Source organism: Capricornis sumatraensis, chromosome 9, assembly GCF_032405125.1.
Source record: "Capricornis sumatraensis isolate serow.1 chromosome 9, serow.2, whole genome shotgun sequence".
NCBI classification, from domain to species: domain Eukaryota; kingdom Metazoa; phylum Chordata; class Mammalia; order Artiodactyla; family Bovidae; genus Capricornis; species Capricornis sumatraensis.
In genome coordinates, this window is record NC_091077.1 from 6968790 (window position 1) to 7037951 (window position 69162).

Genomic DNA, 69162 nt, shown 5'->3' on the forward strand with positions numbered 1-69162 from the left:
TCCAGCCCAGGCTTTATTTATCCTATCCTGACGGCACCTACTGCATCACCCCCAACCCACCTGATCCCCACAAGAGCCCCACGCAGCAGATGGGGGTCATTACCCCCATAGTACAGATGAGAAAACTGAGGCAGCGTCTCAGGCCAGCTGTGACAGCTATAACGTCTCTATTTCCAAATGGATTGCTTGTTAACCTTTTTTATGTTTTTATATTATGGTGTGCTTACATATCTTTCACAAATGCTTCATATATAGCATGTTTTTATCAACGCAACTTAAAATACAGGTTTTAAAAAAATTATTTATTTATTTGGCTACACTAGGTCTCAGCTGTGGCATGTGGGATCTTTAGTTGTGGCATATGGGATCTAGTTCCCTGACCAGGAATCGGACCCAGACCCCTTGCGCTGGGAACGTGTAGCCATTGGATCACCAGGGAAGTCCCAGATGTCTTTTATTTTGAAGGGAGAAAAGGAATATTTGCTGGCTCATCTGGACTGCTGGAGTACATGGTAAGAAATGGAGTACAAATGCAGGGTACTGGAAATGCGTTTGGAATAAAGAGATCAGAAATTTAAAGCAACCAGGGAAACATAGAAACTGCTGTATCAAAACCTCATGGTGACCACAAATGAAAAACTCTAGACTAGATAAACACACAGGAAAGAAAAAGGAATCCAAGCACAACATGAAAGATAGTCATCAAATCACAAGAGAAAAGAGCAAAAGAGACACAGATGTATAGAACAGACTTTTGGACTCTGTGGGAGAGGGAGAGGGTGGGATGATTTGGGAGAATGGCATTGAAACATGTATACTATCATGTAAGAAACGAATTGCCAGTCTAGGTTCGATACAGGATACAGGATGCTTGGGGCTGGTGCACCGGGATGACCCAGAGAGATGATATGGGGAGGGTGGTGGGAGGGGGGTTCAGGATGGGGAACTCATGTACACCCGTGGCGGATTCATGTCAATGTATGGCAAAACCAATACAGTATTGTAAAGTAAAAGTAAATAAATAAATAATAATTTTTTTTAAAAAAGAGAAAAGAACAAAAGAGGAAAGGAAGAAACGAGACCTACAAAAACAAATCCAAAATGATTTTTAAAATGACAATAAGAACATACGTATCGATAATTACCTTAAATGCACAGCAGATTAAACGTGCCGATCAAAAGACACAGACTGTCAGAACAGACACGAAAACGAGACCCATGCGTATGTTGTCTGCAAGAGCCTCTTCAGATCTAGAGACACATAGAGACTGAAAGCGAGAGGGTGGAACAGGTGTTCCATGCAGACGGAAATCAAAAGAAAGCTGAAGCCGCAATACTCCCATCAGACGAAAGAGACTTTAAAATAAAGATTGCTAGGAAATTCCCTGGGGGTCCAGCACTTGGGACTCCAGTCTTTCACTGCTGAGGGTGCAGGTAACTAGGAACCTGCAAGCCACTCAGTGTGGCCCATAAATAAAATAAAAATACTGTTACAAGAAATAGAGTGAGATAGCACTTTTCTTCCTTCCACAGACTTCCAATAATAGTGCATTTAGATTTTTGTTCTCATGTTGCCTCATCCCCCCCGACCCTGTCCCCCATCCCCAAAGTCTCGAAATAAAATATATACCTGCTTTTAAAAATTTTACTTATTTTTGGCCGTGCTGGGTCTTCGTTGCCACATTGTTGTTTTCTAGTTGGGGCAAGCAGGGCTGTTCTTTGTTGTGGTGCACGGGCTTCTCACTGCCGGGGCCTCGCTTGCTGTGGCGCCCTGGCTCTGGGGCACAGGCTCAGTAGCTGCGGTGCATGGGCTTAGCTGCTCTGCGGCATGTGGGATCTTCTCAGATCAGGGATCAAACCTGTGTCTCTTGCCTTGGCAGGCAGATTATCACTGAGCTACCAGGGAAGCCCAGTATATACCTATTTTTAAGGTCTGCTTGGTTAGGTTATAATTCACATACCATAGAGTACAGTTAGATGAGTTTTGACAAATGCATAGTCTTGGAACTGTCAATCTGGATATATTTCCACAACCCCAAAAGTTCCATTGGGCCCCTTTTACAACCAACTCCTCCCCGACTGCAGGTATACAATAAGTGATGAGTCCTGAGTGAGCTCTTTCATCTTTTGATACTGGATACAGAGAGTCAGAGTTAAAGATTCACCTGGAGGGAGATGGAGACTTGTTACGCCACAATCCCCCTTGGCTGAGCCCAGAGTGAGCCCAGGGCCTGGGGTGAGGGGTCTGCTTGCAGACAGCCACAGTTGGCCAAAGTCCCATTTTATAGCCAGTACTACTGAGGCCAGAGACAAATGCCTCAGTGGGTCCTGTGGCCTCAATTCTGGCCCTGGATGTTGGGTTTTCATCTCCTCATCTCAAAAGTGAAAATTAAGAGACTTCCTTGGTGGTCCAGTGGCTAAGACTCCAGGCTCCCAATGCAGGGGGCCTGGGTTCCCTCCCTGGTCAGGGGACTAAGACCCTAACGCTGCAACGAAGACCTGGTGCAGCCAAATAAATTCATTAAAATTAATTTTAAAAGAATTTTTTAAAAAGGAAAAGTGGGTGTTGTTATACACTGAATGTTTATATCCCACATACATGTTAGTCACTCAGTCGTGTCTGACTCTTTGCAACCCCATGAACTGTAGCCCACCAGGTTCCTCTGTCCTTGGAATTCTCCATGCAAGAATACTGGAGTGGGTTGCCATTCTCTTCCCCAGGGGATCTTTCTAACTCAGGAATCGAATGCAGGTCTCCCACATTGCAGGCAGATTCTTGACTGTCTGAGCCACCAGGGATAAATGCCTCCAAAATTCATGAACTGAAATCCCAATCACCAGGTAAGGAGATGAGCCTTTGAGAGGTAATCGGGCCATGAAGGTGCAACTCCCATTGATGGGATTAGTGCCCTTCTAAGACTTGAGACAGCCTGTTTTGCACTTTCTGCCATGTGAGGATGTCATTAGAAGGCAGCTGTCTGCAAACCAGGAACTGAGCTTTCACCAGATTCCAGATGTGCTGGTACCTCGATCTTGGACTCTCCAGCCTCTCAGACTGAGAAATAAATGTCTATTGTTTAAGCTACCCAACCTTTGGTATTTTTGTCATAGCAACCCAAACTAAAATCTGCCGCATCCTGGAGTCAACTACAAGACCTCAGCCAGCTGTTTCTTCCTCTGGATCCTGTTTCCAGCTAATGGGGCTTTTAAAAAAAGTATAGTTGATTTACGATATTGAGTTAGTTTCAGGTGTACCACAAAGTGATACAGTTATATATGTATATTTCAGACTGTTTTCCATTATATGTTATTAGAAGACATTGAATATCATTTTCAGACTCTTTGTGGCCCCATGGACTGTAGCCTGCAAGGCTCTTCTGTCCATGGAATTTTCCTGGCAAGAATACTGGATCAGGTTGCCATTTCCTCCTCCAGGGGATCTTCCCAACCCAGGGATAGAACCCATATCTCCTGCATTGGCAGATGGATTTTTTCCACTAGCTCCACCTGGGAAGTCCTATAGTTTCTTATGCTGTACAGTAAATCCTTATTGCTTACCTATTATAGCTTATCTATTTATATCACAAAGTCCTATACTTCTCATATATCACTCTCACCCTCCCTTTCCCCTTTGGTAACCATAAATTTGCTTTCTATGTCTGTGAGTCTGTTTCTGATTTGTATATAGATTCATTTGTATTATTTTTTAGATTCTGCATATAAGTGATATCATATAATATATGCCTTTCTTTGTCTGACTTACTTCACTGAGTAAGTCCTATTGTCCAGGTCCAACCTTGTTGCTGCAAATGGGAATATTTCATTCTTTTTTATGGTTGAGTAATAGTCCACTGTGAATATATCTTCTTAAACCAGTCATCTGTAGACAATCACTTGGGGTGTTTCCGTGTCTTGGCTGTTGTAAACAGTGCTGCTGTGAACATTAGAGAGCATGTGTCTTTTCAAGTTCGCTTTCATCTTTTCCAGATATATACTCAGGAGTGGGACTGCTGGGTCATATGGTGCGTGAGCACACTTGCTAAGTCGCTTCAGTCATGTCTGACTCAGACTCCATGGACTATACCCCACCCGCCAAGAAAACTGGAGTGGGTTGCCATGCCCTCCTCCAGGAGATCTTCTCAACCCAGGGATGGAACCCTCATCTCTGACATCTCCTGCACTCTTTACCACTAGCGCCACCTGGGAAGCCCGGGCCATATGGTAGCTCTGTGGGTTTTGGTGTTTTGTTTGTTTGTTTTTAAGGAAGCTTCATACTGCTTTCTATAGTGGCTACACCAATTTATATTCCTATTTCTGATGGTTTTGGGGGCTGGCTATTGGCACTCATAGGTGTCAACAGCTACTGTTACTATTATAGGGGTTGCTATCATTGCCCCCCAGCCCTGGTTCTTGCCTCTGAGACCTCCCAGCTGGACACCCTGAAGCCCTTCTTTCTTCCTCCTGACCCCACCTAGCAGCCTGCGTGCCCATCCCATTCCTCCTGCATCTTCTGAGGTGGCCAGGACATCATGGGAGAGCGGGGTATGCCCGGGAGGCAGATGACTCCGGAAATTCCAGGGCAGAGGCAGGGCTGGGTGCTGTTTGTCTTGCCCTTGCCAGGGCAAGGTCTCCGAGTTTGTTCTGGGGCTTTCATCCTTTTCCATGTGGGTGATTCAGGACACAATGTCCTGCCCAACTTGCCACTCAACCTTGATGATCCTAAACCTAGCCTTACTGACTATCTGTGGGAGTCTGCAAATTGTCGAAGCAACTGCGGGTGGTATGAAAAGAGCCCTTGAAATCATGTTCCCTCCCACTCTGGGACCTTTGCACATGCTGTGCACTCTGCCTCCAACTCTTTTCCCTCTGTTTATACCCATATATCTCCCTTTCCTGGTCTCTGTCAGCTCCCTTCCGGAAGCCCTTCTGGAGTCCACGCTGGTGGTCCTAGCCCTTGGCGGCGGGGGAGTCTTCCCTTGGCAGGTCCTGTCCAAGTTATAATTTTGCATTTATCCATCTCCTTTGTTTATGAAGAGTCCTGGGCAGGCAAGGATTGGGGTACTTGGCAAATAGTAAGTATTCAATAAAGAGTGATGGGATCCATCATTGAATTTGATAACTACTTATTGAATCCCATCTTCCGTTCGTTCAGTAACTCTTTCCTGAGCCCTGCAGGGCACCAGGCCAGACTCTGACTTCCGGGAGACACGGTGAATGAAGAAATTTGGACTCTGGGAGATGGTGAGGGACAGGGAGGTTTGACGTGCTGCAGTTCATGTGGTCACAAAGATTCGGACACAACTGGGACCCCCAACCCTCCTGTGGACCCCTGTGGTCCAGAGGCTCTTGCAGACAATTCTAGTGAAACTCTTGAGTAGTGGAGCTGTTCCTGTCACCCAGGCTCTGGTCCTCAGAGACAGATGATGTATTTATGAGTCAATCATCAAAACAGATCCATTCCCCTGAGCTCCTAGGGGAGACAAGGATGGTGAACCATCGGTGGTACCACTTTCTGTTTCTGGCCTGGGATCCCCTTAGGATGCTCACAAACTCCATTGGTTGAGGTTTCATCAAAGGGAGGTCAGGGAGTTCCCTGATGGTCCAGTGGTTAGGACTCGGCATTTTCACAGCTGAGTCCCTGGTTCAATCCCTGGTTGGGGAACTAAGATGCCACAAGTCACATGGCATGGCTGAAAAAGGGGAGTGAGGGGTCAGGTTTAGCAAATAAACATCTAGGCACTCAGTTAACTTCAAATTTCAGATAAAAAACTGACTTTTTTTTTTTTGGTATAACTCCAAATATTGCATTGCCTATATTTATACCAAAATTGATGTTTTTGAGCTCTGGTGCCAGAGAAGATACTTGAGAGCCCCTTGGACACCAAGGATATCAAACCAGTCAATCTGAAAGGAAATCAACCCTGAATACTCATTGGAAGGACTGATGCTGAAGCTGAAGCTCCAATACTTTGGCCACCTGATGCAAACAGATGACTCATTGGAAAAGACCCTGATGCTGGGAAAGATTGAAGGCAGGAGGAGAAGGGGACAACAAAGGGTGAGATGGTAGGATGGTGTCACTGATTCAATGGCATGAACTTGGGCAAACTCTAGGATATGGTGAGGGACAGGAAGGCCAGGTGTGCTGCAGTCCATGCGGGTCACAAAGATTCAGATACAACTTGAGGACTGAACAACAACAATACTAAAATTTAAAAAAAAATTATCTGAAATTTAAAGTTAATTGGGTATCTTGTACCTTGATGGAACCCTGATCCATCATTGTACCCATTTTACAGATAAGGAAATGGAGGTCCAGAGAAGTTAACTCATGGCACAGCCAGGGATGGGCAGAAGAATTCAAGTGGGACAATGAGACCCAGTGTCTTAGTACTCAATTGCTCAATTCTCCCCTCCAAAGAGCCCTGCCTGAGGACAGGGGTGGGGGTGGGGGAGGAGGCGGGGAGAGGGTGTTTGAATGAGCCAAAGCCCCACCTTGCCTGGGTTGGAGGCACTTTTCTCACTCAGGCTCCTGGCACAGAAGAGGTGTCCCTAGACCAGGACTCTCTGCAAACAGGAGGAGCCTGTCCCACCATCTGGATTCCTGCATCCGGAAGCAGGGCGGCTGGTCTCCTGTAAACAGCCGGTCTCATGTCACTGTAAACAGCTGGTGTCTAGCGTTGATGTCACAGTGCCTGAGTCTCAGTGTGATTGCCCTGTGACTCGATACCCTGCGGCCAGCCCCTGTCACTGGATATTTGGTAAACAGTATTCTGAGAATGGGCGGCAGCGCGCCGCCTGGCCAGCACTCCGTCAGTACCAGGGCTGGTGGCTGGGTCCAACTTAAGGGCAGATCCTGACGCCTCATTAGCCATCTCTGCTCATTTTGTACTGATACTTTGTAAACATGAAGTCCTGATACCTGTTACTTGTCAATGATCAGACACTGTGAGTCATCAACTGGCCCTAATGTTTCTTAGCTGGAGACCTGGAAGCACTTTAAACAGAGCTCTGATACTCTGTAAACAATGAATCTTGATACTTCGTTACCCATCGTGAGCCTTATCCAGGGGCTGGCAGACTGCAGCACTGGCCAGACCTAGAAAGGGCTTCATCGCTTTTCCATGATTGAAAACACCCCAAAAGAAGTCATGTGGCCCGTGAAAACTAAACGAGGGGACTTCCCTGGTGGTCCAGTGGCTAAGACTCTGAGCTCCCAATGCAGGAGGCCTGGGTTCAATCCCTGGTCAGGGGACTGGATCCCACATGGGCCACAACTAAGACCCAGTGCAGCCAAATAAATAAAAACCAACTAAACAAACAAACAAAAAAAACTACATGGAATTCCGATTTTAATTTGCATAAATAAAGTTTTACAGTCACACTCACTCATTTGAGTGTTGTTTGTAGCTGATTTCAAGAGAGCCGAATTGACTAGTTGCAAGGGATGCTGTATGGCTGGCAGAAATGAGAAAATTTATAATGTGGCCATTAATAGAAAAAGCTTGTCAACTTTTGATCTAAGCTCCCAAGCAGTGGCTGTTCACTATACTATCCTGTTAGTGGTCGGCAGTATATGACATTCATATACTGGGCCAACAATGAGTTCAATAGTTTCCGATGTTCATATACTGTGCAAAAAACAAGTGCAGTGGTCCATGATGTTCATACACCATCGCAAGTATGAGCAACATTCAGCCTGATGTGCTGACACGCTGGGTGCAGGGAGTATTTGGTTTCTGACAGCAGTCAATGTATCCCAAGACTGTGTGAACAGTCAGTATTGACACGTGGGACTTCTCTGGTGGTTCAGTGGTTGAGAATCTGCCTACCAACCATCCCTGATCTGGGAAGATTGCACATGCCTCTTGGCAACTAAGTCCGTGCACCACAACACTACTGAAGCCCCCACGTTCTAGAGACTGTGCGCCCTGCAGCAAGAGAAGCCCCTGAAGCGAGAAACCGACACGCCGCAGCTAGAGAGCAGCCTCCTCTCGCGGCAACTAGAGAAATCTTGTGCAGAGCAATGAAGACCCAGTGCCGCCAAAAATAAATAAATAAAAATTAAAAAGAAAACACTGGGGAATGCAACCAAGATGAGATCTAAAGGGTGACAGAGAATTAGGCAGAGGAAAAACAAAGGATCTTGGCATACTCAGGCAGGACCTTGAACCCTGAGCTGAAGAGCTGGATTCCAGAGGGTGAGGGGGACCTATGGCTAGAGTGTGAGTGAGTAGAGGAGGCGCCTGCTCAGCCTGGGTGCAGGACCTCTCCCAACCTTGGACTTCCCACTCTCGCTATGAGCTGAGGAGGCCAAAATAAGGACCTTTCTAGGCCTGGAGCCTGGAAGGAGAGGGGGCTCTGGATCATAATGGAGAGGGGTTTATGAGAGGCCAGTGTGTGAATGACTGAGCCAGACCTTTTGTTCGCCCCACCTCCAAAACACCAAGCACCCTCTGGGAGAAGGGGACAGCAGGGATGTGGAGGGCAGGGGGGAGGCCGAGGACTCTCGCTTAAGGAGACATCCTCTGGGTAATTGCATTCTCCTTTGTTACCGCATGTTCACTGAACACCTGCTGGGTAAATCAGCCCTGCCCTCTCAGAGCTCCCAGTACAGAGGGGAGGACAACCACCTCACACGTTGTAACTGTGAATTGTTGGGAGCGCAAAAGAAGGGCTAACAGAGAGAACGAGGCAGGGCAGGTTTGATCAGGGAAGCCAGGGCTTCTGAGGAAGGGATGTTTGAACTTAGGCCTCGAGGAGAAGGGGAAGATCTTGTGAGGAGGGAGGGAAGGGCTATCCAGGCAGGGGGAACAGCAAGTGCAAAGGCCCTGAGGTGGTGCTAACTAAGTCTGTTGTGATGGAGGCTGTGGGGGCGGGGCCACACTGGACCTCAGGGGCTTTGGGGAAGGTGTATAGGGGATGGTATCTGAGCCATGTTTCTTCGCTCCCAAGGCTGCCCTGGGGACACCAGCGAGAAACTCCTACCGCACTGCCTGTGTCTTGGACTGTCTCGGGTTCATTTCTCAAATGAATCAGCCTGGCATGGAGCTGATGTGAGCCAAGGCCAGAGGGGCTGGAGGCCTCTTCCGGGCCTCCTCTGGAAGGGGAATTTCCAGAACACAGAGCCCTCTTGGCGGAACGGGAAAGTTTTGCCTGCTCTTTTAACTATTGAGTTTGGCAAGTCCTGAGGGTGATAAGCCAGCAGGAGTTACCTCCTGAGAATCAGGCATGGCTGGGAGACCTGAGCCAGCGCCAGGAAGTCAGCATATGAGAAACATAGTCCTGCGTACCTGTCTGAGTGATGCTTGGCTCCTGAGAGGCCTCAGCCCTGACCTGTCTGAGGGGGATAGACAAGGTCAGACACAAATGCCCTCAGTCCACGAGGTCAGAACTGGGACAGAGCAAAGGGATATTGGATATGGGGTTTTAAAGGATAAGTAGAAGTTTGTGAGCAAGAAAAAGATATCCCAGGAACAAGTCCCACGGAAGGCCCCAGTTTGGCCCCACTTGGCTCCTGTGAGTGAATGACCTAGACTGTCCCCAGCCCTCAGGTGTTTTTCTCACTTAATATGGGCAAGGACAAAGCCTCTGAGATCTGGCCTGTCCAAATTTGAGTCCAGGCTTCTTCACTTTCTCAATGACTATGAGTGAGTGAGGCCACACCAAGACTGGCGCCAGGTTACAGGAGAATAAACTGAGGTTTATAGAGGGATGCCACTCATCCTAGGATGCAAAGGGAAGTGGTCAAAGTAGGGGCTTGGGGGAGGAGAGGGAGATAGTCGAGAATCAGGAGCGGGGGTGTCTTGCCCAAGGCCAGTGTCCTGAAATTGGAAAGAAGGGGAGGAGGGGAAGGAAGTAGCTGGCATAGCGTGTGCAAAGGCCCTGAAGCAGGAACATATTTGGTAGCCTACAGGAACAGCAAGAAGGCAGGCAGGCCAGGAGCTGATGTGTGAGTGGGAGACAGAAGGAAAGGAGAATGGAGGCATCACACGGGCTATGCAGGGCCTTGGGTTTGGAGCAGGGAAGAGGTGGTATCCAGAGAGACCACTGACAGCTGAATCAGGACTTACCTGGGGATTCAGAGGCCTGGGAGGGAGGTCACTAAATAGGCTCCTATCTGCCTGCCTATGTTGACACAAGCCTGCACAAGCCAGTACCCTCCAGTACAAACTAGCGCTTGCTAGGGCACACCAGTACCCACTGCTGATAGACACCCACACCTAACACCTGGACCCAGACTCACAAATGCACCAATCAGCCAATATCTGCTTTCCACATTGACTGAGATGCAGATCACATTCGAGTACCCACAACTTGTGTGCACACGCCTCTAAGCGATGCCACAGACAAGACAGACACACAAGCACACGCAAATGCTGCGCACGCTGGTGGCTCCACCTATCTCCCCGCTGCCTGTAAACACACGTGTACATGTGCACACCCCCCAGCCTGCGTCACTAGGAGGCTCAGGAAACGCTGCTGGGGGCTCCCTTGAGGGCTGGCTTCCTGTTTTCAAAGTGGCTGGGAACTGCTGATGGAATGTTCTGGACAGGCCCAGCCCCTCCCCCACTGCTTCAACAACCCTCCCTCATCCAGCCCTGCAGATCCCGCACCCGCTCCGTACCCCAGTACTGACCCTGACCTCGAGTGAGATCCGACGCCAGATGAGGAAACTGAGGTTCAGAGAGGTGCTGTCGCTAGCCCAAGGTCACCCAGGAAGGAAGAGATAGTGCCTGGAGCCCAGACCCTGAGCTCTAACCTGCCTCCCACTAGACCACCATCCCTGGAGGTCCAGGATTCACAGACGGGGAATTGCCCCTTCCTGCCTGGACCGTGGCCCAGTGCCTCCTGGCTTTAGGGCCACCCCCATGCAACCCTAGGCTCTCCTGCCCCATGAATCCAACCCTCCCATTCACCACTCACTCTCCCCATCCCATCCCTCTGTGTCCCCCAAGGAGTGCCCTCCCTGTCACAAACATTAATGAAGCTTCAGTAGCTGATAAGGCAGACCTGGTCTCACCTTCTGGGGGTCAGTAAAAGACCCAGCGCAGGAACAAATAAACAAACACAACCACAGCGGTCCCTGAGCCACCAGGACGGCTAAGGACATGCTTGGCTCTCTCTTGTCTGCTAGGGTTGCACAGGCTGTGCCCTCTGCCTGGGATGTTCTCCTCAAGCTCCCTGGCAAACTCTTCTTCATCCATCAAAGTCCCAACTCCAATGTCCTCTCCTGCTCCTAGCCCTCCTAAGACCCTCCAGCCCTCATCCTTCCCATCTGGCCCCACCCTGACTTCACAGGGTGTTTGCGGTCCTCCAGACTCTGTTCTGCTGTCCTTGTCATGGTTGGTAAAGAGGACACTTGTCGTCACCTCCAGGGAGTCTCCAAAGTCCCACAGTGATTGGCCCAGCCAGATTCAAACGCCCATCCCTGAATCAATCCCTGAGCCTGTGGTGACAGAAACCTCTAGTTGGCCAGAGCCAGTCACCTCTCTGCATCTGGAAGCAGGAAGTAGACCTGGCCCCTTCTGCCCACCAAAACGTGAGCAGGGAGAGTAGACGCCCTCAGGACCATTTTGCCACGGGCTCAGGGGTCCCCTGCCTGCTGCTTCCTGGCTGGGGAGCCTTGGGCCAAGTCACCTGTTCTCTTTTCCTCAGTTTTTCTACCTGTGAATTGGACTCAGCATGGTTGAGATGTAGGAGTGCCGAGGGGCCATCCAGGCACTCCCCTCCCCACCGCACACACTGTTTAGGGGCCCTGTTTACCGTGTGCCCCCTTCCCCATCCTTTCTTGTTGCTCTCTGTGTTCCCTTGAGATGGGGCAGCACAGCGTGGCAGGCGCTGCTGGCTGCTGGCTGAGTCACCACTTCCTCCTGGGCCCCTTGCCCAGCTCGATGCTTTCTGGGGACTTTCCTGGCCTTCCCCAAACATCAAAACAAGGCTGGGGGTGGGGGGTGACTCCTGGACCAGGGAAGCAAGGGCAGAGGTGCGTGTGGACAAGATGGAGTATACCCTGGCGTGGATTCAAACCCCACGTCCTGTCCCCACCTGCAAAGAAGCCATAGCCTCCTCAGAGTTGAGGGACTCCACACGTGCACACCCCACACACCCTCAACCAGGACTGAGAGCGCCCAGTGCTGGGGTGAGTGTGGTCATTGCTGGCAAACCTGTCTGCACAGGTGCTAGCGGGCGCGTGTTAGAGGGTCTGTGTCAGTGGTTTCTCAGCTGCGTGTGGTCGAGGGCCGTTTGTGTGTCTCTGCTTGTGTGTGTGTGTGTGTGTGCCTCGTGGCTGCCCCTGTGTGTAGAGCCCAGTGGGTTTAAAGGACAGACAGACCCAACCCCTCGTTGGAAAAAGGTGTCTCTGGTGGTACAGGGAATTCCCTGGGCAACAGTCAGAGAACTGGGAGACTCCTGGTGTGGGGGGCGCTGGGGTGGGTCAGGCAGGCTCAGGAGATGAGGAGTCTTGTGTATGAGCCAGAATTCAGGTTGACGACGTCAACTCTAAAATAGTCACCAAGCCCTAATGGCACTGCAGATATAGTGGGGTCCTGGGGTAATAGACGAGCAAATCAACAGGTATGGGACTTCCCGGTGGTCCAGGGGTTAAGACTCCATGCTTTCAATGAAGAGGGTGCAGGTTTGATCCCCGATCAGGGAATTAAGATCCCACAAGCAAAAAAACAAAACCCCTAAACATATAAATATATAACTCTGGGAAGGGCAAAGGTCAGAAAGCAAAGGCATCAGAGCGGGGGCAGGGGAACTAAGGAGGTGCTCTGGCCAAGGGACGGGAAGGTCTACAAGGGAGAAGGTCCTGGGACCATCTGGGGAGAGGGAGCTCCCGATGGAAGCCTTGGCAGGTGCAGAGTCCCTGAGGTAGGGACCAGCTGGAGGAGGGGCCCCATTCAAGAAGATCTAAGCCCAGAGCAAGGAGGGGAGGCGTTAGGGGCCAGCGCTGGTGGGGAGCAGGGCCACCAGGACGGGCTGTCCTGTAACTGGAGCCGGGCAGGAACATGTCCCCCTGCCCGCCCGCCCCCAGTACTCCCTGCTCGGGACAGAATGTGCCGGGGGGGAGAGGCTGGTGGTGGCTGGGCCTGGTGGCTGGAGCAGGGCGGCTGGAAGATTCCTGAACAGCAGCCCGGCTGGGCCGGCTGCCAGTAAGGGCAGAAAACAAGCAGCAGGCGCCCTGCCTGCCTGTCACCCATGCCCTGGGCTTGGCGCAGCCAGGGCCGGAGAGAGATGGTAAAAGAGCCAGGGACGGAGAAAGGCAGAGATGGTAAGTCAGACAGAGACGGTAGGAGCCAGTGAGAGAGCGACGTGAAGAGGCGGAGATGGCGGAGGCAAAGAGCAGAGAGAGAGACAGCAGTGAGAGACACGGAGAGGCCTGGCCTTGACTCTAAGCCGGTGACGGTTCTGATTCTCGGGGGTCCTGGGAATAAGCGTGAAGCAGTGACCCTCCTACCCCCTGCAGAGTCTTTCTTCACACCAGAGTAGATGGGGAGTCCCCTCCAGTCACTCATACCTGCTGTGTGCTGGGACCCCAGATACGCCCCTGACTTAGCCCCGCTCTCACGGTCTCAGCCAAACAAGTGAATATCTAAATACAAATTTCAGAGACTGACAAAGGCAAAGAAAACATGGGACAGGGGGATGGGGGAGGGAATGATGAGGGGTGGTGACTTTAGGCTGGGCTATCCCTGAAATTTAAGGCTAGTGTGTAAAGAGGGGCCAGCTATAGGGAACAGCCTTTTAGCAGAAGGCACAGCATGTGCAAAGCTTGGGGTCAGCCTGGGGTGTTTGAGTAGCAGCCAGGGATGGAGGGGGAAACTGGAGGAAGAGGTGGGTGGTGGTCTTAGAGGACCAAGGAGGGGAGGGCTTTTATTTCAGAAGAACATTTGGCCACACTCCTCTATACTCTGTGGGCCCCACACAACATCCAGGGAGTTCCCTGCATCCTGGGCTGCCTGGCCTAGCTCCATGCTTGTTGTCATTTATCTGAACCAGAAAATCCGCCTCCTTTAGGGATCAGGTTCCAGAGAGTTGCAGACGCAGGAGTCCTGGGGACACGAGGTAGCTTGTCCTCCCAAGCCCCTTGGGGGAACCTTTCATAGATATGTACCCACATCCACTGTTGCAATAAACACCTCAGTCTCTTCTTCGTTTGGGAACATGAATCAGGAAACTGCAATCTTGCATCTTCCACAATCCAGCTGATGGGGAACTCAGCCCCACCTGAGGCTGCCATTTGGGGATCTGGGTAACCGTACTATAGGAACATCTCATGCCTGCCACTGGGCCCCCAGGAACCCCAAGTCTGACAAGTTCCAAGCTTGATGGCCAATCAGCTACCCACGGCAGATACTGCTGGACTGGGAGGACTAGGTCGACCCCAAGACCAGGAGATGTTGGGAATCAGGGCCTAAATTTAGACCAGGAAGGAGAGTGATTGATGTGAAGAGGAAGTGTCCAGAGTCTCAGATGGGGAAACTGAGGTTCAGAAGCAAGTGACTTCTGAACCCATCATCACAGAGAGCAAAGCCTGAACACTGCGTTCCCAGGTCCTGCTCCAGGCTCCCCCCAGTCCTCAATCCTGCCCCTCAGCCCCACACGTGGCCACCTGGGCTGCTAGGTAATTTTCACTGCTTTGGGAAGACTGGTGGGCAGAAAGTCAAGGCTGTCGCGGGTGGTCTAATTGGGCCCCGCCCAATGGGGCGGGGCTTCTGGCCTGGGGAGGAGCCTGAGTTGCACGGGACTGCAGCGTTCCAGGGCCGTTTTCGAGTGGCAGCTGCAGCACTATGTGACCCTGGGCAAGCTACCTCATTCTGTTGGACTCACTTTCCACACCTGCAGCTCCAGAAAAGCGACAACCTCCAGGCCACTAGAGCTGCCCTAGAGTTCTGTGGGTACTCAAACAAACCCTGTACAAGCACAACCACAGCCACCTGAGTAAATTATCAGGGGGTGGAAATGACCCAAATGTCCATCAACAGAGGCTGAGTGGATAGTAAAACGTGGTGCATCTACACAATGGACTATCACTTGGCCATCAAAAGGATCGAAGCGTGGATTCCTGCTGCAACAAAAGTGCCTGAACTTCCTGCTGAGTCAAAGAAGCCAGACACAAAAGGCCACATATTCGATGAGCTCATCTACATGAAATGTCCAGAACAGGCCAAGTCAGAGACCAAAGCAAGCAGATGAGTGGTTGCCTGGGGCTAAGGGAGGAGGAACAGGGAGTGACGGCTCGTGGGGACAAGGTCTCCTTTGGGGCTGATGAGCATCATTGGGAATTATAGGTGATGGTGGCACAACATTGGAAAGGTCCTAAATGCTAGGCCCACTTACAAATGCCAAATGAATTGAATCTCAATAAAAGTGGGTTCAATCCCTGGGTCAGGAAAATCCCCTGGAGAAGGAAATGGCAACCCACTCCAGTATGCTTGCCTGGGAAATCCCATGGACAGAGAGAAGAGCCTGGCAGGCTACAGTCCTTGGGGTTGCAAAGAGTCAGACAAGACCGAGGGACTAAACAATGACAACAAAAGCAACAACCGCCCAGACTCCACAGACAGGCAGGATCCTCCTGCCTCTGGCCTCCCTCCCACCTGCTCGGCTCCACTCTGTGGACACAGATGAGGCCTCCGCCAGCTCTGCCCCGAGCCTTGCTACTACACTGAGGGGAGAGATGTGGTGTCAGCCTCCCTCGGTGTCCTCGAGCCTCAGCTTCACCTTCTGGTCAATGGGCCCCTCAACCCTCCTTAGCCTGGAGTTCCATCTGAGATCCAGACCCAAGATGGTGGTCAAGGCCACCCAACTTTCTCAGCACCTGGGGGCAATAAACCACTAAGTCCAAGCTCTTCCTCTGTGATTTTTATTTAAAAAAAAAATGTACAAAAGAGAACAATTTAAGGCTTATCAGAAATGTGGAGTCCCAGGCGGGGGCCCTGCCTCGGCCGGGTCTCTGCACTTGGAGGCTTATCCAGCTGCCCCATCATATTGTGTGCCTCTGGGACACAGCGGGTGTTCAGAAGCATACTGTGGCCCTACTCTGTCACCCCAGGCTGACCTCTGTCCCCACAGCCTGGGTTAATGCTCTGCTGTCCCTGTCTTGAAATTCTTAATTCTTGAACAAGTGGCCCCACATTTTCATTCTGCAAGCTATGTAGCCAGTCTTGTCTGTCTTCCTTTGAACCTGTGTTTCTCAGGCCATGCAGTACCCAGGCAGTACTCATGTGCTGGATCATGTGGAGGCGCCCAGGCGCTCCAGCCTGGGACAGGAGTCTCCGGTTTTCAAAGGTTTTAAGGCTAGAGTCGCTGCACCTGCCACCCTTCAGCCCCCACATGGCCCTGATGACCTGCTTTCCTGAATGCCTCGTTCCTGGGCCCTCTCGCCTCCCGGACCTTGCAGGACGGCCTCGACTGAGTCCCACTCCAAAGATGAAGGGGACGGTCTCCAAACATTAGTCAGCTCTGACCTTCTTCGACTTTTCCTCTTGCTTGCCTGCCTACCAAGCTCTTGTTCATACACCAAAGCCTTAGCTAAAATGCCCTTTCCCCAGGAAGCCTTCTCTACTCCCTCTTTGGACTCTCCCAGCTCGGGGTCCTCCTTTCCTCTGGTCCTGTGGGTCTGGAAATATTTATGTCTGGTTCTGTCGCTCTCAGACTGGAGGCTTCTGAGGGAACACAGGCCGATGTAGACAGGTTGAATGGTTTCTCAGATCCTACTGTGGGTATCTGGTATCTTATGAGTACCAGTCCAGATATGTCAAGACTCCAGACTGGCTCTTCCTCTGTGTGATGTTGGAATGGCCCTGTTATGTTCTGAGACTCAGTTTCCCCAACTTCAATGTAGTCAGCGCAGTCTGTTCTTCATCTAGCCCCTCCTTGCTCATGTCCATGGTGGCTGGAAGCATGTGTAAACACCTTATCCTTTGAGGTTTCCACCTGACATTCAGCAGGTCATGCAGCGGGGCCTCCTGGCCTCGGAGGGTGGGTTTGGATCCTCCTGCCAGAAATGATCCCATCAAGTCTTAGGAGGCCCTGGAGGCTCAGAAACGCCCCTACCCTATCTTCCTGGATCTCCACTCCCACACTAGGTTAGGGAGCAACACTTAGGAACAGACTGAGATGCAAAGCGGGTTCAGGCCCTGGACAGGAGGTAGAAGATGCTCTATCACTTTAAAATAGAAGAACTTTCGTTTTGACTGCATTGGGTCTTAATTGCTGCACACAGGCTTCTCTCTAGTTGTGATGGTGCAGGCTTCAGAGCATTTGGGCTCTGTAGTTTACAGCACCCGGGCTCTCAAGTTGAGGCTCGAGGACTTAGTAGTTAGGGCGCATGGGCTTGACTGCCTCACAGTATGTGGTGTCCTACTGGCCTCACCAGCGATCGAACCCTCTTCCCCTGTCTTGGAAGGTGGATTCTTCCCTGGACCACCAGGAAAGTCCCTAGGAGTTCTATCATTACTGAAGATTCACCTGTGGTTCCTTCCCTTCCTCTTGGCTCCCAGGGCCTTGGAGAGGCACAGGGGCTTCTTGAACCCCCAAGCTCACCTCGGAGTACAGGGGCGGTGGGCGGAAGCGGAACTCCTCGATGTAGGCAAAGAAGGGGCCTTCCGTGCTCACGTCAGGGTCCTGCAGTAGTGGCAGGAGGCTCTGCTCCATGGCTGCCACCTCCTCATCAGGCACCACCTCGGAGTACTCAGGAGGGGCTGGAATTGAGAGCCAGGGTGGGTGAGGCTGGTGGAGGAGAAGGGCAGCCCCAGAATCAGGGGCAATGGCCAGGTGGATCTGGTGTGGCCAGTTCTGGGGCTCCTGGGCCGTGTGCCCCTGGACTGGGATTCTTGGGGGAGACTCGGGTTGCCAACATGATTGTTCCGGAGCACTTCTACAGAAGGGGGCAGTGAGCGAGGCTGGAGGGGAAGAGAGCCAGCCAGGCCTTGCCTGTCTCCCACCCATGCCCACCCACGGCAGGAGGGAGAGTTCACCTTCAGGCCGCTCTGGCAGGACCCCCAGCCCCCAGTCCATCAGGAAGCTGGCATGGCTGCCCACGCTAGACGAGCGGCTGCCGAAAGGGTGCAGGGGGATGGTGCCGATGACCAATGGGAGCTCCAAGAGCAGCTTGGATGAGCCCGGGATGTCCACACAGACCTGGAGGGAAGCGCCATAATACAGAAGACCAGCCACCCGGGCAGCCCTGGCCACACGCGCCTTCTTACAGGAGGAGGCCCAGAGGTCCCAGCTCTAGCCTCAGGGAGGGAGGGGGACCCCAGGTTGGTTGTTGTTGCTGTTCAGTAACTAAGCTGTGTCCAACCCCGTGACCCCATGTGCTGTAGCATGCCAGGCTTCCCAGTCCTTCACATCTCCCTGAGTTTGCTCAAGCTCATGTCCATTGAGTCAGTGACGTCATCCAACCATCTCATTCTCTGTCTCCCTCTTTTCCTCCTGCCCTCCATCTCTCCCAGCAAATGCAACCACCCCGGCCTCTGAGGATACTCTACCTTGAGGGCATAGTCCACGTGTAGCACACGACAGTGCAAGATAGAAGGACCCACGGGAGGGATCCGCAGAGCCCGGCCCTGCCACAGTGCCCGCCGCCCGGGGCCCACAGGCTCCCCCGAGAGGCTAGCCACCACGGCTCGATTCTGTTTGCGGGCACCTCGCGCCATGAAGGTCTGGGTCTGGATCACAGCTGCCCGAGGCAGCACGGGGCGCGTGGAGCCGTTGTCAATCTCAGCGAAGACAGGGATCACTTCACCTGTTAGATGGAACCGCAGGGCCTCAGGTTCCCCATCTGCAACCCTGACACTGGTCCTTTTCCCAATCCAGGCCTTCCCACCTGTTACCTGGTGTGTAGCCCTTGCGGTCGATCTTGGCTGAGAGGGAGACAAGGCCACGGTTACTGTACCAGGATCGGGCAATCTTTTCCCGAGCTCCGGCTTGAGGGGCCTGGTCGGGGGTGGAGGGGAGGAAAAGGATGTGAAACTGGTCCCATTGTACCAACCACAGACCCTGTGGAGCTTCTAAACCACCCTCAGCTGAAGGAAGATTTGAGGCAGGGCCTAGCATTCTGGTTTCTAAGAGTCTGTTTGTAAAATGGGTCCAGGAACGTGACCCATCTCATTAAGCTAAAAACAAGTGAACAAGCCAGGCACTTAGTGTTAATGAGTGCTCAGTAAGCCATTATTATTGTAAGCTCTGATTGTGCCCCCTTTCACAGACGAGGGACGCGTGGGAGGCTCAGAGAGGGTGAGACACTCACACAGAGCCACGAAGCAAACTGGTGCAGCTGGTTCTTGCACCTAGCTCCACCAGCATTCCCATGCCTCCCTCCCTCCCTGCCAGGGCTCCGCTGTGACCCCCACTTTGTGAGGGGAGGAGTCAGGAGCCAATCACCATGTAGCCAGGACCCTGCCTGGGACGCCCCCAACCCATCAAGGGCAGCCACTCACCAGCAGAGCCGGTGTGTTGATATCCACAGGCTCAATAACAGTAAACACCTTCCTTGTCCGACGGGTAGGAACCCAGGGCCGGTGGAGGGTGGCTTTGATGCAGTATCTCACACTGCCGTGTTTGCCTTCAAAGGAAGTCACTAGCGTCCTGGGGGTGGACGGAAGGTCAGACCCGGAGACACCCAGGTTGGAGATCCCCAAAGGCTTTGGGGTATGAGAGACAAGAGACACTCTGGGGGGGCCTCCCAGGGAGACAATCTGGGGTCTCAGTGGCCCCCGGATACCGAGCAGTGGAGTCCCAAACCTGGAAGGGGCTGCAGACTTAGGGACACTTACAGGCTCCCCCACAATCCTGCACCCCACTCGACTTACGGTGGCAGCTGGAAGCTGAATGGGAATTCATGACGCCCAGGAGGCAGCGTTGTGGTCTCTCCAGTGCCTGCAGATAGGAGTAAGAGGGGGCGGCTCAGTGGCTGCGAAGGGGCTCCCGGAGCACACAGCAAGCGCAGTGCAATGTCCCTCGGCTGGTACCTGGCGCGAGTAGCGTGGCACGGTGGCTCACAACCTCCACGCGCTCGCTGTAGCTCTGCGTGTACGCCGTGCTCGAGCCCGCGCTGCGAGACTCGGTCCAGTGCACATGGGCGCGACCCCGCGCGCGCAGCTTCAGGGAGCTCACTCGCGCCGGGCTCGCTAGCTCCAGAAGCACTCGGCCGGCCACCGCCTGGCCGCCGCTGAACACTGGCTCAGAGCCTGAGCTAGCACTATCCAGTAGCACCACGAATGCCTTCACCTTGTCGAACAGCATCGCCACAGGGATACGAACTCGCGGCGAGCGGCCCCTGGCTTCGAACCCGCGGCGCGGCGGCTCTACGGCTGCAGCCTCAGGACGCGAGCCTACCAGGCGCGCGCAGGCGTACTCGAACGTCAGGCCAGAGACTCCTCACGGCCTGCGCCGGCGCCGCATTTATACGGCGGGAGGGGCGGGGCGAGATGTAGGTCCCGCCCCCGGAAGGGAATACGCCAATGGCGCGGTAAGAGGCGTGGTCTTGCCCAGGCTTGGAGCAAAACAACAAAAGCCCCGGCTTGCGGCTGGCGGCCTTCTACCCCTTGCTACCCTCTTGGACCCTGGGATGAGACAAGCATCACGGCACAGAACAAGTATCTCTCAGACTGCAGAGGTGAACAGGAAAAACCGAGGCCAGGTCACCTAGCAAGAGCGTTCTGCCGTCGGCTTAATCATCTACCGGCCGCCACTTGCAGACGTGACTCGATGCATGTCCAGCCGGGGCTGGAGGGAACGGCCAGGTCCCTGAGAGTCTAGGACTAGCTACCTCGGGCCTCAGCTCGGCCCGCCCACCGCCTACCCCGTGCAATGGGGGAGGGAGGAAGAAGTGGCTGGGGCCTCCCAACACTGGGCGCCTGCTGCCCCCACCTGATTTCAAACCCGCTCAGCTGGGTGACCTGGTTCAATGACATCTCGGAGCCTGAGTTTCCACAGTTTGTAAGCCAGAACAAAATCAGCCCCGACCTCAGAGAGTTGTGCATGAATCGCGGTGTAGCCCTACTCGACCCCTCCCAGAGCCTCTCTCCGGACTCATCCACCCGCCCCTGACACACTGCCACTCAGCGGCGCCTCAGCGCTTTTGCTCCACGTTCCTTTCCAAACTTTCAGCACCTGCCCTCTCCACCCCCATTCCCCACCCTCCCCGTCTCCGCGAACTTGTTTGCTCTTTTGACCCAGCTCTTCCCCTCACAGACAGAACCAAGTACCGGGGAAACTCATGGAGTCCCCGGGTTCAGGGCTGCGGTGTGCCTTTGGGATCTTAACCACCAAGTCGGAAGCTGCCAGTACGCGATCTGCGAAGCGCCTGCGCCCTCTGGTGGCAGAGGGCTGCTTGAACCCACTCCCTACCTTGTTCAGTCCCTAAGTCGTATCCAACTTTTTGCCACCCCATGAACTGCAGGACACCAGGCTTCCCTGTCCTTCACTATTTCCCAGAGTTTGCTCAAACTCATGTCATGAAACCATCTCATCCTCTGTTGCCCCCTTTTCCTCCTGCCCTCAACCTTTCCCAGCATCAGGGTCTTTTCCAGTGAGTTGGCTTTTCCCATCAAGTGGCCAGAGTATCGGAGCTTCAGCATCAGTCCAGGGCTGATTTCCTTTAGGAAGTCCTAACACCCCCTACCTTGCCCATCCCTTCTGAGTCTGGCTCAGCCCGGCTGGAACCCCAGCTGAGGCCAAGACACCCCCAGTGGGAGGCGGCCATAACCAACACAACCAGTCAGTGAGAGAGGTCAGGGCAAACTGGTAGAGAGGGGTAGAGGCTGTCCACTCAGTGATCAGCCTGGTGGAGGGCTCTGGGGCTGAAATAAGGCACTAGGACCTTCTCCCAGGGCCAAGGGAAGTCTAGAAAGAAGACAGGAGGCCACAGGCCCAGGAGGAGGCAGGGAATAGAGTGACCTTGGGGGGATGGGATGGCTCATACTTTCTTTTTGGTCACACAAGACTTGTGGGATCTTAGTTTTGTGACCAGGTACCAGGTATTGAACCCACGCCCCCTGTGATAGAAGCTCAAGAGTTTTAACCACTGGACCACCAGGGTAATCCTGGGAAGGTTCATTCTGAGCCAGTGTCCTCAGTCCATTTCACAGATGGGTTCCCCCAGAGACCCAGAGAGGAGCAGGGACTCACCAGAAGTCACGCAGCAACTCTGCTTCACTCTCCAATACCTTAAGGAAGCTACCAGTGAATGGGAGCAGGAGCGCTGGAGGGCGAGACCAGCTCTGATTTCCCTGAGTCTCAAGGAAAGGGAAGTGCCTACAGGGCCCCTTCTTGCCTCATTCCATGCCAGCTATGCTTTGGTTTCCACAGCGCATCAGGCGAGAGCCTCCCACACCTGGCGGCTGTTTGGACAAAGTAGTAAGTCTGTAGGCAAAGCATCTAGTCTGTGCAGGGCCGGAAGTAAGGGTGCTGTGGGCAGGGAGCCAGATTTGAGCTGCATCCTGTTTCTACCCATCTTGCAGATGGGTATAGTGAGGTCTGCCTTCCCTGAAGAAGTGGCCAGGGCAGCCCAGAAAGGCCAACATCCTCTTCAGCCACACAGCAGGTGCTAGAGCACAGACTTACTCTTTCTGTCCCTGCCGTCCCCTACTTCTGCTCTCAACTGGCTGTATGGCCTAAGGGAGGAGCACCGAGGCTCAGCAAGCAGGGACATGTCCAAGACTCCTAATCTGATCTGACCCTACCCCAAGTCTTCGCCCTGCCTGGGATGCATTCCCACCGCCTTACCCGCAAACACCACCAAAATCCCCAATCCAGCAAACAGCCCTTCATGTAAACACTGGTAAAGGGCACTGGCCAGGGGTGAGACACGGGCCTTCTTTGGGAATCAGAGCCCCCAGGCCTGGGGCTAATGAGACACCCTGGAGTTTAGAGAGGAGGATCTCCTAGCTCCACCAAGGGGTCCCCTGAAACCAAGGGGGTCCTGTGGGGCTCCCAGGCACAGAGGCCTTTCTGACCCCATTTCTTGACTCCAGCCCCCATAACCTTTCCTGAGTTTCATAGGGTGGGTTTCAACAGTTGCTAATCAAGGGAGGAGCCAAGAAACCCCCTGAGACAAGATTACAGGGAACAGAGACGCTCACAAAGATTAGAAGACCGACCACCTGAGATGAGATTAAGGGCATGCAGGCCCTGCTCACACCTTAATGTTATCAAAGACCCCCAGTGTTGAGCCACTATTATACAACCCCTCATCTAGTTTTCTGGGGTAGAGACATCGTTTTTCAAGGCAGAGCCAGGCAAAGCAGTACAACTATACTTTTCCACTTCACCCAAAACTTCGTCCTGACTCGTTTGGTTCCTCACTGCTGTATCGGGAGTGCAAGCGATTGCTAACACCTCCAGACTCCACATGGGGCGGGGCGGGGCGGGGTGGGTGGCTGAGGGGATGTCTCCACCGCACATCCTCTAGGTCAAGGGAGTCCTAGTGGGTAAGAGAGTCCCCCTCTTGAGAAGGGTTGCCAGCCCACACGGCCTCGAAAGAGCTTGGAAAGGGGCGCCCAGACCTGAGAAGAGGGGTCGGTGGCGGGGATTCTGGCTCGGGGGTGGGGGGAGAGGAGCGGCTCACCTCGGAGCAGCAGCTGCCGCCATCGCAGGTACGTCTCGGCGGCCACGTAGTCGCTGGAGATGGCATTGACACCCACGCTTCGGGCCTCGAGCCAGTGCGTGACCGCCCCGCCGCGCGCCGCCACCTCGAGCGCCAGCACCCGCAGCGGCGCCGCCACCTCCAGCAGCACCCGGCCGCACAGGCGCTCCCCGCCGCGGTACGCGTCGTCCGGGCCCCGCGCCAGCTCCAGCGCGAAGCTGCGCACGCCCCCCGGGCGCATGGCTGGGCCCAGGGCGCACGGCGGGGATGGTGCACCGGCGCGGCTCCGCCCGGCGCGCTGCTGGGCAGCGTCTGCCGACCTCTCTGGTCTCAGGGCTGGTCTTCGCCGCGCCAGACGCCCCTCCCGAGCTTTCTCCTGCTTCCGCGAACTTGTGTGGATGCCGCCGGCCCCGGGCCGGCACGCAGTTGGCTGACTTCCTGGTCGTCCGTGTCCGCCCTCGTGACGCGCTCGGGCCTCCGGAACGTGCCCCCCGCGTGTCCGCGCGTTTGACTTTGCTACCCCCCAGGGCGGGGCGGGTCCTGTTTTTGCAGGGTAGGCGCTGTTGAGTCAGAGGCGGGCGGGGGCGGATGTGGCTGGCGCGGAGCGGAGGCCACCACCCGGGATCTGTCTAGTGGGCTCACTCGTCCCCTACCCGGCACCTTTGGACCCAGCGCGGCCCCAGCCTCCTCCCTGGCCTTCCTGTCATCATCTGGTTTTCCCCAAACACACAAAGCTCGGGTCTCGTTCTTGGCCTTTGCAACGGCAGTTGCTCTTCTGGCAGACCGCCCTTCTCCAGGTCTCCATGCCCAAATGTCACCTCCTCGGAGACGTGCTCCGGACTTAATTCCTTGTGGCTCTGGCCGCTGTGTTTGTGACTGCTGTGTTCACTGTTGTGCTTCCTCCATCAGACTGGGTGTCCCCAAGGGTGAGCACTGTGCGGGTTTCAGCGCCTGATCTCACAGAAGAGGAAACTGAGGCCCCCCACAGGGGCAGTCGCTGGCCAGAGGCACCCAGCGGCGGCTGACTCAGAACTCGAACCCATGTCTGACCTCAGCCCACCGACACCTCCCCGGGGCCTTCTTGTTCTTGTGTCCCACCTATCACCCCCAGGCAGGTGGCCCACGGCTTTATCAGAGGCTGCCAGAGCCTGGGCTCTCAGCTGGATCCAGAGTAGCCTCCTTCTCCACAGGGCCCAGCATCTGCCAAGAGCCTGCCTCCCCACCTGACTCCAGCACTCTGAGCCCAAGGCCTGGAAGGACCTTTCTGATTCTACTTGTCTGAGACCTTCCCCTCCATTCTGCCCCAGAGAGGCCTCTCTAAGCCCAGGATCACAGCAGTCCCCTCCCTATGGAGTGACCTCCACCGAGTCCATTCTTCCCCTTGGCCTATGGATCCCTGAATTTAAATCCTGGCTCACCCCTCTTCACTCTGTGGCCCCAGGCAGATGGTTTCACTTCTCTGTGTCTCCCCATCCTACCCTGGTCAGGTTCTGGTGAAGAGTTGTCATTATATTGGCTGTATACAGCAGGTGCTCAATCCATGTTCATCAAAAACAGAATGGCCCTCCTCACTCATGTCACTTCCCCCTCTGGACCGTGACCTACAGTCCCACTGGAGCCTGACCCCTACAAGGTGCTCTGGCAAAGCGAGCTGGAGGGACGTCCTGACCTACTTCCCCTGCTCTCTGCAGGGTCCCTCTCTTGGTACCAAGTGGGACTTGTGCAGATGTCCTCAGGGAGGTGTGGAGTTCAGGCCTGGAAGACCACTAGGCTAGGACGGGACGGGCTCACCTTGACCCCCACATCCTGTCTGGAATCCCCAGGGCCCTGGTGTCCACTTCCCATGTTGCGATACGAGTGTCCACCAGCCACACACAACAGGCAGCAAGTGGGCTGGTCCTGCTTTATTTGGAACTGGCAAGGACCCCTCTCCTGGCTGCCCCACACCCACCCGGGGCCTGGAGAGAGCCGAGGGTCAGGGAGGGGCGTACCGCGGGAATCAGGGGACCAGAGGAAGCTCCAAGCTCCCCCCAGCTCCCATCAGGGAGGAAGCAGACCTGCCCTCGCCTGCCGTCTGGCCCTACTCTCTGCCCGAACAGTCTGGGTGGGGTGCAGTGGTTCGGGCCCCAGTCCACTCAGCCCAACTCAGCTTCGGCTCCTTGAACTCCAAGAGGCGCCACTGTACAGGGCTTCTTGGATGGCGTGGAAGTGGCGGCCACACGATGGCCAAAATTGAGGGGTCCGGTGGCAGGCAGGGCTGTCACCCGCAGTCTGAAGGGGCCACGGGTGGCCACCAGTGTGGGAGACTCCGAGCCACCTGGTCTAGGGGGCCAGAGCCAGGCCAGGGAGGCAGGGCGGGTGGGGGTGGGCGTATGGCTTGGGCGATGAGGCCAGGCAGGGCCTGCAGGGAGGTGCCCAACGCATCCAGGCGGCTTTCAAGGGCAGCCAGGCGGGCCTCAAGCTCCTCGTGCTGGGCGTGCAGCTCGGACATGAGGTCGTACATGACATTCTGGGTCTGCCGGACAGAGAGGCAGGAGAGAGAGGAGAAACCAGGTGAGCGAGAGGGAGGGATGGGCACAGAGAGACGGCAGGGCAGCCCCGGTTGGGTGGTGACCCACTAATTGGACCCAGCCCAGCCGAAGGTCTCCTGGGTGGACCCCAGGGAGTGGTGGGAGAACAGTTGAGGCAAGACACAGGTCTTGAATGCCAGGCTTAGGCCCAGCAGTCCAGGGGAAGGTCAAGGGGGTCCTGGGGCCCAGTGGGTGTGACCAGAGTTGCTCTGAGGGGATGAACTAGCCACATGGTGCTAGTTCAGAGGGTGGTCTTGGGTGATTCTGGACTGACATTGCTCCAGGCTGGGAACATGGTCGAGGGGGAGGAGGCTAGCTTGTGAACTGTCCCCCGCTTCCCTCATTAGGCTGGGGGGGATGGGGGTCTTGGGGGAGAGGTGACCGCGCCAAGAATCTGACTCCATCACAGACCAGCGGACACGACTGCCACAACAGTCACTGTTACAGCAGGTGGTGGGGTGTCCCTGCCACCTCGACTGCTTCTCACAACCCAGCAAGCAGGGGTGTCCAACCAGATGAGCCGGGGAGTTGTAGGGGGAGGGAGGCGGGACACACACGGACAGCCCTCGGTGCAGATGTTGTTGTAGCCACCAGGTGGCGCTAGACCGTGGTCTAGCGTGGTCCAGTCTCAGCCCAGCTCTCTGCCGACTAGACCTTGGGCCCCGGTACCCACCCGCCCTCCGGGGGCGGTCCGCAGCTCACCACCCATTCTGGCCTCAGGCTTGTGTCACCCCACCCTCCCTCGCCCTGCTCTGGCTTTGTGGGAGGGAGACTGGTCATCCACACCACAGCTCCTTTCTGCACCCGCCCCGAATCTTTACCTGGGCCTGCCTTCCACCCTTTCCTGTTACTGGTAAACAAATCCCATCCCAGAGTGAACAAATGCCTCTGGGGCCCTCCTAGGGCCACAGACCCTCATCCCAGCCTGCCTCAAGGGACCACACAGTCCCCAAGGCCAGGGAGTAACATCTGGAAGCATCCAGCCCTTGGATTGGAGAAGGAAATGGCAATCCATTCAGGTATTCTTGCCTGGAGAATTCTGTGGACAGAGGAGGCTGGCAGGCTGCAGTCCATGGAGTCACTAGAGTTGGATACGACTGAGCAACTGAACAAATAGCCCCTGGATGGTTCTTTTTGGCCCTCTCTGAGGTTTAAGTTTTTATTAGAATATATATTTTGTTTTCGTTGGAGAGATACAAATTAAATCAGCAACCTTGGAAAGCATTAAAATTTAATACTGGAAAACATTTTAACCTCATTAAATTAAAAAAAAAAATTAGAAACCATATCATCTAATCCAGTGAAAGACTTACTTCAAAGAAACCTTCCTTAAATGTATTTTGAGAGGAGCATACTGCTGTAATTACAGGTTTAAATAACTTTTAGCAATCCACATTTTAATCATCTATACTCATGAAGTAAGGATGATAATGGATAGTCCAGACTATAATATACCTGAGTTTTTCAAAGGCATTTAATATATATATTTGGAGCTGTTATCTCATTTGCATCAAATTAATTGGCCAAGGGCTTCTATATGCTCTTTGGATTATGCTCTTTCTACTACCAACTGAATTATTTCTTCAGGCTTCTAGAATGTTCTTTCCTCTGTAACACTCCCTTCCAAATTAACTTTATGTAGGTTAGTAGTAAATTAAATTGCATTCTTGTTTTATTTTGGCCATACTGCACAGCTTGCATGATCTCAGGGGGTACAGCAGTGAAAGCCTAGAATCCTACCCATAGGCTACTGGGGAACTCCCTTAAATTGCATTCGCTTGCTAATGATGAAGAGAGTGAGTTCAAAATGTGGAGTATGACTAGTAAAATAGAAGAGGACTTCACATTTTCTAAGGATAATATCAAATTAGGGTCAGATCTATTAACTGATTAGGAGATGGAGTCAATTGGCAAAGTTCACATGTGAACTATTTGTGAAAGGGCAGATGGGAGTTGAGAAGAGCGTGACAAATATTCTAAGACCTTGCCCAACTGAAGTTGAGTCAGCTGACATCTCTTCTAATGGATGAACACAAAGCAAGAAATCGGAAGGGACCTGACGTTAGAACTACCAACCAGATCCATGTCTAACACAAAGTGGCCTTACAGAGCTCTGGCGACCAGCTTTAATCTCCTCAAAGATATTTAATTGCTATACAAATAGGCTTTCTCCCGAGGCTCTGCTCTCTTGCTTATTTAGTCGCCAAGTCATGTCTGACTCTTTGCGACTGCATGGCCTGTAGTCCGCCAGGCTCCTCTGTCCATGGGATTCTCCAGGCAAGAATGCTAGAGTGGGTATCCATTTCCTTCTTCGGGGGATCTTCCTGACCCAGGGATTAAACCCAGGTCTCTTGCATTGGCAGGTGGAGTCTTTTACCACTGAGCCACTTGGGAAGTCTATAATTTGAATGTATATTCATAGCAAAAGAAATTTGTTTTTCTTTCAAACTTTAGAGCCTCTATGTAGCTGACATGTCTAAATATGAAAGTACCACTTCACCAATTTAGCCCGCTAATTACATATTCTTATTAGAGCTATTAATTAAAAGTGTAAAATAGCCGCCAACATTCCAAAGTAAAGATTTTACACACAGATGTAGATTTCTGGCATCTCTCTAACAAGGCAGGACCCTTGCAGACAGGACTCACCTGCCCAGTGGCTGCCCCCTGCCCTGCACCCCTGGCCTGTACCATGGGCACCAGCACTTTCTCCCTCCCTGGCAGGAGCTGGGCCTGGTTCTTTACTGAACACCCCTCCTCCTCCTCCTCTACCCGGCTTCCCTGATGGCTGAGACGGGAAAGAATCCGCCTGCAATGCAGGAGACCCAGGTTGGATCCCTAGGTTGGGAAGATCCCCTGGAGAAGGGAATGGCAACCCACTCCAGTATTCTTGTCTGGAGAATTCCATGGACAGAGAAGCCTGGTAGGCTACACTCCATGGGGTCACAAAAGAGTCAGACATGACTGAGCAATTAACATTCCTCATCCTCCCCTGAAGGCCCCACAACCCTCCTGGCCCCCGGAGCTGCCCCACCTTGCCCTGGCCTCCTCACCTTGGCCAGGTCTGCGAGTGTGTTGGTCTGGTCATTCAGCTTCCCTTGCTCAATCTTCACACTCCGGAGCCTGGGGGACAGGTGGGCAGGTGGGGTTGTGCAGAGGCTACAGTGGGGTCAGGGGTCTTCCATGCAACTCACCCCACCCAGAGTCACCTTGTGGGGTATGCAGTTGGGGGATGAGGGGCAAGCTGGAGGTCCCCTTGCAGCCCGTCCCCTCCTGGCATGCAGGGGGCAGCAGGGCCTGGGGGACGGTTCAGCACACATGCACTAACCCCCAGGGAAGAGACTTACTTCTGCGCTCTGGTGGGACCCGGCGGAGCAGAGAGAAACCACAAGGCAATTTTAATCTCAGCACAGCTGGGCGGCCCATACCCAACCCGGCCCACCTCCCATGTGCGCCACCCCATGGCCCTTCCTCTTGGAAGAGGTCCAGCCTCTGAGGGGGTGGTACCCGCCCTCAGGGATGCATCGTCTCTCTGCTTCCTCTCTCCAACAGGGCCCTCCCAGCAAATGCAGCTGGCTGCAGCCCTGCAGCCGTACTGTGTGCCAGCCTGTACCAAGCTCCTGGCCCTGGAGATGGCATTTAGTCCAGAAAACTGTGCCTACACATTTCCTGAGGGGGAAACCGAGGCTTAGAGGGGGGCAAAGCCGGTGCCTACTAGCCTCCTACCAGGACTTGAACCTGCACTGCCACCCAGCCTCCAGGACCTTGGGCCTAGGGATGGCTCCCTATGCGGGCGTGGGGGTTCGTCCTCACCCCTTCTCTCCGCCTCTTCTGTAGCCAGCCCACGGAGACCATTTCAGGCAGGCCTCTTTTTTTCCTCCTCACTGGTCCAAACTCAACCCCTGCACATCCAACATGTGACAGACGCTTGGAGAGGACCCCTGGGTCCCACCCATCCTGGGTGTTGTCAGCAGCCCTGGGGGGACCTACTTCTCAGTCTGGAGAAGTGGAGGCAGATACTGGCAACCCCAATACTGGAAGTCTGGGGGTGCCCTGGAGAGGAAACGGAGGCTTGCTAAGGACCCATGGATATGCCTGCCCTGGGGAAGTCATTCTTGGCATCTCTGGAAACTTCCTGTTGCAGGTTGGATGGTGACCCCACAAAAGACATGCTGAAGTCCTAACCCCCAGCACCTCACAATGTGACTGTTTGGAAACGGAGTCTTTACAGATTTAATCAGGTTAAGATAACTGGTATACTGGTATCCTTATAAAGGGGGGAGATTTGGACGCACACAGGGAGGGCATTTGAAGATGGAGGATCGGAGCAATGCACGGGGGCTGCCAACAGCTAGGAGAGATGCCCGCGACGCCCTTCCCCCGGTGTCCTCAGAGGGAGAATGGTCCTGCCAACGCCTTGACGGTGGACTTCTGGCCTCCAGAGTGGTGCAGTCACAAATTCTGTTTGAAACCACCCAGCTTGTGGTACTTTGTTAAAGCAGCCCTAGGAAACGCGTACACTGTATGCTGTCCCCAGTCGATCCCCTCTGAGACCCTGTCTCCCTTTCCACCGGCTGCTCATACCACACTCCTGCCGTGGGGGCTCTCCAGCTCAGAAGGTGCCACGGCTCCCTCATGCCTGCAGGCGGCACCTCTTGTCTGCTGGGCACTCTGCTCATTCCCACCGCCCACCTTTGTCCAAACTGGGCGCACTCCTTGGTGTGCATGCCCACCTCTTGGTTCCTACCCAAACCCCATCCATCTTCCAGGCCCTAGTCCAAATGTGCTTGATTTAATCAGCTGTTCTTATACGGCTGATCTGAGGGGGGTGCAGGAGGACCTGAAGGTGAGTGAGATAGTCCTGCCCCAGAGCAAAAGAGCACAGGCCACTCACAGAGCAGGTGCCTTCGCCACTGACCTAGCTGTCCTCAGTTCCTACCCTCCAACTTCTCCCACAGAACTTTCAGGGATATCCCTTAGAGCAAGGTCCAGAGCAGAGACGTGTCTGTGCCCCGCAAGCCTGGCACACCAGCTGGTGGAGGAAATTCTTGTGGGATAACCAAATGAACATATCGAGGGTGTCAACAACAACAGCAGTCCCCATTTTCAGGAAATACTATGTGGCAGACAGGCGCAGGCAAGCCATCTGGTCACCCCAACTGTGTTCGATCCACACTCCGTTCCTGGAGAAGAGGGATGTCACCACTGTTTCCATTTTACAGATAAGAAAATGAAGCTTGAAGTAGCATAGTCCCTTGCTCAGGCCCCACAGTTAGTTGGCAGAGACCAGACTGGGACCCCGTGGTCAGGAAACAATCTTTGAAGGGTCAACAAGGAGGGCTGTAGGGTCTTGTGAGCACACAGGACAAACACCTGGGCACGGTGATGCCAAGTAAGTGGGGTACCGATTTCTTCCCCTGCTTTACAGGTGACCCTGGAAGCAGTGGTTGGGGTACCATGTGTTACCTGAATACTTGCTCTGTGCCATGAACTATGCCAGGCATTTTTGCATATCACTCCATTTAGACCTCCCCACAGTCTTGTGAAGTAGAGGTTGCTATCACGGTAAATTAATTCAACCATAACAGTAAACACAATAAATGTAAATGGATTAAACTCTAGCTAAAAAACAAGGATGGTACAGAAAACACAATAAATGTTAATGGAACTAAAGTCTCTAGTTAAAAGACAAGGATGATAGGGGCTCAAGAAGACTTTCAGGTTAATGGATCTGTTCATTATCTTGACGGTAGCGATAGTTTCATGGGTGTACACATATGTTAATACGGACCAAACTGTGCACTCTAAATAGCTGCAGTTGACTGTATGTTGATTATACTTTAAAAAAGCTATTCTTTAAAAAGAGGCAAAATGAGTAAACAGGATTTAAAAAATAAAAGTCAGCTAGCTGAGCCTCCTCACTCAGGGCCTGGTCTTCTACAACCACTCTACCCTGCGGTGCCCCAGTAGCTGACCACGCTAGCCACACCCTGGAGCCTCCCCACAGCAAGCTGCCTGACTCTCCTGCTCACACAGGGGTTTGCAGTGTTGCCTCCCATCTCTGTTCCTTATGGCTGACTCGATCGCCTTCCTGCTATACTAGTTCAGGCCCTAACACTGTTTTCCTCACTCTCTGATTCATCAGCCCCTGAGTCTGGTGGAGGAGTTCTTAGGGCAAGAATCCATCTGATTTTCCTGCTGCTGCTGCTAAGTCGCTTCAGTCGTGTCCAACCCTGTGCGACCCCATAGATGGCAGCCCACCAGGCTCCCCCGTCCCTGGGATTCTCCAGGCAAGAACACTGGAGTGGGTTGCCATTTCCTTCTCCAATGCATGAAAGCGAAAAGTGAAAGTGAAGTCGCTCAGTCTAAGGAAGCCCAATGGTGAATGAGGCTTCCCAGAATGTAAGAACTGGGAACGCACAGGCTCATTCTGAAAAGTGCCTTAAGACGCTTGAAAACCTTAAATCAGGTACTGTGTGACTCAGCTCTAATTTATTGTGGAGTGCCGGCTCCCATAGAATTTGGACCTGTTTAAATTCTAGGCTGCGCACTGTCCCAAACCTCCTATATGTAGCCAGTGAACATTGAAATGTGACTTGTCTGAATAAAAACAGGTTGTAGGTGTAAAATATTCACCAGACTGCAAAGATTTAGTATCAAAAACTTTCTAAAATATTAATGATTTTTATATTAGTCACATATTAGTAAGTGATAGTGATTTTTATATATTAGGTTGAATATAGTAAAATTAATTTCACTTATTTCTTTTCACCTTTTAGAAATATGGGTACGAGAAAATTTTTAACTATGTATGTTACTCACATCATATTTCTTGTGGACAGTGATTGGCATATTATGGTTTATAGGCCAAATTCTGGGCAGCCGTTTGTTTTAGAAAACAAAGTGTTACTGGAGCATAGTTACACCCATTCACCTTGCTGCCTTCCTGCCACAACAGCAGAGCTGAGGAGTTGCAATAGAGGCATTTTGGCTCACAAAGCCTGAAATAATAAATATCTGGTCCTTTACAGAAAAAATCTGCCAGCTCTGGTTGAACACTGGATTCACCTGAGGAACTTAAGCTTGAGCTCAGGCTGTATCCCAGACTCTACTGTAACTGGCATTTGGTATGGCCTACAGGATTTTAAAAAGCACTCCCTAGCTGACTCCAATGCGCAGTCAACATGATAACTACTTGATTAAATAATTCTCAGGAAAAAGGGACAACAGAGAAAATTAAGTAATCTCTAATTACCCCACATGATCATACAAATCAGGCCACAAATTTAATTCTGAGCTTCCTGGAAGCCAAAGCAAAAAGGGGAAGCTGCTTTCGTGTCCAAGGGGAAAGGCATTTTGGCTATTCCAGAGAATAAAATATGCTTCCTGCCACTGATGTTGGGTGGTCTGCGTGATTTATCAGAGGTGATTGTCCTGGAAAAGTGCTGGTCCCACTATCCCACCCAGCACCGAAGCCGTAGGCCCCAACCAACCGACCACCCGGAACGGGAATGGTCCTGATGTATGTAGCCACGACGAGCTGCCTGGCCTCGTCTGCAGCCTCCTCCCCGCGAGCCAGGGCTGCCTCTGTGCCAGGTGGACACAGAAACGCGAGTGGGAAAGGTGCTGGACTTACTGATGGATGGCTTGGAGGAACTTACGCTGGTGTTTCCGAACCCGGGCCTGGTCTGGCTTTTTCACCAGCCTGGTGTGTTTGTAGATGAGCCACGTCTCCCTGAGAACGTTAGCAGCGGCGTTTTTCACCTGAGGCCAAAGAAAGAACAGTTCCTTGCTGCTGCTGCTGCTGCCGCTCACTCAGTCATGTCCAACTCTTTGTGGCCCCATAGACTCTAGCCCGCCAGGCTCCTCTGTCCATGGGATTTTTCAGGCAAGAATATTGGAGTGGGTTGCCATTTCCTCCTCCAGGGGATCTTCCCGACCCAGGGGTCAAACCTACATCTACTGCATTGACAGGTGGATTCTTTACCACTGAGCTACCTAGGAAGCCTTGAGTAGGCCAAAACTATGGAGGGCTCTGGAAACTTCTGGAAACTTCCAGAAACTCCCAGAAACTGGAATGGAAGTGTCCTTCTGGGGTCCTGGGACTGTAAGGCAGGGCCATGTTTACCCAGCCGCATCTGTACTCTGTGTGTGTGTGTGTGTGTGTGTGTGTGTGTGTGCATGCGTACCTAACAAACATCACTCACCACAGGCCAGGCCCTTTCTATACATCTTGCTAATGTTACCTCGGGGAACCTACACATGGTGGAACCTCTCTCACTTTATATGTGAGGAAACAGGCACAGAGAGACCCACCTGCTGAGGTCATACAGCTTATAAGTTGCACCTGGCTGCCTGCCTCTTGTTGAGCGGCCCACGGCTGGGCTGTGACTGAGCATGGAAGTGGCCGTAGCCACGACTCTGTGCACAGCTCAAAGGCGTTCACATGGTGCAGCTCAGGGCACTTGGCATACACAGGCAGCATGGTGTGACCCACGGGCACACGTGCAGAAGTAAGGCGGGGAGAGCCAGCCCTGAGGACCAGGAGGTGAAATGGCTGTGACGGGGCTGGTGTCCTTACCCGCTTGGTGAGCTGAGTGTCCATCATGAAGTTGTGCACGTGTTTCTCTGCCTTGGTGAGCTCCAGCTTCCGGGCCACCACAGCCACCACAAGTGCCGTGCAGCCAGCCCCCTGCATGAAGAAGGTGACGGGGCATGTCAGAATCCACCTCATATGGGTCGCAAGTAGGACACCCTCCCTCCTCCAGGAAACCTTCCTGGTTCCCCTCTCACCTTTGCCCTCCAAACCTGCAGGGTTGGCAAATCTCATCTTCTGAGTTCACTGACTCTAACCCCCTCCTTGCTTAACACCACCCAATGTCCAGGGAGTCTGTGCCATACATTAGTCCATTCGATTCCCAGCAACCCCAGGAGGCAAGACCACTCTTATCCCTCTTCGGCAGAGGGGAAGAGTGAGGCTCAAAGATAAAGAAAGGAACAAGAAGCAGGAAGGATCTGCCTGTACATTTGGGGCTGATGCCCATGGAGGTGGAAGATGGGAAGAATTTCCATCCAGGCTTCGGGGTCTACATGATGGAGACAGAGACCCAGCTGACACGTTGCTGACCAGTAATGCGGTAACTGGTAGGGTCAAAAGGGTGGTGAGAAAGAAGGTCAAGTCAGCTGACCGTGGTGGGGCATTTTCAGGGCAGCAGGGGCAAAGTATAGGTCCCAGAATGTGGAGAAGTAAGGGTCGTCTCCCCTGTGATGGGGCTCCCTGCTCTTAGCAACCACCCTCCCCAGTATGTCCTGAATGGCAGCCAGTCCCCCAGCGAGGGAAGAAGGCCAGAGAGGACTTGCTTGTCCACTTGGCAGCCACTTGAGAGGCAGAAGGGCAGGAGGGAGGACCCAAGGAGGAGGGCAAGGCTGCCAGGCAGGAGTAGGGGGAGGAGAGTGGAAAGTGATGGAGGAGGGAGAGAAAGGGGGCATTCGGCCACTGAGAATCGGGATCCTGGGAGCACAGGACATCCAGCTTTCGTCCACCCAGGAGTGGCCAGGGAGCAGGTGGCAGGGGCCGGTGAGGGGGGCCGGTGAGGGGCCGGAAGGCGGCTCCCTGGTTGTACCAAGGCTCTCTTTGGCACCTCAGCTGCCCACTGCTTCCTCCTGTGGGTGCTGCATACAGGATGGAAGGAAGGAAGAGACCGAAACCCAGCCCCTGGGGACCAGGGGAGAGGCTACTTTTTCTTACAGGTGGAAGCAAACATTTGTGGGGAAGGGTGGGCACAAAGTCACCCCTTGAGGAGATCCCATCATGCATTTCTGGCCAGGATATGGATCTTGGGAGGACTCAGGAGTCTGTGTTCAAGAAAAGCCCTGTCTAAAACATTCTCTGACATAAATCGTACCAGTGTTTTCTTAGGTCAGTCTTCCAAAGCAATAGAAATAAAAATAAACCAATGGGAACTAGTCAAACTTACAAGCTTTTGCACAACAAAGGAAACCACAAAAAAAAAAAGAAAGAAAAAAGACAACCTACAGAATGGGAGAAAATATTTGCCAATGATGTAACAGAAAAGGGCTTTATTTCCAAAATACACTGACAGCTCATACAACGCAACAACAGAAAACAGACAGCCCAGTTGAAAAATGAGCAGAACACATTAACAGATATTTCTCCAAAGAAGACATACAAATGGCCAATAGGCACATAAAAAGATGCTCAACATCTGTGACAGAAATGCAAATCAAAACGATAATGAGGTACATCCTCACACCTGTCAGAATGACCACCATTAAAAAGTCTACCAAGAACAAATACTGGAAAGGGTGTGGAGAAGAGGAAACCCTCCTGCACTGTCGATGGGAATGGACGTTGGTTCAGTCACTACGGAAAACGGTGTGGCGGTTCCTCAGAAAACGAAAAATGGAATTACCATACCATCCAGCAATCCCACTCCTGGGCAGATACCCAGACAGAGCCACAATTCACAAAGGTACGTGCAGCCCTATATTCAAAGCAGCACCATTCACAATAGCTAAGAAGTGGAAACAATCCAAATATCCTCTGACAGATGACTGGATACAGATGTGGTTACATATATACGATGGAATACTACTCAGCTATAAAAAAGAGTAAAATAATGCCTCTTGCAGCAACGTGGGTGAGACTAGGCATTATCATACCAAGTGAAGTAACTAAAAACAAGAAAGATAAATACCATATGGCATCACTTATATGTGGAATCTAAAACGTGGCACAGATGAACTCATCTACAGAGCAGAAGCAAACTCACAGACATAGAGAGCAAACCTGTGGCTGTCAGCAGGGAGAGGGAGGTGGAAGGGAGAGGTGGAAGTGTGGGATTAGCAGACACAAACTGTCACATACAGAATGGATAAACCAGGGCCTGCTAATACAGCACAGGAGACTATATTCAGTATCCTGTGATAAACCATAATGGAAAAGAATATTTAATAAAAAGAATGTTTTCTGTGTATAACTGGGACATTAGCTATAAGCAGAGATTGGCACAACATTGTAAATCAACGATATTTCGATAAAAAGTTAAAAACAAAACTCCCTGTCAACTGGGGCAAAGAACATATTGGGAACCTCCATGTGGAATACTATGCAGCCAGGAAAAAGACGGGCTGCTGGCCAGTGTGCCACACAATAGCACAGATGCCACATCCAGCCAGAGACTCTGAGTTTTGAGGAGGCCATACTGGGATGCCTTGGCACATGTGTGTTCTGTAACATACTGGAAGGGGGTGGGCCACGGAACAGTGACAGGGAGGGGACACACTTGGACAAGGATGGCAGAGGAGATGATAACAGGAGAATAAGAAACAGAAGGTAGCTTGAAAGACCAAGGTGTGGCTTCACGTGGCGCCTGGCTATGTGGCAACAGAGAAGCAAGAAATACCCCAGGGTACAAACACTCCTGCATCTGCTGGAGCCGAGGGCCAGGAGTGAGCTGCAGGCTAAATACCAAACTCAGTTTCTGGAAGGAGGCTCATTCCAGTGGAGATAACACGGCTTTTCTGTTTCACTGTGGGTTTTCTGGGTTTAAAGTCATCTTATCTGAATACTTTGGTTTCTTTATTTGTAAAGTTCATTTGAGGTCTTCCCTGGTGGCTCACTCACTAGTAAAGAACTCGCCTGCCAGTGCAGGAGATGCAGGTTTGACCCCTGCATCAGGAAGATCCCCTGGAGAAGGGAATGGCTATCCACTCCAGTATTCTTGTCTGGAGAACTCTATGGACAGAGGAGCCTGGCAGGCTATAGTCCACGGGGTCGCAGAGCTGGACATGACTGAGAGACTGACATGCTCACGTTTCTTCATAGCAGTGGTTGGGGGGTGGGTTGCTGATAAGGCTCAAGAGTGTGTGCAGGGCCTGCGTTCCTTTAACCTGGCCACAGGTGATCTCTGGATGAGCTTCTGTGGTTCTCGTGATTGTCAAACTGACCTCTCTGGAATGAAGACCGCTTCTCCAAGTATTTCATCGCCTTCCAACAGTTGGAGGTTTTAGTTCTGTAGAAGAGCTCAAAGATACTATTATGTGTGTCCCTGAGGCAGAACCGGGGCCCTGCCCCAAGGTTGTGCTGCGGGTTCCGGCTGCTCCTCTCCTGTCTCGGTATCCCCTCCCCTGGTCAGCCACTCTTTGAAAGGTTTCTGTGCCCACAGGGTCCTGCTCAATTTCAATTTGTGAAAAAATTAACACAAACAAGCCAAAGGAAGCCAACCTAATCCCCTCCCCATGGTCCTCCCCAGGCCACTTATTTTCCTTTGTACAGAAATGCGTTTGTCCCTACGAAAGCCCGTCATTGTCCCCACCATGGTTTTCATTCCTCCTGCAGAAGGAGGGGCTATGTTTCCACTGGGCCTGCTCGGCCCCCTTCACTGCACGTTGACTGTCTCACGTTGTCACCATCTCCCCAAGCCCGTGGCTCTCTCCCTTCTTCGCCCTTTGTCTCTTTCTTTTTGGACATGAGCTGGGGGTACACATCCTCCTCTGGCCCTGACTGGGTCCTTGCTTCTATAGGCTAAGCTGACCCAGCCCTTTCTTAGTTAAAAGGCTTTATGCATGTTTCCTTATGTTATTTCACCATCTACTCCAGCACCGCACCCCCAGAAAATTAACTTTGTTGTTGTTTAGTTGCTAAATTGTGTCTGACTCTTTGCAACCCCATGGACTATAGTCCACCAGGCTCCTCTGTCCATGGAATTTTCCAGGCAAGAATACTGGAGTAGGTAGCCATTCCCTTCTCCAGGGGACCTTCCTGATGCAGAGATCGAACCCGGGTCTCCTGCATTGCAGGCAGATTCTTTATCACCTGAACCACCAGGGAAAACTCCACCCTGGAGCCATTGCTATGAAAACGCTTCACCAAATCCTCCCAGGTTGGGACACACAGTTTTGAGGGGCACAAGCCTGCTGTGTCCCCTTCTGTCTCGCAAAGCAATAAAGCTATTCTTTTATATTTCACCCCAAACTCTATCTCCAAGATTTGATTTGAAATCAGTACACAGAGTTTCTGGCATCAAAATGAACATGTTAACTGGGGGCTAGGGATAGGCGTTCCCTACCATATGTCAAATGAGTCATAATTCAAAATATGGAAAAGCACTTATGGAGATCAAAGAACCTTGGAGAGAAAGAAGGTTTCAGAAGGAAGGGATGGGCAGGGAACCTAATGATCGAATCACGGTAAAGACAAGGCACCAGACGTCAAAGGTTGCCCACACAAGCAGATGGACTTAGGAAGACTCTAGGGAAGACGGGGTGCTGCCTGGGCCCAGAGTCACATGAGATAAGCTTCACACCCAAGGGGCTCAGTGGGATGCTCAGCACACCCTGAGAGTTAGGCAAGGATGGGGAACTGGGTTGTGATGGTAGGGGTCGGGGGTATTGACTGGGTATCTGAGGCATTCATGGCTTTAGACATTTCACAAAAACGAAGGGACTGAGTCCCTGCAAGAAGCAGAGGGAGTGGGCACTGGTTACAGCCAGGGAAACCAAGGCACAGAAGCATCAAGCCCCTTGCCCTGGATCCAAGGACCGTGAGTTACGTGGGCTGTGGGGCACAAAGGGGCAATGGTGACTCTTGGTTCAGAGTGGACCACAGCATTTGGCCTGGCAGGCACAGAAGCTGTATGACTCAGGCTGGAAGAAGCCAAGAAGAGATGTCCCCTGGAAGCCTAAAGGGGTGGGTTTCATGTCGCATCAGAGGGAAGGGGGCAATGGAGGGCTGACACACGGAGGAACTCTGAGCAGGCCCAGCTCGAAATGGGGGGAGCTCCTGTCAGTGGGGACATGCAGGGGCCCTCGCCCTTACCATGATGCCGGTGAGCAGGCACACGCCCTTCCCGCAGTAGGTGTGGGGCACCATGTCACCGTAGCCGATGGACAGGAAGGTGATGGAGATGAGCCACATGGCCCCCAGGAAGTTGCTGGTCACTTCCTGCTTGTCGTGGTACCTGAAGGGGAGCCAGGGAGGGCCTAGTCAGTCCACACTGGTCCCTCTGCCTTCATCACAACCCCAGGGGCAGTGCCAGGAAGGCAGGGCCCTGGGTCCACCTGACTGCATGGGGGCCTTGACTGCAGGAAGCTGACCACTCTCGAGGCTCAAAGTGTCCAAAGTGTTGCTGTACGGCAGTGTGGGGCAATGGTTAGTGCCCAGGACCGCCCCATGGTCCTCCTGAGGACACCCCAGGGCAGAGGGCACCCATACCCTCCTCCCCAGCATCCCTTCCAACACCTTCCTTTCACCTGACCGCCAAGCTGCTCGTTACGGGGCAGTAGGGGTCCAGGTGAGACAGCGTCCACATGTGTCCACACATAAGCACACGATCCCCCTCCCAAAGACAGACACACAGACAGATGCAAACACGGGTGGCCATGGGCACCAGCAGCGGCAGGAAGTAGAGGCGAGGATTCAGGGCAGACACCAGGAAGAACTTCCCTAGTCAGCAAGGCCCTGGGGAGGGAGGAGGGCTCCACGGGGAGACAGAAGCCTACAGGAGCAAGCCCTGGGGATGGGAGTCCTAGGACAGTCAACACGTGGAGGGAAACTGCTCCAACTTCAGGCCTGAGAATCTTCTGGTGTTAGGAGGGAAAGGCGGCAGCATGTTTAGCTCTGGGAAGAGACCTGGGACCCAACTTTTGTTATTCAAGAGGGCAGATTCCAAGGCCTTGCAAAGGGACATGATTTTGTCCCAGTCAAAGCCAAGCCTGAGACTCTGGCCGCACAGGCTACGAACTGATGGTATCTATGGTCAGCCCGAGGCTGAGGGGACTGGTGCTCTGGATCTGGGGGTGGTTCAAAGCTTTGCTCCAGCCCAGTCCCCTGCTTGCAAAACCCCTCCAGCTCAGGGAGGTCAGGAAGCCCTTCCCAGATAACCCCTCTCCTTTTGGGCCACAGAGGCCGGGCAGGGGGAGCTGGTGGGGAGGGCTGCTCCAGGCAGATGGGGCTGGGGTCAGGGGCTCAAGATAGGGAAGGGACGGAGACTTCCCCGGAGGTCCAGTGGTTAGGACTCCGAGCTTCCAATGCATGGTGCACAGGTCCAATCCCTGTTCAGAGAACTAAGATCCCACATGCCGTGGGGCGTGACCGAAGAAAAAAAGACGAGATGGAAACCCAAAAGGTGGGAAGGAGGGATGGAGGCCTTTCCATTCAGCCTGGGCTTCCAGCTGCCTGCTGGGTGAGGGGCACCAGGGACTGAGCCTCGTCTTTCACTGTGGCACCCGAGCCTGAAGCTGCACCAGCTTCCACTTCTCCAGAGACCAGCACCTCACACCCAGGAGGCAGGAGGAGCCGGGAACCTATCAGCCATCAGCCATGGGCGCGGAGGCTCCAGGCCTGGCTGGAGCTCTGGTGGGGGCTACTGGGTCACCCCGGACCAGGGGGTGGGCGCATGCAGGAGGTGGGGTGGGACAGAGCCACTGGGGTGGAGCAAGGCGGCGAGGGGGCGTCAAGCGGTGTCACAGGGCTCAGAATTTAGGATTGGCTGCCCCTGACCTTGCCCCGTTCCCCGCCCTCAGCAGGCGCCCCTGCAGTGACCCAGCCTGGACCTCAGCGATGCCTGACGCGGGGCACCCTCTCCCACTCCCCAGCCCCCAGCCCTCGGGTCTGTGGGAACTGGCACGGAGGCGTGTCAGGGGAATAAGGAGCCCCCGTATGATCCTCAGCCTTGGTGACGGGAAGAGCTGGGCCCTCTCTGCCAGGAGCCCCACATCAGGTGGAGGCGGGGTCAGGGAGGGGACAACTGAAGGGGTGAGGATTGGGGTTCTGGGGACAGGTCCAGCCCAGGGACCTCCCGGGAAGCCAGTGCCAGCACCACCCTTTACAGCCCCTACCCAGCTCATCAAGAGGCAAGAGAGACCCCCTCCCAGACAAGGCATTTCCCTGCCCTGAGAGATCCAGGGGGACCCTTCCCTCTCCATGAAGCCCCGGGTGGTTTCTGGAGAGAAGCAGGAATTGGGCCCCCAGGGTGTCCCTTTAGCTCCTCAGAGCCTCAGCGTTCTCATCTGTAAGTTGGCTGGATGGCCCTGCACCCTCCAAGGCCATTCAGAACAAACCGCCGTATGGGGGTCTTAAAAGCTGGGACTGTGCTTGCTCATCCCAGACCCACTGAAGGAGCTGTCCCTGCCCCCTGGGGCCAGCTGCCTCAACCGGGCACCAGAGCTAAACTCTTCTTCCCTCTACTCCCTTCTGTTGCCCACTCCTTGGTGCCAAGGACCCCAGGGATGCCCAGGGCACCAGGCCCAAGAGTGACCCAGACCCACCCGCCTGGTGGCACTGGGACAAGCTCTCCCCACGGCCCATGGGCTCTGGGCGGGTCCCGGACACCCGCCTCCCCTTTCCACTCCCTCCCCTGGTGGCAGCTGATCTTAAATTCCTGGCGGGCAGGACAGCTGGCAGCTTTGCACACATAGCTCGGCTGAGGGTAGGACTCACATGTTTTCCCTACAGTCCGGCAGGGTGGGCAGAGGGGAGAAGGAGAGCAGGTTAACTTGTGGGGGATGCAGGTGGACGAAGGGGGTCCCCGTTCCTGCTGCCTCCACCACCCTGGGCCAGAGACGGGGCCAGTGGAGGGGCCCCTGGAGGGAGGGGAAGCGGGAAGAGGGATGGGGTCCTGGAGGGGTGAGGGTCAGCGTAGGAGTTGGGGGTGGCTGGGGACAGAGGGCTGGAGTCCCAGGGAGGAGGAAGCTGCATGTGAGGGACAGTCGCTGAGGCCAGGAACTGGGGGGAGGGGTCAGCAGGATCAGGGTTCACGGGGATGGAGCCATGGGTGGGTACGGGGTTCAGCAGGGTCAGAGTGATGGCTGGGGGAGCCCTGGGGTCACTAGAATTGTGGGTGGGGCTGAGGGTCATGGGGGGTCAGGGCCCGGGGGGTCAGGGGCGCACCTCTCGCAGACCCGCACGGTCCAGGCAGCAATGACCCAGGAGGAGATGCTGAAGACAAGGAGCACAGTGCCCGGGCAGATGGTCATGAGCGTCTTCATGACGAAGCGTGTGTTGAAGGTGATCTTGTTGAGGGCACCGATGCTGCGGCTGGAGGCGTCCGTGAAGATCTTGCTGTGCAGCAGCATGACGCGGCCCAGCAGGTAGAGACGCAGGAACATGGGCACGGAGAGCAGCACGTCCACGTCGGCCTCAGCCGCTGACGGTGTGTACGTGAAGGCCAGACGCGCTGTCCACGTGAAGCGGTAGTGGCCGGGCACCGGGTGGATGGCGCACACGGCCAGCTCCAGGGAGATGAGGAACACGCGCTCGCACGTCATGGCGATGCGCCAGTCGTCAGCCCCGTTGTCCACCATGAACAGCTGCAGAGATCAGGTGGGCGGGATGCAGTGGGTGTTGGACAGGTGCCCAGGCCACGGAGGGAGGGAGATCCCAGCCCCAAGCTGCACCAGCTTCTACAACAAACATGGCCTCACAGGCGAAACCCCCTAGTGCCCAGGGTTGGCCCTAAGTCCAGCTAAACAGGGCACAGGTGTTTCCCCAAAAGTCAAACACAGAGTTACCACTGACCCAGCCCTCCCATTCCTAGGTGTATGGGCAAGAGAGATGAGAACAGTTGTCCAAACACATCCTGTGTGCGTGCAATCACAGTAGCACTGTTCACAGGTGCTCAAAGAAGAAACTAGCCAACGTCCATCCAGGGATGGAGAGAGAAACAGAATGTGGTCCTTCCACACACGGAACATGTCTCGGCCATGAAGAGGAGTGAAGCGTTGGCACATGCTATTCCGTGAAGACATTATGCTGAGTAAAAGACAGCAGTCACAGAAGGCCACCGGCCAGGGTCAAGGAGGCAAGGCTGCGCCTCAGTAGGCCTGGAAGGTGGGGCGCTGAGCCAGTGAGGATCATTCTCCAGCCTTCACACCCAGTGGAATTTGCCTGGGCAGGTCTGAGACAAGTTTAGGACCTCTCACTCCTCTCCTTTCATATTTGTCGGCTTCGGGGATGGGAATGTCTATCCTACGCTAGTCCCACCCCTGTACTTTGGAAGCACGCAACTTATCTGGTTCACAGCTGGAGGAAAATTTTGTCTCCAGAGGAATTGCACCTCAAGTCTCACCCATGTCTGTTTTAGATGATACTTAGCCTGCCAATCTAGGAGATGTAAGAGACGCAAGTTTGATCCCTGGGTCGGGAAGATCCCCTGGAGTAGGAAACTGCAACCCACTCCAGTATTCTTGCTGGGATAATCCCATGGACAGAGGATCCTGGTGAGCTATACAGTCCACGGGGTTGCAAAGAGTCAGACACAACTGAGTAACAGAACACACACATTTAAATATAATCTTTCTTTTTTCCTTTGGCCACACTGCACAGTATGTGGGATTTTACTTCCCTGACCTGGGATTGAACCTGGGCCCCTGAAGTGGAAGTGTGGATTCTTAACCACTGGACCACTGGGGAAGTCCCTAGATGATATTTAAAGGAGATTTTGGACTTTGAGTTGATGCTGGAATGGGTTAAGACTTTGGGGGCTGCTGGGATTGATGCATTTTGCATGGGAGAAGGACATGGATTTGGGAGGTGGGCCAGAGTGGGGAGAGTTATGGACTGAACTTTGTCCACTCAATATTCAACTGCTAAAGCCCTAGCCCCCAATATGACTGTATTTGGAAATGTGCCCTTTAAAGATATAATTCAGATTAAATGACCTCATAGGGGTGGGGCCCCCATCCTACAGGACTGGTGTCCTTATAAGAAGGGTATATACAGGGGTATATGTGCATAGAAGGGTATATGCCCATAGAGCAAAGGCTGTGTGAGGTCACAATGAGAAGACAGCCGCCTGCAAGTCAAGGAGAGAGCCTCAGGAGAAAGCAACCCTGCCAGCACCTGACCTTGGCCTTCCAGCCTCCAGAGACGTGAGAGAATACACGCTGTGTTAGTCACTCAGTCATGTCTGACTGTTTATGACCCTGTGGACTGTAGCCTGCCAGGCTCCTCTGTCCATGGGATTTCCCAGGCAAGCATACTGGAGTGGGTTGCCATTTCTTTCTCCAGGGGATTTTCCCAACCCAGGGATCGAACCCAGGTCTCCTGCATTGCAGGTGGATTCTTTACTTTCTAAGCCATCAGGGAAGCCCCACGAGAAAATATACTTCTGTTGTGTAAGACGTTCAGCTGTGGTGTTGCCAACGTATGGTACTTCCTCCTTTTTTTGTCTGGCTGAATAGTATGCCATTGTATGGACTGACCACCGTTTGTTTATCGATACGTCAGTCAGTGGACATTTGGGTGGTTTCCACTTCTAGGCAACCGTGAATAAGCTGCTCTGAACACACGGGTACACATCTTTGTGTGGATGTAGTTGTTGTCTCTTCTGGGTGTGTGACTGGGGGTGGAATTGCTGGGTCATATGGTAACTCCGTGTTTACCTGTTGCTGTTCCCAGCTGTCCCTTTAGGAATGCTTCCTTTTACTTCAGGGGTCACCGTCCTCCTCCCCCAACCCCTAGCCAGACTGAGGACCCCCTCCCGTGTACCAGACTCTGGGTGTCCGCTGACAGGTCTGCATACAGTACAACCTAGGTAGGATTTTCCTATGCCCATCTCCTGCCAGGCTGTGGCTCCTTGAGGTCAGGGGTCAAAGGCCAGAGTCAGGAGCCAGATCTGACCCCCTTTGGTGTCCCCAGGCCCTGGTGCTGGCCTGCTGTGGTAACACGTGCCTTATAAGCCCTGAACTTGCCTCTCCAGGGATCTGACCAGGTTTTGACCAACCCCTGAAATAGGAGAATCCTTGGCACATGAGAAATCTTTCAAACACAGGTCCAGTGGACTAGGAGAAGGAACCTGGGGCTACAAACGCTGGACTCCATGGCTGCAAAACCTCAGAAGACCCCAGGGCTGCAAAAACAATCCACGTGCACCTCAGAACCCCAGCCCACTGCCTGCTCCCTCGCTGTTCGTCTTCTTTACCAAATTATCGATGAAAATTAAAATGACGATGCGCATTCCAGGAAATTTAGAGTGATCTAAACAGTGTGTTTCCATGGAGATCTTTTTTTTTTTTCTTCTATAAAGTGGCTATTGATCCCTCTATGTTTTAGAGGGTTCCCAGGTCCTGGGGGCTTCCCAGCTGGCGCTGCTGGTAAAGAACCCGCATGCCAATGCAAGAGATGCAAGAGAAGCAAGTTCAATCCCTGGGTTGAGAAGATCCCCTGGAGGAGAAAATGGCAACCTACTGCAGTATTCTTGCCTGGAGAATCCCATGGACAGAGGAGTCTGGCAGGCTACAGTCCAAAGGGTCACAAAGAGTTGGACACAACTGAGTGTGTACGCATGGAGGTGGCTGGTGTCGGGGGCTCCGGGGTGCAGGAAGGGGAGCTGCCCTAACCCCACTGAGCACTGACCTGGATCTCTCGGGCATGGTAGAGGATGACCAGGCCCAGCAGGATGACCGTGGAGAGGCTGATGAGGCATTTGAGTGCAAATGAGTACAGGGACTCCTGGGCAAAGAGAGAGCAGAGGGCAGGACAGACACTGTGGAGGCGGGCAGCCCTCCTGACCCCCCCACCTGGTCACTTTGCTCAGGAAGTGAAGCTCCGGTCCTTACTCCTTAGGCTTGGGCTCACAGCAAGGTGGCACTTCAGTTTATAAGGCCAGGCCTCACATGGGCACAGCACTGCATAGTCGATAAAACCAGGCCTCGAGCAGAGGCAGCACTTTACAGTTTACAGGCTGACTTGGCTCTCATCTCCCTCCGTCCTGGCACCACTTGGGGACCCACAACCTGGCTCATAAGCTGGCCCAGCTCACCCTCAAAAGGGGCAAAGTTCTTCCCCTGCTCCTCAAAGCAGCTCTTCTCTGATGCTCCAGCAGCCCCCTTCCCACGTTCAGCGAAAGCGCAGCCCCATGGTGCAAGGCGGAGGGAAGGAGCTGGAGACTTTGGGCCCCACCTGAGGCCTTCCTGCTGCCCCCAGGGGGTGGAAACAACAGGAGGCCCTGGGTGCCCCCACCTTCCCACCTCCAGGGTCCCCTCAGCATCCCCCGCCCACGTCTCCTAAGGCCGATGTGGTCCCAGACCCCATGCCCAAGGGGGTCTCGGGAAGCCAAGTGGGACCAGCAGGGCCTCCCTGGGGTGCCAGGGGGAAGGGCCATGCCTACCTTGGTGTAGACCCCCCAGGACAGCTCCGTCTCTGTCACCATGACAACGATGCCGAACATGCCGAAGATTAGGGCATAGTCACTGAGGCGCTTCCGCTTCTCAAAGAGCGCCCGCCGGTGGCCCAGGCGGTGGCCAACACTGGGGGGCTTCCCTGAGCCCCTCTGTCTGACCGCCTCATCTTCTTCCTCATCTTCTTCCTCTTCCTGGTCCTGGGGCTGCCCCCGGGGGCTGCCAGGCGAGGGTTGCGCCGGCTCGCTCTTGGCCACCACCACCTGGATGCCTGGGCCATTTGGAGGCTGCGGGGGGTGGCCGGCCTCGGGGTCCAGAGGATCTCGGCCCAGGGCACCCAGCCCGCCACCTAGTGGCCGTCCCTCGCAGCCACTGTGTCTGTGGCTGTTCATGACTATGTGGGTGCTGGCGTTGGGCTTGCTGCCAGCCGCCTGGGGCCTGGCATGGCTCAGCAACTGGGCTCCCGCGCTGACCTGCAGGGCACAGAGAACACGGTCATATCAGGGCCTGGCCAACTGACCAGATGGCTAGGGATCCCCACCCCAGAACATCGTGAGGCTGGAGAGGCCATGAGCCCATTGCAGCTGACATGTGGACTGACCACCCCAGAAACCAAGCCAACCTATGTTCCTCCTTGGCTCAAAACCTCCACATGGACTTCCCTGGGGTCTAGTGGTTAAGAATCCACCTCCCAGTGCAGCGGATGTGGGTTCGATCCCTGGTCGGGGAAACAAAGATGCCATACGCTGCAGGGCAACTAAGCCTGCACGCTGCAACTACAGAGCCTACGCGCTCTGGAGCCCACGTCACAACTAGAAAGAAGTCTGCGGCCCACAACGAAGAGCCACATGCCGCAACTAAGACCCAGTGCAGCTAAAAATAAGTAAACAAATGCAAAACAAAAACAAACCTCCCCGTGGCTCTCCAGCACTATCGCATAAAAACTCCTCCCTGTGGCCAGGAGGCCTCTATCATCTGGCTCCTACCCATCTTATCCTTCTCACTTTCCCAGAGTCACCCCCTTTCAGCCACACTGACCTCCCCATCACCAGGTTCCAACAAGCCTGGTCCTGCTTCAGGGGCCTTGCACACTCTGAGGCACCTGCTGTACCCTCTGCCTGGAACACCCTCCTACCAGGCCTTTGCCCATTGACTTTTCTGTTTCCAAGTACCTAAAGCAATGGACGCTAAAAGCAATAAACACCTAGAGCAATAAACACAGGCGACACTCAGTAAACACCTCTGAAAGCCTCAAGATGGAATTCTGCTGGCTGGTTTGCCTGGGAGGATTAGAGGCCCCCTAAATGAGCGGTCTGGAAGCACTTTAGGGTGGTCTTAAGGTAAGACCACTTTACCTTAGCTTACCTGTCTCCTGAGAAACCTGTATGCAGGTCAAGAAGCAACAGTTAGAGCCAGACATGGACTGGTTTGAAATTGGGAGAGTACATCAAGGCTGTATATTGTCACCGGGCTTATTTAACTTACATGCAGAGTACATCATGAGAAATGTTGGACTGGATGACCCCCAAGCTGGAATCAAGATTGCCAGGAGAAATATTGACAACCTCAGATATGCAGATGATACCACTAACGGCAGAAAGTGAAGAGGAACTGTAAAGCCTCTTGATGAAGGTGAAAAAGGAGAGTGAAAAAGCTGACTTGAAACTCAACATTCAAAAAACTAAGATCACGGCATCCGGTCCCATCACTTCAAGGCAAATAGAAGGGGAAAATGTGTAAACAGGGACAGATTTTATTAATATTTTCTTGGGCTCCAAAAGCACTGTGAATGGTGACTGAAGCCATGAAATTAAAAGACACTTCTCCTTGGAAGGAAAGCTATGACAAACCAAAACAGTGTATTAAAAAGCAGAGACATTACTTTGCTGACAAAGGTTCATATAGAGTCAAAGCTATGGTTTTTCCAGTAGTCATGTAGGGATGTGAGAGTTGGACCATAAAGAAGGCTGAGCATTGAAGAACTGATGCTTTTGAGTTGTGGGGCTGGAGAAGATTCTTGAGAGTCCCTTTGACAGCAAGGAGATCAAACCAGTCAATCATAAAGGAAATCAGTCCTGAATATTCATTGGAAGGACTGATGCTGAAGCTGAAGGTCCAATACCTTGGGCACCTGATGAGAAGAGCCAACTCATTGGAAAAGACCCTGATGCTGGGAAAGACTGAAGGCAGGAGAAGCAGGGGCAACAGAGGATGAGATGGTTGGATGGCATCACTGACTCAACAGACATGGGTTTAGAGAAACTCTGGGGGATAGTGGAGGACAGGGACGCCTGGAGTGCTGCAGTCCATGTGGTTGCAAAGAGTCGGATACGACTTAGCGGCTGAACAACAACCAGTGAGCCGTCACGAGGCGGTTCCAACCCAGACTTGACTCCTGACTTCTGGAATCTTGGACAAATTAATATCACTCTACTGAGCCTCCAATTCCCCACCACCACCACGTAGAGTTGTCCAAAGGCCTGAACATACTTACAAAGGTATGGCCAGGGAGATATTAGGGACCGTGACTATGGCTGTGAGACCCTCAGCTCCCTCCTGCATGGATTCCAGGACCAAAGGAACAATCCAGGGTTTAATTCTAAGATCCCAGGATTGAGGAATGCCCTGGCAGTCCAGTGGTTAGGACTCTGTGCTTCCACAGCTGAGGGCCTGGGTTCAATCCCTGGTCAGGGAACTAAGACCCTACAAGCCAAGGTGTGGCTAAAAACAAAGACATAAAATTTAAAAAGAAAAAGATCCCAGGGAACCCCATGGGGGTCCGGGAGTTAGGGCTCTATGCTCTCACTGCTGAGGAACGGGTTCAATCCCTGGCTGGGGAACTAAAAACCTTGTAAGCCATGTGATGCAGCCAAAAGACAAAAAGACCCCAGCCCTGATTCTACAGCACCTTGGTCTGGTCCTGCGACCTTGGGCCAGACTCAGTTTCCCCGCAAAGGAAACTGGCTACCGAGGAGCAGACAGGCTGATATGCTCTGACATCCTCAGATTCTGCGCCTGCCCGGGGCCAGGTCCCGCGTGTCATGGGCAGGAGCAAGGACCTTGAAGATGGTGACATGCACAGGATGAGCCTGCCTGGAGTCCAGTCTTGCCAGACCCTCCACTGCTCCAGCCACTCCAGCCCACTCTCTCACTCCTTACCCCTACAGGCACTCCCAGCTGCCACCACAGCCTGTGTTTACTGAACACCCACTCCATGCCGGGCTCTGTCCTTCACGTAGAGTTTTCTCCTTAATTCTCACAACATCCCCAAAAGAGGCGTCCTAGGATTTGGCCTGTTGTACAGATGGGGAAACTGAGGCACCAGTTTCCCTTCACTGTGCAATGAAGGATCCGTCTCCTTACAAGGCAGATCCTGCATCAGGCTGCCTTGTGGGATTCTCCCAAGCCAGGCGGCAGTGGGCTGTGGGCCCAGTGTTGTCCTCTTGGAAAAGGCTAAGCTGGCATGTTCTGGGGGCTCGGGAGAGGGGGCTGCATGCAGAGACAAGACACCTCCGTGGCCCTGAAACCACGTTCCTGGGGGTGAGAGACTCAGACAGTGTCACACCAAGACACACCACGATGAGCAAGGTTGCCAGGCGAGACGCGGGTGACCTTGGCCAGAGCACCAACCAGGGCACGCACTGCAGGACTGCCTGTGTCCATGTCCACCTCGCCACCAGTGTCTGTCCCACTCACTACATGTCCCCAGACGAGGGCACCAGCACCCAGGAAGAACACCAGAAACATGAGTCTTAGGACACGTCCCACTCCATCCATCCTACCAACCAGGCTGTGGCCACCTGCGACCTGACGCTTCACAGTTTATAAGAGCTGGCCCCCCGTGGGCCCAGGACATTACAGTTTGTATGGGCTGATCGCCTGCAGGCCCAGCACTTCACAGTTTCTAAGGCTGATCTTGGCCCTGATCTCTCTCCCTGTCTTCACAAGCAGTCAGGCGCCACTTCTTCTGGGGCTATGGTCCCTGCTAGCCACCTGAAGGGCTGTGAGCTGCTAGGTGGGACTAAGAGCCTGCCCCCGGGACACACACACAGCCCCAGCCCTTCTCTGCCCCAAGAGACAAGGAGACCCAGACAGTCCTCCCAGCTTCCCTCCTGAAGGTGCAGAAGTGTCCCTGCCCAGGGCTTGGGGAGAGCAGGCAGAAGAGGGGATGGCCTGGCAGACAGGACTGGGAGGGGGTGGGGGCGCTGCAAACGACCTTCTGAAACACACCGATGAAGATGCAATTTGGGGATGTGACTCAGCCACCTAACACACAGGCCAAATTCAGCCACGCGGCGGCCATGCTCCTCCTTGCCTGGCGGCCGCGTCCTGACATGCCCTGGGCAGAGAGGGAGTGGGGTGGGGCATGCGGATAGGCAGCAGGTGACTTCCAGGAGGGCGGAGGCCTGGAGGGCCTTCCTAGGGCCCATCACATTAATGCGGTTATTTGTTACTTAGTCGCTCAATCGTGTCTCTTTTGCGACCCCATGGACTGTAGCCCGCCAGGCTCCATTCATGGGATTTTCCAGGCGGACCAAGACCTTGGTCAGAATTACTGTATTTAATCCCTATGGCTACTCAGCGAGGCAAGCGGCATTCTTACTCACATTTTACAGATGGGAGACGAGACTCAGAGAGGTTCAGCATGTTGCCTGAGGTCACACAGCCAGGAAGGGCTAAGTTAGTGCAGTCTGGGGGTGGCAGGATCTGCCTTGATCCCTCTTGACCAGCGACTATTCAGAAAGGGAGCCAGTCTGGCGCAGCCCTTGAGGTATCACAGAGCTCAGGGCACAGGAGTGGTGGCTGTCTGACACCTCCCATGACCTCATAGGAAGTGGAAGGACAGAGAGGCCTGCCTGAGATCTCACGGAAGAAGGGGCCAGCCCATAATCTAAAGACTGGGTGGGACCAGAGGGCCTTGGGGACAAGAGACCCCACTTCTCCCCAGGCTCACCTTCCCCTCCCTCATTGCAACCTGAGCCTAAAGGTGGGGTCCCCAGGATCCTCAGAGTTTTCCCAAAGAACCAGAAACTCCTATAAAACCCCAGCCAAGGTTTCGATGTCCATGAAAGGGTATGTTTTTCTGGGTGAAGGCCCCGAGTTCTTCAAGCACTTCTTCTAAAAAGGAAGAAACACCCTGTGGGCTGTATTTGGTTTTGAAGGTTCCTGGAATTGCTAAAAGTGTCTCACATGTCTGGGGCACAAGACCTCTGTTCCCTGAATGCTGGGGTGAGGAGATGAGCAGACCCTGCCTTCTGCACCATTTCAAGAGATGCTATGGGAAACCTGTAGGCCAAGCAGGGCAGGGGGAACCCAGGAAGGCTCTTGAAGCAGGGAAGAAAGTGTGCAGGCAGCAGAGACTAAGGAGGCCAGCTCCTCTGAACTTTCCCACCCAACAGGAAGAGAAAGAAATGACCAGACAGCAAAGGCCCTCGAGTGAGCTCTTTTACAAATGATGGGTTGATTACAGAGGGACCTTTGGGTGTTCCAGCCAGGATGAGGTCACTGACACTTCCTCAGCTACTTCTTTAGTAACGGGGCATCTTAGTGCCAACCCAGCAGGGTCGGTGACCAGAAAGAAATGAGATCTCACGTGGAAAATGCCTAGCACACAGTCATGGGTACGTTGTGGTGCCACTCCCCAACTCTGCAATCTGTCCTTCAGAGCTGGACCAGGAGAAAGTTCCCCCTGCCCATTACGCTCAAAGGCAGAGCCTCCCTGGGGCAAAACACCCACCTCACTGCTCCCAGGAACTGTGGACAAGAGCGGCACATGGCAGAATCTTGTAGGTTTTGTGGGCAAGTTGTGGGCTGTGCGTCCCTGTAGAGCGTAGGGAAGGACCCCAAGACACTCCTCCACCATTACTCTTCAGGCCCCAGCTCTGCCGGACAGGATCCATTTGTCCTCCCACCCTCTGGGCTGTTGGAGAGTGGGTGCAGCAAGTCATTGGCTGACTGCCCCATCCCTTAGGCATTCCGCCCTTCACCACCCATCAGGGTGCAGTTAGCCTGCCCTAGCCTGCTCTCCCCAGTGCCCTCCACTCTGATGCGTCTCCATCAGCATCTCTGGCGCACCCCCAGCCTCCAGCACTCACATCTGAGGCCCCACCCTCCAGGACAGCCAGAACAGTGAGCTGGGAGAGCTCACTGTCCTGGGAGAGCTAGGGGACCCGTTTTACGAACCCTGCCATGCTGCCCCTAACGGCTGGACACAAGGGCCAGTGGTGAGGGTCTCGTTCCTCCCATTTCCAAGTCAGTCCTGGGTCACTGCCTCCAGCCCGAGAGCTCCCCCACCGTATCTATGGAGTTTGGAGACTCACTGCTCTGCCCCCGCTAAAGTGAACCCAGTACCCTCCCCCTCCAGGATGGGGATCCGCGAATCGACTCACTCGGGCGGTGCACATACACACATTCCCCCACTGCGCTGTCCTCTCGGTTGCGGACCCCACGGAAATCCTCCCTCCTGGCCGCTACCCCAAACGGCATCTCACTCCGGGACATGTCTCCCTGGGTACCCCTGCCCATACCACTCAGTACCTGCGGGACGCGGCGCGGGCGGGCGGACGAGGCTGGAAGGGAGAGGGACCCACGCGGCCACGGACCCCCAGGTCGGGGCCGGAACCGGGGCCGGGGTTGCGGACGGGGCGGGCAGCAGCGGGCGGGCGCGAGGCCCCGGGGCTGTGGGGCCGGGGGCAGCGGCAGAGCTCGCATCCCCCGCCGCCCTGTACACGGGCCCGGCCAGGGGGGCGAGCTCCCGCCCCGGCCGGGAGAGGAGGGGGCGGTGCGACGCCAGCGGCGTGGCCGATTGGTCGAGCCCGGGTTGGCACCGCCCCCGGCGACCCCGCAAGCCCCGCCTCCATTTAAAGATCCCTCATTCCCCGGTGCCCCCTTCGCCCCTCAGCGCGCGGCTGGTCCTCAAACTCACCCTCCTGCCCCGCGCGATGTAGAGAGTACCATGGCAAAGCGAAAACTCTCGTCCTCGATTGTCTTTGAGAACTCCTAGCCACCCGTTTTCCAAAATCAGGTCCCCAAACTCCAGCCACCTCTCAACATTTGCGCACCAGGGGGCTGATCACAGCACGCACTTGCAGAGGTGACAACTTTGCCAAGTGACTGGCCACCTCCCTCCTGAAATGACCTCGTCAAACTTCCGCTCTGTGTGTGGGGGGGCGGGGTCTTGGGGTGGAGAAACAAGATGATGGCAAGTAGAAAGTGCCTTGGAGCTGGGTGTGGGGGCTTTCAGGGCTGGGGGTGGGGGGTGCTTGCTGGGGCAAAGGCCATCTTCTTTGAGAGGAGAGAATGCACTCAGATTTAACCCCCTCCCCCAGTCCTAAACTCCCCAAACCAATGCCAGGATGGCAGGCCAACAGGAGATTATTTTTTGGTCCCCCAAATGGTGCCCCTTTCCCCTGGTACTGAGGATGACCTTGGGCAACACTTATTCAATGTTCATGGAAGCTCAGAGGAGCCCTGGGGACTGGAAGGTGGAGAGCCCTTGCCTCCTCTATTCTCAGGCAGCCTCACCACCTCAGCCTCACCCTATCCCCACCCTGTCAGCTGGGTGACTGAACCTGGCTCTGTCCTCCCCAGCCTGAGGGCTCCTGGGGGCAGCAGTTCCCCCGTCTCTCTCCCAGTCCCCCATCTATTTTCCTCCTGGCCCTGAGCTTTGGGCCGGGTCAGAAACATCTGACTGCTCACCACTGCCTTGGGGCATCTGTCTGTTCTTTCTGTGGTGCCCAGAAAATAGCTGGGCTGAATGAATGAGTGAGTGGACAGTGGCTTGGGCAGGGGTAGTCCCATGGGTCAGTGATGGTGGTGAGGGTAAGCGGAGCCAGGTGATGGGTGGGAGGTCAGCAGATGGGACTCCTGGTCCCTCATCTCCAGAGCCTGTCCTTTATCCCAGCCTGCTGGGAGCACCCTAAGGAAGGCCTAGCCATGGTCTATGCTAGTTTGGAAGTGGAGGCCTGGGGACCCCCATGCCCTGTTGTGTCCACAGGGGCTCCAGGAGTAGGATTTGGGAACTGTAAGGGGATGCATTCTCAAAGATGCTTCATCCTGCATCCCTCTATCCACTTACCAGCCCCCCTTCCCAGGCCTCCTCAGACTCCCCTTAGCTCACTCCAGGCCTTTGCACTTGCTGTTCCCTTGCCTGAGCCACTGGGGCCTCTTTCTGAAGCACAACAGTGATGGAGCCACCCACATCTCCCTCGGGGTCTGGCACACATCCCTGTGTCGCATTCAACGTCCTGGCCCCTGACAGCCTGTGCCTGCCCCCGTATGGGTCCCTGCCCCACAAAAAGCATTCTCGTCGTGCCTACGGGTTGGCCCAGGCTTGCACAGACTGCTGTCATGCCCCTGTAGCACTGTGCATGTGTGCTGAGTCGTGTCCAACTCTTTTGTCACCCCCAGACGATAGCGCACAAGGATCCTCTGTCCACGGGATTCTCCAGGCAAGAATAGTGGAGTAGGTTGCCATTTCCTACTCCAGGGGATCTTCCCCACCCAGGGATCAAACCCGTGTCTCTTGCACTGGCAGGTGGATTCTTATCACTGCGCCACCTGGGAAGCTGCTGCAGTATCCAGTGCTTTCTGAATTCAAGTCCCCTGTATAAACAACCAGAAATTCACAAGAGCATCCACCACAGCCCGCAGAGGCCTGTCCACTCCTCCCATCCTACCAGACCCTGCAGGCTCCGTATTTACCATCTCTCTCTCTAGAAAGATCCCTATCTCTCCTTTGGGCTCACATGCCCCAAGAGATCAGGAAATTCTTTCACGGAGCTGCATTTAGGACAGTCAATCTGGTGACTGATCACCTCCTACCCAAGTTGGCCCTGTTGTCTGCTTGAATCTCATCCCTCTGAGATAAGGCTGGCATTGGTGGACAGAGGTCAGAGGTGAATAAAGGCAGTGCTCTGGGCTTCCCAGGTGACACTAGTGGCAAAGAACCTGCCTGCCAGTGCAGGAGATATAAGACGCATGTTCAACCCCTGGGTTGGGCGGATCCCCTGGAGGAGGGCATGGCAACCCACTCCACTATTCTTGCCTGGAGAATCCCATGGGCAGACAGCCTGGCAGGCTACAGACCGGGGTGGGGGTGGGGGTCACAAAGAGTCAGACACAACTGAAGCAACTTAGCACACACTGAGTGGGATATATCTGAGTTTCCATTCCAGAGCCTCTCCGTAGCCCACAGTTAGCTGGTAGGGACTCAGAGGGCATGCACATGAACTTCAGCTGGGAGACCCTCAGGACTCAGGCCCCAGGAAATGACCTACAGACTGGTAAGGGGGATAGAGGCTAAACATGAAGCCCCTCCCCCAGGGCCCTGAGGGGTGGACCACAAGTTCAGGGCAGTGGCTGTGGGTCTGGGTGCAGGCGACCTGGGAGAACCTCACAGGAACTGAAGCACCCAGAGGCAGAGGCAATGGCCTGAGCCGGGACAGACTGGCCACCTTTCCATCCTGCCCCCAAGCTGCAAATTCACAGAAGTCTCAGACCCATCCTGGGTCTAACCAATGACTGCCTCAAAGGAGGCGGGACCCTGAATCCCCTGTGAGTGTGGGAATGCCAGAGTGGGGAAGGTATTCACTCACTCTCTCATTCATTCATTTATCCACACATTCACTCATTCATTCACACATCCACCGAGTTTCTTCTCCAAGTGTGGTGCAGCGGATGCAGAGTCTGAGACAGGTATAAATCTTCCCCTCTTGGAGCTGATCTTCTCGAGGAAGGGAGCGACCTTTACTAGTAAAGGATAAGTAAGGCTTCCACACAAAAGCATGGGAGGGACTTCCCTGGTGGTCCAGTGGTTAAGACTTCAAGCTCCCAGAGCAGGGGACCAGGGTTTGATCCCTGGTCAGGGAACTAGATTCACATGGCACAACTAAAAGACCCTGCATGCCCCAACTAAACATTCCGCATGCTGCAAAGAAGACTGAAGATCCCATGTGCCACACCTAAGACCCAGCGCAGCCAAATAAATTAACTTAAAAAAAAGAAAAATAGCTTCAAAAAAAAAAAAAGCATTGGAAAAGAATCCAGTGAAGCTGAGAACACGAGAACGGAGGTGGGAGCCTTTAACTAGGGTGTTCCGGGGTGGCCTCTTGGAAGAAGGAACATTTGAAGGCGGGCCAAGAAGCCAGCCCTAGAAAAGCTGGAGAAGGGTACACCCAGAGGAAGGCACTGCAAGGGCAAAGGCATTGAGGTGAGACCACTGAGAAGGATGTGATGGGGGAAGAGAAGGGAGACTGGTGGGGCTAGAGTGAAGGAGCAAGTCGGGGGGGTCACAGAGGCAAGCAGGGGCCCCACTCTCGGGGCTGTGTGCAGGACTCTGAGCAGAGCAGAAGTCATGAAGGGTTTAGCTCCCTAGTGTCCTGGCAACTGTGGGGATTGGGGGGAAGGCATTCCAGAGGGTTTTCTTCCTGGGTTTTTCAGTATTCAGGGACACCCCCCCCAGAAGCTTCATTCATTCTATCAGCATTTACTGAGCACCTCCTGTCTTCAGGGCTACTGTGATGACGAAGACACCCCAAATCCCCCAAACGCAGGGTTTCAGGCCAGTGGGCAAGATAAGATATTGAATCAATCAATAAATACAACTGGTGCTTGCAGATGGCTCACAGGGGAAATGAGGCCAGGGAGGGGTGGGAAGGGACTGCGCCTGGCCTCTCTGTTACTTACCACGGGCAGCCCACTGAGGAGCCCTTGGTCCCTACTCTGGAGGAGGAGATGGAAGCCTGGGGGTGGCTCGCAGGCAGAGAAGGCTCTGTTACTAGCACAGAGATCCCGTGAGCAGCAGGGAGACCCTCCATACCCACCAGGGGACCTGCCCTGGGGCTGTCTTGGCTCATTCAGCTGGTAGCTGTATCCTTGCTCCAGACTCTAGCTTGCCCTCCCGCCCTTGCCACTCTCAGGCTCCAAGGGCTCAAAGGCTCCAGAGTAACTCTTCCTCCCCAGAGTCCCCCACATCTGACAGATCAGTCCATAATCACTTCTGAATTCATTCCAGCCCACCCCTCTGTCCCCATCCCTACAGCCCCTGCCTCGGCACAAGGCTTGATTCTGAAGTATGGTGCCCCGCTGTGTGGCTCTTCTGATTTGAACAGTATCCCTCCCCCTAATTCTAGCTCATCCAGGATGTCAGAACGGGACCTTTTTTGATCACATTATTGGTCTTTGAAAATGTAGTTAAATTAAGACGAGGTCTTAATTTTATTGGCTCAGACAATAAAGAATCTGGCCGCAATGGGGGAGCCCCGGGTTCAATTCCTGGGTCGGGAAGATCCTCCTGGAAAGGGGAATGGCTACCCACTCCAGTATTCTTGCCTGGAGAATTCCGTGAACAGAGGAGCCTGGTGGGCTACATTAGTCCATGGGGTTGCAAAGAATTGGACACGACTGAGCGACTAACACTTTTCACTTTCACATACTGCATTAGGGTGGGCGCCAATCTGGTGGGCACTAATAAGACTGGTATTCTTATAAGACCACGTGAAGATACAGACATGAACACAGGGCAGAAGGCTACGTGAAGACAGAGACTGGAGTGAGACAGCCACAATCGATGGAATATCTGGAGCCACCAGAGGCTGGAAGAGACCTCTCCGGGAGCCTCCAGAGGGAATGTGGCCCTACCATGCCTGGATTTCAGACCTCTGGCCTCCAAAATGCGACAGAATACATTTCTGTTGTTTTAAGCCAACCATGGTTGTAGACATTTGTTACGGCTGCCCCCACAAACTCTTGCCGTGGTCATGGACAAGGGGCCGTCCCTCTCTGAGCCTCAGTTTCCTGAACAGGGCAATGAGGACCCTCCAAGGGCAACGGGAAGAGTCAGGGAGCTAATCCCAATTAAATGTGCCACAAACACTGTGATGGCTGCCTGGATGTTCCCCATTGCTATTGGCCTGATCATGACCTGGCCTTTTTTTTTTGTGGGGGGAGCACACCTCTCAGCATGCAGGATCTTAGTTCTCAACCATGGCGCAAACCTGTGTCCCTGCAGTGGAAGCTCAGAGTCTTAACCACTGGATGACCAGGGAAGTCCTGATCTGAACCATTTCAAAAGCTCCTTCCTGGCCTCTTGGGCTCCAGCCTAGTCTCTGCCAGGTCCCAGAAGGGATCTTTGCTTGCTAAAATATGATAATGCTGCTGCTAATTCTGAGTGCTCAGCGGCTCCATGTGGCCCTCACAGCATCTGTATGATTAGCTGCCCAGCATGGCTCCAGCTGGCCATTGGTAAACTCCCTTCAAGACCCAACTCAGGGATTCCCCTGGTAGTCCAGCGCTGGGAAAGACTGAGGGCAGGAGGAGAAGGGGCAACAAAGGATGAGCTCGTTGGATGGCATCATCGACTTAATGGACATGAGTTTGAGCAAACTCCAGGAGACAGTGAAGGACAGGCAAGCCTGGCATGCTGCAATCCACTGGGTTGCAAAGAGTCAGACATGACCGAGCGACTGAACAACAACAGCGACTTCCCTGGTGGTCCAGGGGCTAAGAGTCCTCGATCCTACTGCAGGGGGCCCGAGTTTGATCTCTGGTCAGGGAACTAGATCCCACATGCTACAACTACGAGTTTGCATGCCACAACAGAGAACAACAATCCCAAGTGCCGCAACTAAGACCTGGCACAGACAAATAAATTAAAAAAAAAAAAAAAAGACCAGCTCAAAGAGCAAGCACACTTCCTCCAGGATGCCTTCCTAGAGTTTCCCCAGGCACAATGAGTCCCTCCTTCCCTCCCCGTGGCCCCTCAGCATCAGGCAGAAAATTGGCCCCAAAGAGTTAATCCTCCATGCTCAGTTCAGTCCAGAATCTGCCCACTTTTCTGCATCCCTGCAGCCCCAACCTGGTACCAGCCAAACTGACTACTCAGATGCCCCTTTGGCCTCCCTTCTGGCCTTCTATCACTTCCACTCCCGCCCCAGTAGTCCTTGTTCTCCACGGCAGCCACAGGGGCTTTTGAAAATCATAAATCATAATATATCTCTCCCCGGCTCACACACCGTCCACAGCTCCCCACTGTTCTGCAGTCCACTCCTTCGCCACAGCCCCTGCCTGCAGAAACCCCCACTCTCCTCCTCCTCCTCCTCCTCTCTCTCGCTTGCTTATTCTGTTCCAGCCACGCCAGTCTCCTCACTGTTCCTCAAACATGCCAAGCTCGTTGCTGCCTCAGGACCTTTGCACTTGCTGTCCCCTCTGCCTGGTATGCTGCTTTCCTAGCTCTTGCCTGACTGGCTACACCTCCTCTCTTGTGGCTCAGCTCATGGTCAGCTCCCTGGAGAGGCCCAACTGTGGAAGCCTCTCCTACCCCTCAGTCATTCTCTAACACATCTCTGTTTTATTTTCCTCACTGTGTTCCCAGTGCCCAGCCCTGGGCCTGGCATACCATAACTGCTTACTCTTTGTTGACTGACGAATGACCCCACACATTCGACACTGGCACCTGGTCCCTTCCATACAGGCAGCTCACTGCCAAGCCCAGAATGTCAGTCAATATTCACAGGAGAAAAACGGATCAGAAGAGCTGCTCCCTGAGGGTTGTCTCTAGGGAGTGAGGTCACAGGATCTGGGTGGTGGAAACTACGGAGGTCTTAGAGCTACTCCAATTCAGTTCAACTCCCTCCTTCTGGCTGTGTGGCTGCAGGTGGATCACTCAGCCTCTCTGAGCAGGTACCCCCCACCAGTGACCTGAGAAAGTGGACACTGACTCTCCAGAGAGGACTCCAGAACACACAGTCATGACAATAATTATTATTATCATCATATTAGTAGTAGTATTTCAAAGGTTGGCACTTTGAAGTCATCATTTTTTCTATCCAACCCCTGGCCGACCCCCCTACTCCCAAAGGTGACCTGAGTTTGCGATCCACTCACCCTGGAGTGCAGGGGTCTTCCTGATGAGACACGTTGAAAGGAGCTGTCTGCTTTAGTCCCACTGGGCTACCGCTTGGCTGGCAGAGGGCTGTAGCCACTTTTCTTTCCCCCCCTTCCCCTCCCTGTAGGGACCAGACATGGGTTGTGGGGTGGAGCCAGGGTCCCAGGAGGCCCCCAGACTGCAATGGTCTCTAGAACAGATCTGTGCTCTGACATGCTGAGTTTTACCGTGTAAGGAAAACCTTCAGGGAAACCTGTGATCAGGAGTGGCGCTGTCTGTCCAGGTGGGGGCCTGTTTCCTTCTGCGGACCCCTCTTTGAACCGCTGTAGATACACCCCCCACACTAGACCCCCCTCTCCCTGGAGGCCCCCTCCTTCCCCTGACACCCTTTCCTTGGGCGGGTCCCTATCTTCCTCTCCCGTGCACCCCCCCCCACCGCACCCCCACCAATTCCTTCACCACAGGAAGAGCTGGGTGGGTGAGGCTGACATGGGCGCCTGTGAGCATAAAGGAGTCAAGGAATCCCCAGCTTGACCAGCTCTATTCTTGGCTGCCCCTTAATTCTCCCAGGTCTGCAGCTGCCCTGGGGACTGAGGCTCCCTCACGGAGTTCGCTGTCTCCAGAAGCCCCATGTGAGCACAGTAGCCTCATCCCGCCCTGGAGGAGAGGGCAGAAGGGGACACATGATGGTCCCATGGTGCCGCAGGGTTGGGGGAGACCTCAGAACAGGACTGAAGGGAAAACTCAGCCAGCCGTGAACATCACAGCCGCCCTTTCTTTTGCCAGAGGTCTGGGGTGGGGGCTCACGGCCAGGTTCATGGCTCTGGTGCTGCCTGTTCTAGCCAGGGGACCTTTTGAAGTTGACCCTGGCCCTTCGGAGGGCAGAGAATTGTAGAAGATCAATAGCGGGTGAGTGATCAGAGTGGAAATTATTCTATAGGCTCACAATGCTTGGCTTGCCCATCTGGAATTCCCCCTACCCCCAAGGTTTCCTCCCAGGTCTTGGGCTGGCCTGGGGAGTGGGGCTAGGAGGCATGAAAGACCTGGAAGCCAAAAGGAAGGAGCCAGGTCGGGGGTGTAGGGTGGGGAGGTGGGGGGTTCTCCATTCAGTCCCATGGGGCCTCTGGCAGGGCAGAGAGACTGGAGAGAATGACAGAAACCCTCCTCCCTTTCCAAGGCCCCTAGGGAGGGCCCTCACACCTGTGGTTAAACGCAGGGAGTGGAGGACCCTAGAGCTGACACCACCCGCTGGCTTCTGAGGTTAGTGAGCCATAAACCCCCGCTCTGCTCCTGCCCAGCTGCGTGACCTTGGCTAAGTGCTAACCCTCTCTGGGCCTCTCTCTCTGTCTGTGGGGGTGGGGGTCAGAGAAGAAGAGAGAAGAGTCTCGAGCTCCAAAAAGCAGGCGCTCAAACGCACAGTAGGCTGGCAAGGGGTGGGGGGGGGTTCCTTCTACTCCGCCGCAAGGCCGGCCGGGGGAATCCCTGCCACAGACTGGGAGAGAAAGACCGGGGGGAGGGGGAGGAAGTGGGGAGGGGGTATTGGGACCAGTCCTCCCCCTTTCCAGCACACTGAGGGCCGCGCGGGAGGGTCCGCATGTCGCCACCCTCACCTCCGTGGGAGGATGTCTCTGCATCCCAAATTCCGGGAGCGGAAGCCCCCTTCTCCAGGGTTGGGGGCCCTGGAGCTGACTCGGGGCTTGGTATTGAGTGGCGAGAGGGATGGAAGGGGGTTTCCTTCCCTTCCACAGCTCCTGCTTTGAATTCTCCGAGTCGGGCAAACCCTGACCGAGACTCCCACCGAGGAGACGGCGAGCGCCGCGGAGACCTCCACCCTGTAACCCACCCCTCTACTGCCTACTCACCGGCCGGAGTCGGCCGCGGCAGCTGGAGCCCCAGCGCCTGGCCCGAGCGCGAAGACAAGTGCCCGGCCGGGCAAGGGCGTGTGAGCCGGGAGGGAGTGTGCGCGCCGCCGCAGAGCTGACCCCCTCCCCGCCGTTCCGGGCCCCGCCCCGCCGCCCGGGGAGGGGGCGCCGACCGCGCCGAGGGAGAGGCAACCGGCGGCTGCCACCGCGCGCCCCCCTCCCCCGCCACGCTGCTCTAGAAGTGGGGGGCGGGAATCCCCGTCTCGCGCAAGCCCCCTCCCCGCAGGGGCGTGCCAGCAAATCTCCGACCAGGTTCCAAGAGCCGAGAGGACCCTCTGCCGCCGCTGGCCCGCGGCGCTCATTTTTTAGGTGGAGAAACTGAGACCCGGGGCGGGGGGAGCCCCTGGCCTGGGTCCAGCGACCCAGCAGCACGGAAGATAGCTGTCCCCGCCCTCCCAACCCCCGGGGACCGCTCCCGGGATCGGGGGAAGAAGCCGAGGCCAGGGCGACAGAGGAAGGCTATTAAGCGCCCCCCCTCCACGAACCTTGAGTGGGAGCCGGGGGCTCCAGAGGGAATCGGGGGTTTGGGGCAGCTGGTGATGCTGCCCAGGCTGGAAGGTCCCAGCGAGGGAGGGGAGACCCGGGATGTCCAGAAAACTAACCACAGTAAACTTCTCCGTAATACTGTTGCGTCGTGATACCCTGAAACCAGCCCTCTTAAATGCAGGATGCCGGGACCCCGCCGAACGTGAAAGAAAGAGGCCTGGATGGCAGGGTTTGTGAAGGTCACTGCCAAATGAGAACAATGCGGCTACCGAGGTCTGGGTCACTAGAGGATGGGGTACTGAGTCTAGGGCTCAGTCCTCCGATGACCTTGGCTCTACGCAAGCCCCTCTCCGAGTCTGTTTCCCGGAGGGTCTGGACTGGACAGTGCCCACCTCTGGGGTCCCTCCAGCTCTCGGGAATCTGCCGGCTACGTTTTGCTGGTCTCCTCCAACTTTCCCCTTACCTCCAGGAAGCGTGGCGCCCTCCCAAAGACCACTGTCTTCGCCCGCTGCCCCCGCAGCTCCGCCCGCCCCGTCTCTGAACCCCCCACCCACCTTCCACCTGGGCCTGGGGTGTGGGGAATTTCCTCTCGGGAGCCAGAAGGTTTCTACGAGCCTACATCCCTTTTTTCGCTGTCCCCCCCCCCCCTTTTCTTCCATTCATTCTAAAAATAGCCCTCCCTCTCCAACCCCTCCCCCTCCCCCTCTCCGGGCCGGGAGCGTCTTGTGAAAGGTACTGTGCTCTCGGGAGGGGTCCCGAGGCGGGGATCCCGCGGTGCGGGAGGGGCTGGGGGAGGCGACTCCCGGAGGCGAATGGGGAGGGGGAAGCGACTGGGAACGCTTTCTTCCCCCTTCCCATTATGTGTGTGTAAGCCGCGCTCAGAGGGAGCCGCCAGCGTGACCGTGCCCATGTGTGGAGGGAAAGAGAACAAAGCGGCGGGGGGCCTCCGGGGTCTGCATTGTGTGGGCAGAGAGGGGGCGGGCTGCGGGAACCGCGGGAACTCCACAGAGGAGGGGCCTCACCCTGCACTTCTCAGGGGTGACTTCCAGCGCGTGGGAGGATGCTGAGGCCCCTGTGAGAGTCCAGAGCTGGTGACAGGACGCGCGTCATTTGGGGTGTCCCCCGCCCTTGAACCCCACCATTGCCCTGGAGAAGCCCCGGAACGCCCCCTCAGTCCCGCAGCTCGTGTATGCCGTGTCCTCCCACTGTCCCTTCTCTGATGCAGCCACATAATTCCATCGTCAACCATGTGACTGGTCACGTCCTGCCCCACAGTAGGCCACCTCCTCCCTGAACCAAAAGGATGATCCTCGTTCCTCCCCTCTTGCAAGGCCCACGTGGTCTGGTCTAACCCCAGCTTTTCAGCTGTCACCCTGTCCAGCCTTGGGGCCTTTGCATCTGCTGCTCCTTCTGCCAGGATCACCCTTTCCCAGCTCTCCTCACCCCCTATTGTCTTTCAGAAGCCCGGTCCAATGTCACCTCCTGCCTAGAGGCCTTCCTTATCTGGGCACATCAGCCTAGTTTGCTGTCCTCAATCCCTAGTGGAAGCGGTCGTCACTTACTCACCTTTGGCTTCCCCAGAAATGGGGAAGGGGAGAATGGGGGGCCCAGTGCCACCTGGGCCTGGCTGATGAGAGGAGAGGTCCAACTCTGACCTAAGACCACCCCAGAAGTTACCCAGCTCCAAATAAAGGGATGGCATCACTCTCTGCCCAGTGACCCACCCCCAGGAAGCACCCCTAGGACATGGCACGAAAGATCCAGGATCTGATTCTGCAGGGGTATTGCCTAGGACACTGAAACTATAAACATAGTCAGGGCTCAAATGTTTCCCTTCTGAGGACTGCTGGTTTCCAGAATAACATGCCTCTGGGAAAAGTGATTCAGGAGACCGAGTTTTTGGCCCGTTGGGCAGAAGCCAGGCAGGAGGTACAACTGAGTGTTCGGATGGCAAATAGATATGAAGGGCAAAGATGCGAAGTGGGGATTGGGGGAGGCATCGAGGGGCAGCCTAGGGCCAGGGACTGACCTTTTCTGTTATTAGCTTTCCTATAATGTTTTATTATCTTACTTGTTTTCAAAACCAAGGAGGAGGATAAAAGGCAAATTACTTTGTTGGAGGGTACAAAAGTTCAGACAGGGTGTGTGTGCCTCTAAGGTACGAAAAATGAAGCTGTGTTGAAGAATCAAATACTACCCCTAGGACTTGCCTCCATAAAATTACCCTCCAAAATTTTTCTACATATCTACTATATGCTTATGTGCCCAGAGATTGAGGGGAAGCCTGGTGTTGGAGGGTCCTGGGTCTCAGGCTTGAGAGTAAGGAGCCCTAGAGGTTCCAGGAGAAGGAGGTGATGGCAGCTGGGATAGGCAGACATTAAATCATCTTAGCAGGATCAGGCCCATGGCAGAGAGTTTGGAGGGGCTTTAGGGGTTGAGAGAGACAGAGACAGCCACCCAGGGAGACGAAGAGAGAAGGCAGTGGAGGTGCCATGCCTTTGCTCATTGTATTGCTTGGCTAGGACTCCACCTCAGGGTGGTGTTCGAAGCCAGGATGGGAGATGGCAGGGGAGGGCACCAGTGTGCAGGCCTGTGGGGCACCAGAGAGATAAGAAACAAAGGAATCATCTATCTGAGAGGTCCCAGTGGCTTTCAGAAAGGCTCAAGGGACAGGCAGGGGATGGGGTTGGCCGGGAGGATGAGGAAGTGGTCCGACCAAAATTAGAGCTGCCAGTAAAACCAGTGCACGGAATGGGCCACACTTAGAATAAAAATTATTCCATCGCTTAACTGAAAGTCAAGTTCAACTGGTGTGTCCTGTACCTTTTCTTCTTCTAAATCTGGACATCTTAGACCCAGATTTCCTGGCTCAGCACACCTGGGGTTTGCAGGTTGGCGGCTGGGGTGCCTTGAAGGTGTTCGTCCCCTCCCCGTAGCCACCCCTATACCCTACCGTGCTCCCTTCATAAGCTTCTCTTTGTTCCCCTCATACTGACCATGTCCCCCCGTTCCTCCTCCCTTCTCCTCCGTTGTTCCCTTTCCTCTACTATCTTCCTCATTAATCCCTCCTCCGACCTCATCCAGTACCCCTCTCCCCACCACCTCTCCCCTTTCCCGTGCCCCCCTACCTTCTCAGGCACCCACTCCGCCTCCTCTTTCCACCACCATTCTCCCCCGTTCCCCAGCCCCTCTCTCCGCGATCATTCTCTTCCCTGGCACCCCCCTTCTCCAATCATCCCCACACACCGCCCCCCGCATCGACCCCCTCAAGGCGCGCGAAGGGGAACCCCGGCCGCAGGCGCGGAGCCCCACGCAGGCGCAGAAACACCCGGTTTCCCCGAGGCTGCCGCCGCCCCCGCACTGCGGCCAGCGCGCCGGGTTGCCAAGGCGACGGCGAGAGCGGGAACCTGGGGAAGCCCCCACGCTCGCTCCCTCCCCGCCCACGCCTCAGCAAACCCCACTCCAGTTTGAGCCGGTTTCCCCGCCCCGCCCCCAGTGCGCAGTGCGGCAGGTGAGGATTCCCTGGCCCACAGGGCGGGGGTCGGGCAGGGGTCGACGCATGCGCGCCGCGCGCGGCTTTTCCCTCCCCGACTCAAGCGCTACGGGAAAGCCCTGGCGCTGTAGTGACAACCCCCGCGCAGGCGCAGTGAGTGTCCGGCGTCCCCGCGGCCCCGCCCGGTCGTCCTGGCAACGCGTGGAGCGGGCTGGGAGCGCACGGAACTCCGGTCTCACGCCCCCTCCCGCGCACTGCGGCGAAGCCGGGGATTCCCTGTTGCCTGCGCGCATGCGCGAGCCCGGGATTCCGCGGGGGTGGGACCAGAAGATAGAAGTTTGTTTGAAACAGTCTTTGTTACCGCCGTCTTTGTGTCTGCGGAATGAAGGCAGTCCTCCTAGCTCCTGTCCTGAGTTTTACCTTCATTCTCTGGCCTACCAGCCATTCCCCTACAAGTCCCCAGCAGAGCTTGCCACGCACAGCTCTGGTACTCTTTCTACTCTGCTCACACATCACTATGGCTCTCCTTCGCCCTGGGGTAAAGCCCCATTCATCCCACCCTTGGCATCCAAGGTCCTATAGGCTCGGCTTGCTTCTTCCCTCCGATTACTCATCACTGGTTCCAGACTTTCCCTAATTCCTGGCCACAACAAATACCCCAAACCTGGCCATGCAGGAGGCTCCTTTTGCCAAGCCTTCTTCAGGATCTGCCCTTCCTAGGCACCATCTCCTAGATTCTCGAGGTGGCCTAGGCTTAGATACTGTTTTCAGTCCTATTTTATATAGGAAGAACCAGGCTCAGACCCATTAAGGCCTTGATCTAAGGCCCCCAGAGGTAAAGAGGCAGAGGCCTCCCTTTGTGGGGAGCCATCTGGGCTTCTCTGTTACTCAGCTGATACCTTGGAGCCCTAATTCTGGGCCCCACCGCCACACTGCTGACTGAGTGCTTTCTGAGTATGTGACACAGGCAGGCGCCTTTCTTTTTCCATCTAGAAAGAGGATCAGTGTAACAGGGGGCTGTCCCCAGGGCTCAGTGAAATGACATTTGTTGTTCAGTCGCCCAGTCATGTCTGACTCTGCAACCCAATGGACTGCAGCACACCAGGCTTCCCTGTCCATCACCATCTCCCAGACCTTGCTCAAACTCGTGTCCATTGAGTTGGTGATGCCATCCAACCATCTCATCCTCTGTTGTCCCCTTCTCTTCCTGCCTTCAATCTTTCCCAGCATCAGAGTCTTTTCCAATGAGTCAGCTCTTTGCATCATGTGGCCAAAGTATTGGAGCTTCAGCTTCAGCATCAGTCCTTCCAATGACTATTCCGGATTTATTTCCTTTAGGATGAACTGGTTTGATCTCCCTGCTGTCCAAGGGACTCTCAAGAGCCTTCTCCAACAGCACAGTTCAAAACCATCAGTTTTTCAGTGCTCAGGCTTTGTTATGTTCCAAATCTCACATCCACACGTGACTACTGGAAGAACCATAGCTTTGACCATACAGACCTTTGTAGGCAAAGTAATATCTCTGCTTTTTAATATGCTGTCTAGGTTTGTCATAGCTTTTCTCCCAAGGAGTAAAAATCTTTTAATTTCATGGCTGCAGTCACCATCTGCAGTGACTTTGGAGCCCAAGAAAATAGTCTCTCACTGTTTCCATTGTATCCCCATCTATTTGCCATGAAGTGATGGGGTCGGATGCCATGATCTTCGTTTTTTGAATGCTGAGTTTTAAGCCAGGTTTTTCACTCTTTTTCACTTTCTGCCATAAGGGTGGTGTCTTCTTCGTAACTGAGGTTATTGATATTTCTCCCAGCAATCTTATCATGCGCTAGGCCAGGGTCCAGCATCCAGAGGATGTTTCTCACAGCTCCAGTCCCCGACACCCCCCACCCTCAATGCTCCTCTCCAGACTCTGCTCCCTGAACAGCTCCTGCCCTCAAACCCCATGGGATCTTCCTGAGGTCCTTCCCGGAACCCTCACATGCCTCTAGTCCTGCCTCAAGAGTTGGCTCCTGAGGAAATCCCCAAACTAAGCCAGTGCTCAATATGTATGTTGGTTAGTTTTTATG

At 54.4% G+C, this 69162-nt stretch overlaps 2 protein-coding genes across 6 annotated transcripts; both read right to left on the reverse strand.

The window, feature by feature from the left end:
- Positions 1-16000: 16000 nt before the first annotated feature.
- Positions 16001-23840, reverse strand: ARRDC2 (arrestin domain containing 2). 3 transcript variants are annotated; one of them, XM_068980638.1, is made up of 8 exons: positions 23582-23840; positions 19824-19890; positions 19452-19599; positions 18846-18948; positions 18501-18757; positions 17988-18150; positions 17554-17711; positions 16001-17005 (listed from the first exon to the last, which is right to left on the reverse strand). In XM_068980638.1, the coding sequence occupies exons 1-8, from the start codon at positions 23838-23840 to the stop codon at positions 16952-16954; spliced, it is 1209 nt and encodes a 402-aa protein (XP_068836739.1). In that variant the 3' UTR covers positions 16001-16951. The 3 variants fall into 3 exon arrangements, with proteins under 3 accessions (XP_068836739.1, XP_068836738.1, XP_068836737.1); XM_068980637.1 differs by lacking the exon at positions 23582-23840 and adding an exon at positions 19983-20256 and having other exon boundaries at positions 16001-17002; XM_068980636.1 differs by lacking the exon at positions 23582-23840 and adding an exon at positions 19983-20256.
- Positions 23841-25859: 2019 nt separating this feature from the next.
- KCNN1 (potassium calcium-activated channel subfamily N member 1) lies at positions 25860-47741 on the reverse strand. Of its 3 annotated transcripts, XM_068980618.1 has the most exons (10): positions 47301-47702; positions 46547-46642; positions 43082-43500; positions 42632-42640; positions 40010-40151; positions 34751-34861; positions 33806-33933; positions 29517-29525; positions 29223-29292; positions 25860-26114 (listed from the first exon to the last, which is right to left on the reverse strand). In XM_068980618.1, the coding sequence occupies exons 1-10, from the start codon at positions 47700-47702 to the stop codon at positions 25860-25862; spliced, it is 1641 nt and encodes a 546-aa protein (XP_068836719.1). The 3 variants fall into 3 exon arrangements, with proteins under 3 accessions (XP_068836719.1, XP_068836721.1, XP_068836720.1); XM_068980620.1 differs by lacking the exon at positions 42632-42640 and having other exon boundaries at positions 47301-47741; XM_068980619.1 differs by lacking the exons at positions 29517-29525; positions 42632-42640.
- Positions 47742-69162: the final 21421 nt, after the last annotated feature.

Excerpts from the sequence above, each read along its gene's own strand:
- ARRDC2 (XM_068980636.1), bottom strand. The coding sequence starts at position 20,256 with ATGCTGTTCGACAAGGTGAAGGCATTCGTGGTGCTACTGGATAGTGCT. Across the intron at positions 19,891-19,982 it reads TGCCACGCTACTCGCGCCAG|GCACTGGAGAGACCACAACG; the intron begins GTACCAGCCGAG and ends TCCTATCTGCAG. Across the intron at positions 17,006-17,553 it reads CACCGCCCCTGTACTCCGAG|GAGGATCCAAACCCACCCTC; the intron begins GTGAGCTTGGGG and ends CATTTCTGGCAG.
- KCNN1 (XM_068980618.1), bottom strand. The coding sequence starts at position 47,702 with ATGAACAGCCACAGACACAGTGGCTGCGAGGGACGGCCACTAGGTGGC. Across the intron at positions 46,643-47,300 it reads CCTGGGGGGTCTACACCAAG|GAGTCCCTGTACTCATTTGC; the intron begins GTAGGCATGGCC and ends CTCTTTGCCCAG. Across the intron at positions 43,501-46,546 it reads ACCATGCCCGAGAGATCCAG|CTGTTCATGGTGGACAACGG; the intron begins GTCAGTGCTCAG and ends TGATCTCTGCAG.